Raw genomic sequence first — 55,406 nt, 5'->3', positions numbered from 1 at the left:
TGTGCTTGACAACGTTTGCTTTGTTGGCGCGCTGCTCCCCATAAGTAGGCATGCACCTTTTGAAATGAAACGACATAATTTATTGCAGAGTATTTTACGGATCCCGGGCACCCCAGTTTGAGACCACCGCCGTACAGTATATGTGAGCCGGGGGGCCTGTTTCCCCTTCGCGCTGGTCGTGTTGTGCCAAAAGGCAGCAGTGAGGATGTGTGTGGCAAACAAGCAGGAGAAGCTCCCCCAGTCTCCCACCCACCTTCTCTCAGAGCAATCAGAGCATGGAGGGCCAAGTTGTGGCTTTTGTCTCTCGCTGCTCCTGCAATCGGCCCGCCAAGTGGCAAGCTAATGACCACAGCACCCTTGGATGGACTCCAGAAGCTCGCTCACTCGCTCTATGAATGACAGAAGTTTAGACGGTAAATTTAAGTCACATGGAAACATGGAGAGCCCCTGAGAACTACAGTGGGCTAACTCCATTTTTTGGCATTCTTAAATTAAACAAGCATAATTTTTAATTTGACATGTAATTCCATTATTGCACTCAGCACTTGTCCCTGATTCATCTATGTAACACTGGCCAACACAAATGAAACCAGACTTTACCTCCTGCAAAAACATCCCAGAAAGTGAAGTCAAGAAATTTACCCCGCAAAAAGTTTTGTTTAAAGTATCGTTGGGGCCTCGATGCCAGTTTGACTGTTAAGAAAACACCTGGAGGTGCGGCATTATCACATTCTTCCCTTTGATATGTACATAGCTGGAATAGCAGCAGCACCTACATCACAGCCCACATAAATCTAATCTGGGCCGGGGCCAAATCTGTCTACACAGCATCAGCACGCCCTTCTGACAAAGCAATATGTCATCAAAATTGCTCTGTCTTCAACATGCAGATTTTACCTATAAAAAGAAGTGTGAAATTTGGTTTAAGGTATCTGTCTGCTGCTCACTGCATGACTTACTTGATGTTCAGCACTGTACGGAACAACAGCAGGGCTGAAAAGCTATTATGTGGTCACAGCGCCCTCTATTGTCCGAACAGTTCAAAGCAGGCAATCCAAAGTGAAAGTGCGTTTGAAACAAGGTCAATGTGTGATTTACGTGGTTACTTCATTCTCCCAAATACTTGGCTTGACTTAGCTCTCAATATAGCCTTTTATGCAAAACATAGCCTACCTGTGAGAAAAATACATTTGACATTTTCATTGTTTTGTATTTATGAAAAAGTAAGTTCATAAATAAATCCATGCATCAATTATGTAATTTATAATAAAGGATAATGGGTGGGTTTCCTCCGGGTACTCCGGTTTCCTCCCACATTCCAAAAACATGCATGGCAGGCCGATTGAACACTCTAAATTGCCCCTAGGTATGAGTGTGAGCGCGAATGGTTGTTCGTCTCTGTGTGCCCTGCAATTGGCTGGCAACCAGTTCAGGGTGTCCCCCGCCTACTGCCTGAAGATAGCTGGGATAGGCTCCAGCACCCCCCGCGACCCTAGTGAGGAGAAGCGGTACAGAAGATGGATGGATGGAAGGATGGATGGGGAAAAACAGGTTTTCAAACTTTGAATGTTGGGATTTCAAAGGGCTTTGAGTGTTAAATAATTGAAAATGAGCGGCAACTGCTTCATCTCGAGACAGCATTTATCAAGATTCACTTTCCTTTTTCACCCAATATTTTTAAATAGTTTTTTTCTTCATTTTACAGAATTATTGCTATTAATAATAAATGCCAACATTTTACACAGTTCATAGTCCTATATGGCAGTATTTTATTTATTGTTGTGACCATTATTAATTATTAATAACAATAAAAGTAAAATGACTAAGAGTATACATTCATTTCCAAATTGACAAACGTACCGTGTCCATTATGTATTTTAATAATATTAAAAATACTTTTAAAATACATATTAATTTTACATTGAACAATCTTAACTTGTAAAAAAGAGAGCATTCTCTCCTTTGTGCTACTTAATAATATTTCATACAAAACTGATCATAGGTAATAATACATAACAATACATTTTTTAAAAGCATAACTAATGGAGCGGATTCCTAACTAAATGACTGATTTAACCTATTCTTGTCCATTCCCAGTCAACTAACTTTTGGTGAAATAACTACCTCATTTATGATTTTTTTTTTTTTACCAAATATATTTTAACTGTGTGTGTGTGTGTGTGTGTGTGTGTGTGTGTGTGTGTGTGGGTGAGTGTGTTTTAAATCCCAATACCTAACTTGAGTTGCTTTTGACCCTTCTTCACCTTCTACAATTGGGGGTCCGCAAAAGGGACACTTCCGGTTTACCCGGAAGTCAGAGTAATTCCCAAAGATGGCGGAGCAAGGTCCGATGGCCATAGCGATGCGGCTACGAAACCAGCTGCAGACTGTCTACAAGCTGGACCCGCTAAGGAACGAGGTGAGCGAGACATGCTTCGCAGGGACGACCGCTCTGGAGGAGCAGCAGGCGGCCGCTTCAAGCGTTTGCGAAGCGGACCCCTCGCTCGCTCGCTCGCTCGCTGGCTGGTTGTCGCGGAGCTGGTGGGGAGAGCGCAGAAGGTGGCGAGGGGGGAAAGGAACGAGATGCTGGGGGAGAGTGAACGTGTCTTACGGTGTCCGTGAGTCAACCCCCCACGAAGCACAGCTCCGGGATATGACGGGGAAGGCTGCGTCGGGCAGTTCCACTCCCGCCGATGCTTCGCTTTTATCGGCTTTGGAGAATGTAAACACTTGCGAGGAGCGCCTGCTGCTAGCCGCGCACACGCGCTCGTGTGGTCTGTCACAGGCTAACCGCTCGCTCGCGAAGCTGTAAAAGTGCAAAATGTTGTACTCCAACTTCGTTCATTGTCAGGTTTATGTTTTGGTTCGTTAGTTACGTGAGGTAGTAAAAGTGATTCGCCCCCCGCCTCCTCTATCTTCTTCGTCCGTCGTTTCTTCCGAGAGGAGGTCGAAGTTCATGCTCAGTCCCACAGCAGTGCAGATCTGTCACTGGGGAGGTCCATGATGACAAAAAGGGACCGCCACAAAAACAACATAACATTTTGAAACGAGTAACCAATAGCGTCTTAATCGAGTAAGGCGGAAAGACATAATCTAATTGAGAGTTCTTTTCCTCCTTAATATTGCGATTTAATATGCAGTTTTTCCCAAGGTCCTCTTCCTGTGTGTGCGTGTGCGTGTGTGTGTACGTGCGTGTCTCTATATACGTTTGTGTGTTTTAACAAACCTGGTACAATCGGTCAATGTTAGAAATTCATTGGGCAAAAAAAATAGATGAATAAAAAAATAGGTACATTTTTGCTCAACATAAAACAAAGATTATGACATTCACATCCTTGGGGAAAAAAGTGGCCAATTTTGCAGATTTTTCTCTCGGTTGTAAAAGTTTTAAAAAAAAATACAAAAGGATAAACTGTTGTAAAACAATCAAATATTCTGCCTGTAATTCATATCTTTAATGTTGTAAGCATTTCGGGCCCTAGTATCTGTATGATGCATTTGGGTTCAGGTTTTGATGACTGTATACAAGGTGTGTGTTCTGCAAATGAAACAGTTCCTCTATTAATTCGATGTCCATTTTGCCAGGAGGAGGTGAAGTTAAAGATCAAGGACCTGAACGAACACATCGTATGCTACCTTTGTGCCGGCTACTTCATTGACGCCACCACCATCACCGAGTGTCTGCACACATGTGAGTCCACCAACATTTTGTTTTTACAAATAACCTTTTCACTGACTTTGCCTCTGAACTACTGTAAAAACTTTTGGGGGAACTGTCTGTCCATGGATTTCCTATCGTGCTTTACTTCACCCTCACATGAGGATCATTAGTAGCATTAGCTAGCATAATGGCCAAACTGATGTGGCATTAGTTATGGGCAAACAAATAGACAAACACAAATTCTATTAAGTGTTTACAACACCATCTTCCACTAGATGGCGCCAAATTCATACAGAGACCAAAAAATGGAGTGTAGCACAAATCTGCACATTTAAATTTCATCAAAAACATTTAAAAAAAATTATATTTAAATATTTAGGTGGAAATTAATCAGATAAATAAACTCTCCTCTTTGTTTCTTTGTATGTACTTTCCAGTTTGCAAGAGTTGTATCGTCAAGTACCTTCAGACCAGCAAGTACTGTCCAATGTGTAACATTAAAATCCACGAGACGCAACCCTTGCTCAACCTCAAGCTGGACCGCGTCATGCAGGACATCGTCTACAAGCTGGTGCCCGGCCTACAAGAAAGTATGTGGACTCGTTCTCATTGGGCCGGTGCAAACGCCAAAATAAAATACAACATACTAATCCTGCTTGTGTTTGAACAGGCGAAGACAAAAGAATAAAGGAGTTCTATCAGTCGCGGGGGTTGGAAAGGGTAATTCAGCCAGCAGGAGACGGTGAGGATGAGAATATGCACAGTTAATAATAATAATAATAATGCCTTTATTAGTCCCACAATGGGGAAATTCGAGATTCGAACCCAGGCCTCCTGGGGAGACTGGGTCCTGAACGCGGCGCCTTAGACCACTCGGCCATCCTGGCAGCCATGGCCTGATTGTTAGCTTTGGGACAGATTTGTGCATTATGTCATCAACCCACGGGGATAAATAGCATTTTCTGAATGTGACTTTCAGTGCTAAAGGAACCGTAAGAATTTTTGTTTACCTCACTCACAGCTCTTAATTTAAGAAATGAAGTTGGATGTATGTGGAGGGAAAAAAAGAGAAAAAGTTGTAAATCAAGAGACTAAATAGCGACATTATTGAGGAAAATGTCATCAATTTTAGAAAAAGTTGGATACTTTGTAGGAAAAAAAGTTCTAGTAATGCGAATAAGTTGTACATTTTATAGAATAGTAAAACAAAAATCATATTTTGGGGGGAACATTTTTTTATTTTACTAAATCAAATACAATTTCAGGTAAAAAAATATACAAAAATAACATATGTAAATAAACTATATATTTTTGAGGAAAAAATATAATTAAAAAATGAACATATATTTTCTGGATTGTTAAAATGTATTTGAGAAATAGAAATCTTGTAAAATTGCCATAATTCTCTGAGAAAAAAATTAAATATTTGAGTGAAATGTGTATTTTTAAAGAAAAAATATGAATCGCTCAAAAGTTGTTGTTTTTTTAAGGAGAAGAAGATCTATATTCCCCGAAAAGTTTTCTATTTTGGAGATTCGTTCGAAAACATTTTTGAGGAAAAAACATATTTTGAGAGAAAAACTGAGTGAATTTTTAAAAAAGGAATAGTTTAGTAATATAGTTGTAAATATTGAAAAAAAAAAACATGTATTTGACGAAAATATTCTACTTTTGAGGGGAAAAAAACATAAAAATGATTATTCTATGAAAATAGTATATTTTGCCGGAGGAAAAAACCCCATAACTCATTAGCCCAATAGTGTACTTACCTAAATCACTTTTAACTTCGTGTTACCGTATTAATTAAAAAAATACGACCTTGCTTGCAAAAATTGGTTTCTTCTTTTTCTAAAAATGTTAAAATATGACAGTTCGATATTTTCAAAATAGTTTTCACATATTTGGGAAAAGGCATTCAGGGAAAGAAAAAAAATCCCATATGTTCATGAGAAGAAGTAGCATATTTACAAGAAATAAATTGCACAAGTTAAATAATTTATCATTTATTTTAGCTGTCAAAGAAGTGAAAAAAGAAGTTCACCACTATATACGGAAATAATGTAAAACTACTCATGCAGTGAATAATCTGTGATCATTTCACTGATAGTGATTAGCCATTATGCGTTCAACTACATGCTATGTAGTATGTCTTTGCTAACATGGATGCAATTGATATTTAATGAATTTCATTATGATTGTTTATAATGCAGTGTGTGTGTGTTGTTTGTTCCAGATTGTGTATCAGACCCGTCAGGTTTACCGTACACCAGCTTTGACCACTCCAAGGCTCACTTTTACAGATATGACGAGCAAGTGTCGTTGTGTTTAGAACGACTAAGGTGAGATATGTTCATTTAGTTTGTATTATGACTAATTATTATAAGTTATCAATTAGTATTATTATTGTTTTTTTGTTTTTTAATTGTGCAGTTCATCACTTGCGGGGAAAGATAAGACGAAACTTGCGTTGCAGGTCAGTCTCACGCACATACGCAAAACACAAACTCTATTTAAAAAAAAAAAAACAATGCAGGTAAAAAGTCTATACGACACCATTCAAACGTCAGTTTTTTTGCCATAGAAAATAATGAGACCTAGATTTTCATTTCATTAGCCTACTAGAACATCTGATCTTTATTGGGAGTCAATCAGAGGAAGCAACATTTTCCACTATTAATGTGACAAGAATTGTACAGTTTAAGCGTTGTTTTTTTGAGAGAGGAAGTAAAAATGAACGTCTGAGATGAGGTGAGTGCACAAGTGTGTCACCAAACAATCATTCACATTCAAAATTACGTTGAGAAGTCAGTCACCATTTAAAGTCGCTCTGGTTAATAAAGTTCAGCTGTTCCTATTGGCTTTCGAAACGAGGATGCAGAAACCTGGCATTTGAACAAGGCTGTGTAGACTTACTTGTACCAAGTGTATTTTTGGAAAAATATTTTACGTTCTTTGCCAAGTTCTGTAATTGTTTGATTTAAACAACTTTGTGTGTGTGTGTGTGTGTGTGTGTGTGTGTATACGTGCGCGCAGCAGAAGTTTGTGCGTTGTTCTGTGCGAGCGGAGGTGAGGCATCTACGCAAAGTGCTTTGTCATCGACTCAACGTGGAAAAACATCAAGTAGGTGGCAAACACCCGCTCACTTCCTCTTTATTTATGAATTGTGATGATGACAGTTATTATTTTTGTGTTTTTGTTGCAGGTCCAGATGTTGTTCAACAATGAGTTTTTGCCCGATCACATGACCATGAAGCGCTTATGGTTATTGCACTGGTTTGGAAAGGTGACATGACTCATCATTTTATATATACAGTACATCAACAGGAAATTCAATGTGTGAAAAATTAAAATAAATAAAATGATATTCCATTTAAATGTCAGACTTAAAATTGATAAATTGAAGAACATCCAATAAAGTAAATAAAAACAAATGTAAAATATGACAAATTATACATTAAATAATGATAAAATACAATGTGAATATTATTTTATATTCATGGGACAAATTCATATAAAAATAATATTCATAACTAAGTAAACAAATGTAATTAAAATACAAATAACTATCAGAGGATATCTAGCGGAATAGATATTGTGAAGGTGTAATTACGATGTAGTTTATAGTTATAGTTTTCAGAAAGATGCATCTAGAGTACATTTTAGTGATTTGCAAAGATTATATTAATAAGATGTTTGATTTGTCCATTATGTGCATGTGAAATGTATTCATTGAAATGTTTTTGTGTGTCAGGCGCAGCCACTAGTGCTTCACTACACCATCAAGGACAAACATAGCAGATAGGACTCCATTGGACTTTGGCCTTCCTTCCTTCACCAACACGGCTGTACATATTTTGTACAATACATAATTCTATTTTAATAATAGTGTTTGTGTACATGAACTTATTTTCCCTCCTTTTTGTATTTTTGAAAATAAATTAAAAATGTCAAATTAGCAATGGCTGATCTCACTCTTATTTCATTGAAAAACGTAAATATCAGATATTTACTTATTTATATATGTATTCAATCAAAATATGTTGAAGTTTCAAACAGAAGAAACAGCAACGTCAATGCAGTGCCAGCAAGATTCCACCAGGTGGCGTTCTTGCTCTTTTTGTATCCTGATTCGCGCTTTCTCCCACTTTGCCTACGTCACGTGATCATATCCAGCTCATATTACCGGATTTTAATAGTCCAAATGCTCTTGGTGGATCGTTAGGATCGCCATGGCACAATATGCAACTTACATTTAATTTATATTCGCATAAAAGTGTCACATGGTCGTAAATAAACACGCTGTTAATGTGCTAATGGGTCTTCCGTTACCCGGTGGAGCAAAATTAAATATTGGCCTTTCTAAACACTGGACGCTGACAGGCTGCTCACTCTCATGTCATGTCAAATGATCTACACTAACAACTCACAACAACCACAAGAAAGAAACATAATGAAATGCTCAATTAATAAGCTACCCCAATGACGAAGCAGTATAATACGGACCACACTGGATTGTGTAAGTGTACCTAATCAAGTGGCCAGTAAGAATATATACTCCCCCCCCCCCCCTTTAAAATAATTTACTAATCGCCATGATTCATTCATTACACCTTGAAATTATTATTATTAAAGTTGTATTATATTGTATTATTATTATTATTATTATTAGTAGTAGTATAGTACAAGAACATATACTCAATAAGCACTCATGATAACCTCAATTATACGCACATAATACATATCCACACAATTATACAAACACACAGTCCACACAAAAAATAAATAATACACGCCATATATGCAATATATCTAATGTAATACACATTCAATCATAATGCACACCTACAGTACACACGAATACATATACGCACACAATAACACACACGTGCACACTCAGTACACACAATAAACATATGTACCCAATCATACACTCTCTCTGTTACGTACACACACGCACACACACACGCGCACACACCTACGCACATGCATATTCACACACAAAGGTCTTTCTTGTATGCGTAATAATAATAAAAATAATCTGAGTGATCATAGTAATATATTACACTGGTGGTACGTCTATATCTTATATTGTATTAGGATTTTGATGATAATGAAAGTAGACATGTGGCACTTGCTTGCATCCACTTGACTTGTGTCGCCTCCCCACCTCCCTCCAGGTCGAGTCTTTGGTGTCTTGCTTGTTGTGAGTAAGGCCTAATAAAATGGGGGTGGCCACTTGACCTTTGACCCTGTGTACGCACAGCCCATTACCTCCTTTATAAGACGGGCAGTGCATGCATGGCGCTATACATTGGCCCCCACATCACTCACACATGTTTTTGCAAGCTTTTTGTCTATGTTCTTTTAATTGATTAAACATCACACAACATTTTTTTATGTGTCTGTTTTTATGTTTTTCCGATCCCTTTTTGGGGTCCCAAAATCTGGACACAGGCCTAATGCACATGCTCTTTGTTTGTCCTTCTTTTTGAGATATATTTAAAATCTTAAAGATTTTGATGTATTGCATATGCCTGTTGTTTTGTTGTTTTCCCTGATTAAAAAAAACTCACGTTTGGAGATGCATACTTTTTAAGAATTGTTCTTTTTTGTCGCTTTTTTGCTGCTTTTTGTCTTAAAGATCTATAGATGTATTGCACACCCTTTATTGTTGTAGGAAAGTTTTTTCTTTTTCACTTTTTTTTTCTTGCTTGTTTAATATATTTCAACACATTTTCAGACATTTTTGTTTTTAAGATAAAACATTTGTTAAAATCACAAGATTTTGTTGTAGGCAACTGTTTTTTTTTGTATTAAAATACAGTAGGTAAATGTTGTTTTTATGGCTTTAAAAAAACACATGACAGTGTTTTGTTTTTGTTATTGTGTTTTTGAAATCCCATTTGGAGATTTTTGCACACATTTTGCTTTTGTTTAGTCCATTGTAATGGTCCAGCAGGAAATTAGTTTCCCCTTCAAAAGAAGTCAACTTGTGAGCCAAATGGCGTGTCGTGGCGTGTCTCTGCGTGCGTGTTGTTCATGAGGCGTGTTTGCAATTCATGGGCGCCCCCCTCCCGGCTTGGAAGGAGGCCAGATGCGTGGCACTGTTCGTGTGTTGCATGGAGCGATCAATCAAGTGTCTCGTCCGCGGAAGGATGCGTGGAAGCGTGGAAGCATATGGCGCAGGGGCGGGAGAAAGCTGCTTGTGAGCTTGTGTCAAGATGCGCAAAGAAAAGGAAAGAAAGGGAAGAAAGCTCATTGTGACGTCATGATACATTCACACTTTTTTGGGGGCGGGGGGTTAACAAGGCGACTGTTTAACAATGTTTGTCTTACACAGAATGGACACATTATGACATTTTGTTTAAGCATATGATTTTGTTAAATTGTTCATCTTTTTTTTTGCCCTAAATTTTGCGTTGCGCTCATGGTTTAATACGCTCACCTAAAATATATATATTATAGTGGTATAATTATACATTATTATAAATGTTTTATTTTACATTACAAAAAACGAATACTAATAAAAAATAAAAACGATAAAACATTTTTTTAGGTACACGCTTTTTGGATATTTTAATCATAACATGACTCAATATTTTGAAAATCCGACTAAACATTTCATCATATTTAATGGCATACATTTGGGATTGTAATTTTAATTCTTCACACAAAGCCACACGTTACATTTCATTATGCTAACTGTTTAAGATCACCTGAAAATAGGTTTTAAATTTATTATTTAAAAATAAAATCAAAAATACGTAATTGCTGCTGTTGGTTTTATAATTTAAATTATTAAAACGGATTTGCAGCGGATAATCATTCTGAAAACATAGCACTGAAGTCAAAGTTAATATTTTGAAGTGGTGAAAATCATTCACTTTTTAAAAAACATTACTATGTGTGTCTTAAAAAATATATTCGATTTTTACTCAGCACGAAAAGGGTCCAATCATTCTTGAAAAAAGTCAATGATCTCTTTTTTTTTTAAATATCATAGGGCCTTTATTTACATGGATGCTGATTAAATACATTAAAATCTCATGTTGACCTTTTTATATATATTTATATATTTACTGTATATGTACACAGAAGGGGAAAAGAGCGTTAAAGGCTGCAGTGGCTCATCATCATCATCTTAATAATGGCCTTTTAATATCTCCTGTCAAATCATCCAAACTGGTGTCAAAATAAAAAAAGATGAAAGGCGATGAGCTACTGAAATGTTTATTAAAAGAGTAAGTCCTCTTCAGAGTCTTTACAAGTCCCATAATAAATTAAATTGAAGGAAAGAAGAAGAAGAAAAACACTCCTTTTTTGTCAATATCCGTGCAAAAGTTTGGGAATTTAAAAAAAAGCCCCTTTCGAAATGTCCTGTGTTTTTTTAAAAAGGGAGGATGTCAATCGTCCACTTCGATTTCCTCGTCGTCCTCCGAGAACTCGTCCGTGGTCTGTCCGCGTGACGAGGAAGGCGACTGGGGGAAGATTCGGTGCGAGGAGGGGGTCCCCCTGGCGGGAGATGCGCCCGGAGAGCTCCCGTCGCCGGCTTCCCCTCCCGCACCTCGGCCTCCCCCCGGAGCCTCGTCGGCGTTGTCCATAGCGACGAGCTTGTGGAGCGTCTGCGGCGTGATCTTCTTCAGCGACTCCACGTCGGCCTTCATCTCCTCCAAGTCGCGCTTGAGCTTGGCGCGCCGGTTCTGGAACCAGGTGATGACTTGCGCGTTGGACAGGCCCAGCTGACCCGCGATCTGGTCCCGGTCTGCCGGAGACAAGTACTTCTGGTACAGGAAGCGCTTCTCCAGCTCGTAGATTTGGTGGTTGGTGAAGGCCGTGCGCGACTTTCGCCGCTTTTTGGACGTCTGCCTCTGGCCGAACGTGTTCAGGTGCTCCCGACCTGCGAGGAAAGCCACGGACGAGTTAATATCAAATGTGAAAATAATAATATATCATAATAAGCGTGCATCGAAAGACGAAGCTGCTCACATTTGCATGAATAAAACATTTTCTGGAGCCTTATGTCCGGCGAATTCAAGCATTCGTGCTTGTATTTAATATTTGAGCAATTTTTATTTATTTCATGAATGGACATAAAAAATAATATAAATATCGATAACTGTCCACTCAAGTGGACCCAGAAAGGCAATGATAGTCAAATAACGTCTCAACGAGTAATTAAATGACATTATTGTCACGTCTCCAATGCGCAATTACGCACAGAAATTGCCACAAAAGTAAATTAATATGGTCTATGTTTACCAATGAAGCACTTCAAAATTATCTTAACTTTATATTTTGACAAGTGGCATATTTATCCACGCAATATTCATGTCATACAGTCACGCCCCTATAGCACAATCACGCACACAATGACTCTTTAATCACGTGATTCTGTATTTCAAAGCGTATCTATTTATTTTTAATATCTATATAGACAGCTATCTGTAATTTAACTTTTTCTTCAGCATATTGTGTCCACCCTTCAAGGTGTAATTACGCATAAATTTTCTACTCGTGTATTTAAAGCTATCCAACTATTTGAAACGTTCACGTTTATAAATTTACTCCGTATTTACCATGGTTCCAAAACACAATTAAGCACAAAGTCGCCACCATAACAAGCATGTATAGATTCCTACACATGTACATTAGTCTCCCAAACACACAACTGTATATCGATCAGCGAAAGGCCATATTGTCACATTTCTAATCCATGATAACACACGAAAACACATTTATATTTTACCCAATTTAGAACATATTACATACATATGCGTGTGCAAAATTATTCTCTATGCATCACAGGCCATCCACGAAGAATGCCACATTTTGAACATTGTATATGCGATATGCTATACTATATATCCACAGATCCAATGCGCAATTACGCACGATAAGCCAACGTGTATATATAGAAGACAAATTATTTTCCATGTATACATATTAATTTTCCATATCTACACACGTCTATAGTGTCACGATACGGTTGATGAAGGCCATATGGAACATCCCTCGTGCGTAATTACGCACGAAATTGACAGCATATACACCTTGGGGTACATTTCAACATATAGTATCTATCTATGACCAGGTTGTGACACATTACGCACGAAATCAGATTCTCACACAATTAACCCGCGTGTTGACGATTTGACAGGACATCTAGTGTAGTTGTGGTACCTTCCGCTGCCTGTATGACGTTGACCTCCAGCCCCTTGAACGTCTTGCTGGCCAACTCCTCCAGCGCGCAGAGCGGCGACGACGGCGTGCTAATGCCGTTCCTGGCGGCGTTGGCGGGGGCCACCTTCTCCAGGACCCTCGGCCTACTCGGACACACGCTCGACGTAACGGAGGAAGCGGCGGATTTTTTGACCGACGGCTTGCTGAGGATGTCCTCGATACTGAACGGCGTCAGCGGCTTGTTGGAGTTGGCCGGCGGCGGCAGCTGGTCCAGGGGGGGCCGCCTCCTGTCCTCGCCAGCGGACTGCAACACGGAGCCCACCTTCATGTCTTTACTGGAAGAGGTCATCGCCCGGAGGAAGAGCAAAATAAAAAAGAACCGGGGGTGGGTGTAACGCTGGCTATTTCATTCGCGAAGCACCTTGGAGCGTCCACAAGTGGTTCCGGGGGAGTTGTGCTAAAAGGGTGTCCGCGTTTGAGCTCACATGCTCCGGCAGCGCTCGCTCGCCCCCCGCCCCCGTCAAAAGTGCACCTCCAGTCCGCCGAGTTCCATGCAAATGTTCGCCAAGTGGCGACGGACTTGCAGTTTGGGGAGAAAAAAACAAGAGGAGTAGGCGGAGGAGAAAGGGGGTGAAAGTGTCCCGAAGCAGGAGGAGGAAGCAGAAGGTGACTGCTAACGAGTTGTTGTTGATTGGCCGAAGCTCAATTAGAGCGAGGCGACATCACTTCGCTGACCCTCCACCACCACCACCACCACAGCTCCCGCGCGTCTTAAAGGGCCGCGCCCCAAAACACGCTCTCAGAGTCCGGGTCGTGAGGGGAGGAGTCTACTCCTGCTCACGATGATGATGATGATGATGATGATGATGATCATAATGTGCTTCCAAATATTTACTCTTACGCATTCTTCCACAGAAAGAGAGAGTCCACACACATAATAAATACACACCCAAAACATATTAGTTGCCAAAGAGACAACTGGTGCTTAATTACGCACAAAAAGTGGACCAATTTGACACAACTGGGATTTCTGTTGAAAAAAAAACTGAATCCAAATAAAGGAGGAAACAAGATATAAAAAAGGAAAATGTTTTGTACTGACAAAATACAATTAATGCGAAAATAATAATTAAAATAGTTGTCAGAAAAAAATTCTCACACACGCACGCTCACACGCACACCCTATATGATTTATTTTAATTGGTACTATAAAGTGAATTAAGATGGGTAGTTCATGTTCTTATTTTTTTAATCAATATAAATATAAAACACATGGGGGTGAGTATGAATTTTAAAAATAGACAACAGAAGACACGTTTTTAGTTAGAGACACGCAAATGTTATATTTAGGTTATGCTTAGAAGGCGCAGACATATTTTTAGCACTTTCTTGGTTTTTATTTCTTTTATTATTTATACGGGATTTTCATGTTTTTGTTTAGGCAAGCGTACATATTCTACTGACACATTTTTAAAGTCAATCACAAGGCCAATGTAAAATACGTTATATTATTTAATTGCTAGTTTTGTTTTGTTCCATGTAGATGTTCCGTGCACATTTAATATAATTAATGATGCTTGATCAGTTTGTAGCCTATTCATAACCATTGAACATTTAGGCAAAGGTGGGACAGCACACATTGTATATATATATATATATATATATATATATATATATATATATATATATATATATGTATATATATATTGTTACTTCACACCAACAAAAAATGCTTTTGTGTGTACGTGTGTGTTCCTTCAACGAGGCTCCTCCCACGTTAATCACGCATCAAAGTGGGTCTGCAGCTAAATATGTGTCGTCTTTTCAATTGATGTCAACCATTACAATAAGTGAAGGAATGTGTGGGTGCGATATGTCCACGTGGAGGAAAATTCGACTCTTTCAGCACAAATTTCATTCGAAAACGAGCATTTCGGCCCGAGTCTGAACTACAGAGAAACATAAGAAGCTTTTTATTGTTCGTCAGCAAGTGCCCCACGCTTTTGACGCATCAGCATTATTCCCCCTTAGTGTGTGCGTGTTGTTTTTCAAGAGCACTCACTGGTGGGCCATTTGTAGGAGGAAGATGTGTGTTTTGTTGCGTGCCAACATGACCATATGGTGACACAAGAAGCCATAAAACAGCAGGACTTTCTATTAAGGCTGCCTTGGGGGTCTTTTTTTTATTATCATTATTATTATTTTAGGGGAGAGACGTAGTCTGCTTTGTTAAAACACAATAATTTTTTAATTAAAGAAAGCTGGCAATGGTCAAATCGTATTTTTAAACTCTCAACATTTTAATTGAGCTCTAAAAACAGGTAGCCAAATTGTTTCTTGTTTTATTTTATTTTTGTGCGAGTCAGACGTCGACGAATAATAAATTTCGTTTTTCTTTTTTTATTTTCCCCGTTGAAGCTTAATTTGAAAGACTTATCACTTGACCCCATCAATCATCAACTCGTTTAATTGGATGACTCCCGTTTGGCGTTTTCGCTTCATGCAGCACCTGCCAGCAACGAGGGGTGAAATTTGCAAAAAGAGAAGCGTGTGAGTAAAAAATGTGTCACAGTCGTTTGGTCATATTTGCGAGAGAAAAAAACAAAACGATAAAATGACATAGCATGATTAAATACGCAGAGGGACAAGCTGCAGCAGCTAAAGGTAATTAGTCTCAACTAATTAAACGAGATGCTTTAAATAGGTGATGAAGAATTTAAACGAGTGCCTAAAATGGAAGGCTTACCACGCATGTGCCACAATGCAGGTGTTGTTTTTTAAACAGAGACGCAGCAAATTTGACTAACATCATGAAATACGGAGCACAAATGACACTTATTAATGCATATGCGTCTTAAGTCAGAATTATAATATTTTGTTATTTGGAGGAATCCATACGCTATATTTTAACGTACAATTCAATTACAAATACAATTCAATACAAATTTATACAAGAGTATCATTTTAATATTTTATTTTCACCAGGGTGTCACAGTCAAACAAATGTGTCGCAATATTTTACTTTATTTTTTTTCTTAAACCAGATTACATTTTCGGCCCTGGAAAGTAAAATATTTGTCTTACATTGTTATATATTGCATTTCATACTGAATGCAATTCAAACACATTTTATTAGGTGCACAAAACTCAAACAAGATCCAAAGAAGCTGTATCAAAAATGTAGGTTGGAAAGATAATCGAAAGTCGGCTGATGTACATTAATACATGTTTGTTTCGTTCAATGAAGGTAAACTTGCAATTTAAATGAGGGTTAATATCTAACTATAGTGTGATTTGGGGAGCTCGTGTGAGTGCCAAAATGTATGTAAACAGCTGAAAACGCCGCCCCACTCGAATATCATGCACCGAATCTGCTGGGAGCGACATTTTCGTCCACTCGGACACGGCTTGTTTGACGCTGATTTTAGTACTCGTAGACTCCCGGTTTCGGTCAAACTATCACTTAATGAGAACCAGGAGTCAGTTGCGTCTCAATTGATTGGAAAAGACCCAATATAAAGAGGGTATAAAATCTAAAACCAGAGAAAACATGACTTTCATTGAGAACCTTTCACACCTGTTTTGTCGAGCGTGGGACACTTTTCTTTCCATGCTGTCCGCGAATGCATCCTTCTAGTTGCGACAACAGCAGGTGTTCGTTTGGACAGTACGATTCGCGACGCTACGACGGGCGGTGACACGTCCTTCATTGGTCTTTTGGACGCCTTCGGGACATTCCGTGACAACCACCATCGCCTCCCCCAATTCCATTACCGGTTCTTTTCATTGCCTGCTGGACATAAAAATAAATATATAAATATGTTAATTTGATGTGTTATTTCATAGTTATTTCTTCATGGCTGTTAATAAAATAAAAGACGTTTTTAAAACATTTGTTTTGAATTCCATATACGAACTAGCAGAATATATTAATTTCATATAATTTATAGAATACTGTAAATGCTCCACAGACATCACATGACACAGAAATGTTATAAAAACACCTCAAAATTGTGTTAATTGTTATTTGCTTATTCATAGCTAAGGTGGTTCACTGAGAAATTTTTGTACTGAAATATATGATCAGTAAAATGTTTTTGTATTGAAAACAATTAAAAAAAAAAAACAAGAAATTGTTAAATGTTTTTGTCCTGGCGAAATACAATGGAATAAAAAAGCTTAGTTTAAAAAGCAATACAATTTGTACTGGAAAAGCAAAGAAAAATATCTAAACAAAAAGTACATTTTTGGGGGGAGGCTGAACCAAAAAATTAAAGGAAAGAGATTAAAAGAAATCCAATATAAATACAGGAATGGGCACAAAATGTAATGAATAAATACATTTAAATGTAATTTTCTCATAAATGATATAAAACTCACACAGTGGTGAAACATTAACATAAGAATTAAAATCCTCAGGGCGTTTCAAAATGGCAACCCATTTTTTTTTAATTATTAAACGACTTTTTTTGTTACTACTGAGAAAAAGCGCACATGAAACTTAAATTCAACTCATGCACTGCTGTGTAATAACATCCTGGATTATTGCAATGTAATGAAGTCAAAAATCCCTGAAACACACTACATGTAATAGACCCTCCCCCCACCACCCTCATTTTGCTATCTTCCACATTTATAGAAGCATCGGTTAGTTTTTTAGCGCAGTCTTAACATTACATACAGTCATGTGCAGCTCAGAAAAAAAAAATGGTTTTCTGTTTTTGTTTCTCGGAAAGAAAAGCTGGCCTCCATTCAGGACTATTAAGGCCTATCTTCTCATGTCACTGGCCATATCTTGGCAAATGAAGACAAATGTTGGTGTGAGAAGGCCGCGTTCCAGGGGATCCTAGGACAAATTAATCACTGCAATTCTATCCTTGACCGCTGGGGCAGTGCCCCCAACCCTCATGCAGGTCCCCGATGCGACGTTGCTCGAGGTAATGAGACCGAAGCGATGAGCGAGCCGAGTCTTCAGAGAGATGCCGTGATGCCTCCACCTTGGAGATTCGTCTCCTTCCACGCCTGCACTAGGCCCTCTTCACCCCTTTTGACATCAGGATTTCATTATGACACCCCCACCCCAATTCAGTCCACTCCATCACCACCACCAATGCATGTCCCCCTCGGACCCCCCCCCCCCCCCCTCTCTCTTTGCTCCACTTTGCTCCCAAACCAAATGAGGAAATAGCTTGTCTGCTCGTTGACAGTCTCTGAGTTTGGGCTGTAAAGATAAATGATCCCAAGTATTAAAGTTTAACACGTTGACAAAACCCACCTGATCTGTGGAAGTCGTGAACCAAAAAAAAAAGTGTGTGTGGGGGAAGGGAGAAGGATGACGAAATACACAAGAAGGCCAAACAATACAGTGCAACCGCAATTCTCCAATGGAGTTTGACTCAGGGGTTAAACGATCCAATATTTTTTTGGTAGTCACGATAGTGTGATAAAAGTCAAATCACTGATGACGCCAGTGATATTTTTTTCGGCACAGTTCCCAAGCTTTTTTTGCATCGGACTGCTACCCATAAATATATATTTGAAGGGACCACTAAAAACAACAAACAATCCTGCGCTACTGCATGATAGAATGAATCTCTTAAGACTACCAGGGATGAGACTAGCTCAAGCTCGCGTGGCTAACAGCTATTCTCATCTACAACCATCTTATTCTCATCCTTTGTTGGTAGCATTTTGCTGCGTCACTGAGCTCTGTAGTCCAGCAACTGCAGCAGACGGGTGAGCTGAAAGTCCGATTTAAACGGGCAGTGCAAGTCAAGAATCCAAAAGCAAGGCGACTTCACGCTTCAAGCGACCATATCAAGTAGAAATGTCAGAAATGTTGTCAGAGCACCGGAATAGATCTCATTTCAAGCAGCATCAGCAAATTAACTTGTGCTTTCCAGAAAGAGCAATGCTAGAGGAGAAGAACATAGACTATTAAGTGGGTGTAGACAGACTGTTTTGCTTGTCAATATCCTTCAGTTCTGAAAAGGAAGACAAACTACTGGTTTTGTAATTTCTTCAAAAGAAAAACAGCCACCAGAAGTGAACTCATTTAAAGCAGGAAAGTATTTTTGGGCAGCATTAATGGATAAATAAAATATAACCATTGACTAATGATTATTTCATTCCTGTTGTCACAGAATGGCTGAGGCGCATTGATGAAATGATGACTCGTGTGCATTGTCCTTTTTTTTCGAAAGAGAAGACAAACTATTGATGTCACACTTCCGACGCAGTTTGAGAATCATTCCTGGATTGTAGAATTTACTGCTAGCAATTTCTATTTTTTAATTAAATGTGATTAAAACTGTTTGCACCAAAGAAAAAAAAAACGTGTTTCGCCTTTTGTTCACTTTGTGTTGACGTGAATCAAACGTTGAGCACAAAACTAAGGTAGTTATCGAAATAGTTTATAAACATTGACTAACACACCAAAATGAATAAAAAAAAAAAATCCATGAACTGAATAAAAGTGTTAATATCCATTCCTTTGGTGTACTTGTAGTTTTTACCATTTCTAATACTTTTAATGGAACATGGAAATAGTATTAAAAACACATGTGAGAAACATAAATATCAGGAGTGTGAAAACGGCATGAAAAGGTCTTTTGGCCAGATCCCGGCCATAACTTACACTGTCACCGGCGTTCGTAAATATTAAGAGTGTGCTCTCAATCCAAGGAGAAAAACCCCTATGGAGTGCATGGAGTTTTATTTTTCTTTCCTGGGTTAAACATCATCATCAGGACAGTACGTGATGGAAAGTTGTTTCGTATTTCGAGCTGTAGGGGATTTTGCAGTCTTAGCTGTTTTGCTAATTAATGACAATGGATGTTGTAGTAATCAGTCAGCTGCGAGGCCAATTATCAGATACAAATGGGGACTCTAATTAGCCTTCCCGAAACAATACATCACATAAACACGAGGTAGAAATATTATCCGCGCTCACTTCTGCCAGATACAGATGAGTAATTTAAAATAAAACAGTAGAAATGAGCAATCTTAATAATATCTAATGGCAAATAAGAAAACAGAAGCTGCAAGTCGAATTGGATCAATACTTAAGGCTGAAGTCGATATGAAGAGTTAAGGTGGACAATGATTATCCAACAAAACATTTGGACTTTTAACCTGCATTTGATAGATGCTTCACTTAGGAACTACCAAAGTCCCAGTTGCAAGTTGAGACCACGTGAGACGCTTTTAGTGTTGCTGTAGTTCCAGAGTTCTTCTCATGAGGGTTTGAAGCAGACTAGAAATTCTTCAGCTGAGTGGATCCTACAAGCTGCTCTGGCGCTACAGGTCAGTGTAGAAGCCATGACGAAATGAGACGGGCCCAGTTCACAAGACCTGGGTCGATAAACTTCAGGTTGATAAAGGGACCCATTTCTCTGCGGTTTAGGTTTGTGACTTCCACAGGACTTTAACAATGGATTAGGGTTAACTCCGGAGGCTTTAGCCAGTAGATTTGGGTTGACTCCAGGAGTCAAGGTTTGTCCGGGTGAATCGATTTGGCTTGGTCACAGATGCTTTCACAAATGGCGATCGGCTTAGTTCTTAGTTCGGCTAGTTTCAGAAGTTTGATCTTCTCAACTTAGCGATCGTCACTTCAAGAGGCCTCCAATAATGTTATTATGGTTGGTGCCTTAGCCAATACGGTCAGATGCCTTCTTATGTAATTACCACTGTTCCAAAGAGGTGAGTAATTTGAGTTCGATCTGGAGGTCTCTTCCCATGGAGTTCGGCACTCTGAGCCCGATTTATACTGGAGGGTTTCTCTTGTTGATTTAGTATGTCTTTCCGAGGGCATCAGAAATAGATTCAGGGTTGGTTCCAGGGGTCTTGTCCATTAGGGCTGAACAAGTTCCAGGGGCTTTGCCCAATTGCCCAAGTGGTATCTCCTCAGGCTCTCGGTTGGTAGAGTTGGGATGAGTTCGAGCGTTCCTCTTAGATCTTTGTTCAAAAGCATTGGAAATTGAATTGGTTTGATTTTAGAGGCTTGGTTCCAGACGCCTTCATTAGTCCATTTAGGGCAAGTTTAAAAGACTCGGATAAGTTGAATTGGGCAAGTTTAATTGACTGCGCCTCTGACCGCGTCAAAAGCAATTGGTATTTCCAGAGGCTTTCACCAATGGAATAGGTGTGAGATCCACACGCCTGCTGTTGATGAGTTTGGTTATCTTTGCTTCTAGAGTGTGAGTTAGTCCCAGAGACATGAGCAATATGAGTTAGGGAGGGCTTTTTTCTACGGAGACAGCAGTAGTGAAGAACAGAAACCGATGGCGAGCTCCACCAGATGTTAGTTTCAAATGGCTCATTGAACTCGCTGTCTGAGAAATTGGGATTCTGCCTCTGTCCTTCTAAAAGTGCTGACTTAATGGATCCCGGTAGATCCATGTCACCTGTTGGGAAAAGTCAAAGACTGTCCTCACAAAGTCTTAAGTGACACGTCGGAGTAGGAGCGTCGCGTAATCCTTTATATATACTCTGTTTGTGTTGCTGGAAAGTCCATTTCCAAAGACATTTATTGACTCTGAAAAAAAACCAAAAAAAAACAAGGAAAGGCGTGGAAAAAGCACTTGAACACACAATTCAATCCAGTGTCTCCCAGCGGCGGGACTGGCACAGCCCTCCGGTGACCACATGGGCAGTAAGCAGCCGGAGATGAAACAATATGGAGATTATCGGGACAAAAAGCCTCCCAGCTTGTCACGGGGATGCAGAGCGTATTGTACATCCACATGTATTGAACACGAACCTGTCACCGTGTGTGACAGCCCCATTCATCACGCACAAAGCCAAACCTGTCAGGGGCATAAAGCACTCTATCCGGGCTGCCTCCCCTTCCCCCGTTTTCTAAGTGACAGCAGCGAAATGAACACCCGCGTATGTATTCAAATGATTTGTTTTCCTGCCTCCCACTGAAGCCAATTTCCAGAGGCTAATAAACCCGGCAAATATTTCACGTCAGGAAAGGGACAAGCTTTTTCGTGCTAAAGCTTCATGAAGTCCTGTGGGTGGTTGCCATAGGAGACGGCGAATCTGTAATTTAATTTCAACCGCGGCGGGATTCTCCACTAAATGATTTCTCCAAGGCAGAGCTGTGAAGGAGCAGGATGTCTTGGAAATCCGTGCGATACGGTGGGAAGTTCATCCATCGAAACAATGGCCAGTTGGGTGTACGGACACCTGTGTTCTTATCATCTTCCAAAAGCACACCATATTCAAAGTCACTAAAAACACATTTGAACCATGTCACAATTTTGCTCCCTTTTATAAAAATTGTAAACAATTTCAGTTAACTGCAGTCTACTAACTAGGGATGTAACAGTATGCCAAAATCACAGTTGGGAACATACCATGCCTTGGTGTTGGTTACTCAAAATCAAGGCACCACCATAGAATAGCATAAATATTTTCTTTTTAGAAATGCGCCACATCCATAATTTGCCTGCTTTTTAGGAAATGAAGGCAGCAGACAAACGCAACAGAAACAATTTGAACTGTCTGAATTATTACACTATAAAAAGTCCAACGGCATTTGTTATTGCGTTGGCTCCATCTGACGAGCCCAGGAGGGGTTGTGAAAATGCAGCTGGAAGCCGCGTTTGCACCCTGCTAGCTTCCTTGTTTTTTTTCTTGCTGCTCTGATATCCACGTTCACGTGATGCCATTTCAAACAAGTTTGAAATACTGCCGAAGAGCTACCCAATGATAGCATACATGCAAGCATGTGTGTTAGAATTTTAAGCTTAGCAAGTAAAAACAAAATGCCCCCCCCCCTCCCCCCCAAATTTTAATTTCGGATCTGAGAACATTAATGGACACTATTCATTTAAGGATTAGAGTAAATTGTCAAATCGGTGAGTGTGCGGCATGCGTTGGCTCGGCTGCGCGCTTGTTTGTGTGTCCTGAGTCAGCAGAGGCTCAGTAATTACCAGCACATCCAGAGGCGGACGCGCTCAGCCGCTCTGACAGGCCCGAGCATCATTTCCCGAGTGTTCCCGGCCAGCGCACTGCCGCAATAAAGGCGCTCAACAGGCCCATCAGCTTGATCCACATCACATTCTCGCGCAATTGCAAACGCCTAACCTATTTAAGCCGTAAACAACCGCAGCCGGCTAATAAAACGCCGCGTTTCTACGCGAGGCTGTAATCCAATCAAGGAGCGTCTTACATGAAGGCAATATTGGGTGAAGAAATGTTGCTCTTTTGATGAACATAATAAGGCTCTTCTATTAGGAATTCATAAAGAATGTATAAACTCAACACAGCTTTTTTTCTGTAAATGTTCAGCTCGACTTTGTGTCACTGTTGCCGTCACTGTGTGGCAAATAACAACACCTCTGACACTGCCATTTAAACATCAGTTATTGTTTGTCTAGGAGCTGTCATGCTCCTCGGCAAACTTGTATGAATGTTATTGCTTAGATTTTCCAGCGAAGGCACGGTACAAAAACAAGCAGATTGTAATCACCACTTGAATCTCATTCACAAGACTGTTTGGATCTGAAGGCGACCGTGTAAAATCCTGTGATATATTACGAGTAAAATTCAATTTTACAAAAGATTGAAACATCCTTATACCTTGGCTTGCCTGCTCATGGAAGGAATTTGAAACTGTAAAAAACAAACGGGTAAAAGATGCAGCTGAAATCTAATTAGATTATTTATTTGAATTAACTCGGAGGTAACACGCCTCCCTCTGTGTGGGGCCGTCATTCCACACATAAATGTATGGAAACATTTGAGTTTTTAACAATACATTTTTGCCCATTTTTCACATTTTACATGACTAAAAAAAAACCAAACATGGCAACTTTCAAATCCACCCCACTATTAGTAGTGAGCTCATTTGGAAGTCAGTTCACTATTCCCCGGTGTAAAACCTCACCCCTCTCTCGCTTTTATTTTTAATTAACCTCTGAAAGATAGTGTTGTTGTAGCTTCCTGTGTCTGTGGCGGCAAGGTTAATGATTTGCGCAGTCCGGCGAGACGTGGCGGAGGGACAGATCAATGCACCTCAATTCCCAGCGCCGCATGTTCCGTCTCACTTGCCGGACCACGGTGAAAGGGAGCGCAGGGGCGACACTGATTGTGTAGGAGTGAGACCTGGACGCCGTCCACCCACCACCATCACATTCACCACCAATGGGCCAAGACTCATGGAACACTGAGCTTACATGCAAACACCTTGGAATTAAAAATATGCACATATATTCTGAATAATTTAGCGAGAAATTTGACAAAAAAGTTCAAATGAGTACAAGGAAAAGTACACGGTTGACCTGCAAAAAAACCCAACAAAATAACCAGCATGGACACTGAAAATGCAAAATTTAATATAAGGTATTTAGCCAATTGACATGAAGATTATTTGGCTGGGGTATATACTATTTATATAAAATTAAACATTTAAAAACACAAAAAAGTCAATTCCCTCATGGTTTGCATAAATAGCAAAAAAAAAAAAAATGCAAATACTGTCGTAAACACTCTTTTTCCACCAAAATAATTGCCTATATAAATAAATGGTTAAATAGAAAGTCTACACACCCCTGTTCATATCCCAGGTTTTTGTAATATAAAAAAAAAAAAGCCCTAAATAAATCATTACAAGCATCCCTCACGACGGCTTTGCTCCACATTGTTGTGTGTGTGTCCATGTTTATTTGCTCTTTCCAGTCGGTGCCATTTTATTGTATTGTAAACTTCACTTTCACTTGATAAAACTTACAAAGGTCTACCTGTAACATTTTTTAATATTATTGTAAAAATGCTTTCAGAAGTGAAGGCCAATCGACATTTCTTTACTTTTTGTAGGTGTCCTACTACACAGACTTAGAGGCCAAAACTTCAGCAACAAACGGACCATTCACTACGATGATGTTTCAAATTCTGGATAATCCCTAAAGGAAGTGACCAGCAGCCCTTTTCACTATTGAATAGGTCATTAGTTGAACAAAAGAGGTTTAAGGTTTTGTTTACTCATTTACATGCTCAGTAAGGCATCATTGACTTCACGTCAACATTGATGTTTATTTTTAAACCATATTGATCCCCGAGGTCATAATGACCTCCGTTGGGATGAGTGGATATTAAAAAGTCACATTGATGAAGGAGTCGCAAAGCTGCTGCTGCCTGGAAATTAGCTTTGTATCGTACACTAATTAGTCCAGCGATTTTTCAAGTAAGGCGAGTTTAGTTGCATGAACATGATCAGAAAAAAAATCTTGTTAAAGTGCTTTTGCGTCTGCAGACTCATGATGCGAATGAGAAGATTGCGTGATATCACATAAGCAAACTGACGCAAAAAAAAAAAAAAAGTTGACCCGAGTAAGAACCTCATGTGTCGGTATAAATCGTCAGTCACATCACAAACCGATGCACGACACTAGTTTCAGGGGAGGGCAAACGTTTTGATTGGCGGGCCACAATGGGTTCTAAAAGAGGGGCCGGACCAGGAGCAGATGGATGGAGTGTTTTGGTAATCTCACCTCATAGGAGAAAAAAAAAACATTTAATTTGAAATGAAAGTGAAGAAAAGCATTACAACAAAATATCTGTCTTTGAAAAACCACAGTATTTAGAAAATAAAACATGAACAAGGTTGATTTATTTCATTTTTTTTTAAGTTCGGCGGGCCGGATTAAAACGCTTAATGGGCCGCATGTGGCCCACGGGCCGTAGTTTGCCAAGACCTGCTCTAAGTTCTTTGTTCCCCAAAAGTCATTTCATACCGGAGTTCCGGTTCTACTTTTGAGCTAGTTGAAACCTGCCAATATAAAGACTCCCGCCGATAATTTCCAACTAGCGAGTCATCTGTTCCGTTTCCGAATTGTATGCAAGTCGGAACACAAGTAGTCTTTCAAAAAAATGGAGGAGCTAATGCCAATATTCACTAAATGTGCTTGATAAATGAATCGACCAACACATTTCGTGGTTTAATTAGAATTTAAAAAATTCTCGTCATCATGCTGTTCATATTTTGAGATTACGAGACGCCTAACAATTAAATCTTGCGACCAGCAGCCCAAAATTTTCGTGAACGATGTATGAGTTTGAAACTTTCTTGCGTTAACGGCACCTCTGAGAAATAGCATGGTGAAGCTCTTAACGCAGTAGAACCGACGAGGCCTTCTGACCAGAGTGTGAGAGCTCCCCGCTGGATTGGTCTCAGCACGCGACTACTTTGCTTCTCTTGAAAAAAAAAAAAAAGAGAAAAAGACTTCCACACGGATGCTAAACCTGTCCGTAGCTTGAGGATAGATGAAGAACAGAACTCAGAGGGAACATCAAGCCGATGCACATAATCGGAGCCGGGCCGTGTCCGCCCGTTGTGCCGCTATTCTGTGGAACATCAAAACTCTGGCGACCGCGGGGAGTAATCGGGTCTGCGCTCACGAATGTGGATCTGCCACGGTTCCGAGACGACCCCTCGCTGAGATCCGGTCACATGTGGACGTCTCTATCAGCAGAGAATTTAGCCGTTCCCAACCTCTTACCGCTTCCCCCAACCCCGTGAGTACAGCGTTGGCAGGAATGATGTATAAATCAGTGCACGCCAAGAGGATGACATCACAGGACATTGGTAGGGCTATCTAAGCAGGGACCAGGATTTTTTTTCACAAGGTTAACGGAGATAAACGGAGCTCCTCTCAGTTATGTCCCAAACCGTGAGAACCTCTCCTGACTCATGTCCTTGGCTTTTAAGCCCCGCTTTATTCAATGTTTCTCAGCCTGACATTTGTTACCGTCAAACTTTGGCTTGCACATGGCGCAGAAATGTCAGATTGCAGATGATACCTGAAAACAATCCCGAGTAGACCCATTTCACATGATCAATAAATCCCCGCAATTGTCAGCCACTGTCAGCAGACGCCGCTCGTATGATGCTAAACGAAGTTTGGTGATTTATTAGCAAGCGTGCAAGGAGAAAGGTCGCTCGCTGTTTGTTGCAGAGTGAAGACAAATCGGCTTTTGCCAAAGAGCAGCTGGAATCGTGTTGCTGGAAAAAAGTGAAGAAGAGCCAGAACAAAAGTGACTGAGAAGGAGCCCAGGGTGAAAACGATGCGTTGTCACAACACAAGAGGAAAGCGTAAGGAAGACGACTGGAGCGCTGGTCCAAAAATTCATCTGGATTTTTTTAGCCAACCACTGAGTTTACCGCCATTGTGCTTCTCAATCCAGTGTGTTAAAAACAAAATAAACATGAGTCATTTTAAGATGCTGTCAATGACTGTGATCATGAATTGCATTGCTGGCTAACAACATGTTTCTTTCCCGTGCTCCGGACCATCCGTAAGCTTTCATGAATTTCACACTGGGGTTGACCAGTGTTCTTTGTTAGAAGCACTTTGAAGAAAATAAATCCTTTTTATGCCTACTAGTACTAGTGATGGAAAATGAAGCTTCAAATTTGCTTCATGAACCAGTTTTTGTATTTTTGTGACTCCTCTAGATGGCAAGCGAGTGTACTTTCAACCCAATGGAACACAGAGTGCCATCGAGAGGAGGAAAAAAATTAGCAACGGATTCATAAAGCAAATCCGAAGCTTCATTTTCCCATCACTAAACTAGAACTATCAAAATATGACAAAAAAACAAACAATACAATGGTAATTTGACAATGCAGGAGATCACCCCAGTATAACATGTGCTCTCCGTGCTAGCAGAATAAATGAAGCAAGTATATTTTACAGCACGGCGCAGCATCGGATTTCAAACAATAACGCGAGGCTAACACAGCCTATCTATTTTACAGATCTTCCAGTCTCGATGGGTCTCGTCTCCTCAGTCCATAGTTGGTTGTTCGGGGAATCTGGCTCGTAGGTTAGATATGATAAAACAACCTCCTATTCTTCATAGTGTAATGATTATTTCGTCAGATATTTGAGACCTCGTCAGCCCCCGCATCTAATGTGACGTGAAAAAATGGAAATACTACAGGGTCGAGGAAGTGAGTGTCGGGGGGTCAAACTTCACACTAATGTTCCAGTGACCGCTGTTCCCTTTCACATCTTCCTCCAAAGCCAGGAAATTGCCAGTTCGTCGTTGCCCCCCTATCCATGTCAGTTCCTTTCGCCCAGAATATAACGATTCGGATAGCGGTTACGGCATGAATCCCAACAACAGGTGCATGCAGGAAGCTTTGGTGCTGATCCAATTTAAAAATTGATGGTCTGCGTTTTATTGACTGCAACTGCAGTTTCTTGTTCCTCAGAGCCTTGCAGCTTTGATTGTGAACGATCTCTGATTCAAGAGGCAAGGGTCAGAGTCGAGCACTTCCCCCAGTTTCACGTAACCCTAATAATGCCGACATTTAGACTGTCACCACGTGAAGGAACACATACTTTAATCTGAAAGAACAATTTAGCACAGCTCGTCTCCAAAGTGCTCTTATGAGGGGATGACTGACAAGGAGAAACTGATACGAGAGAGAAAATCTGGTTTTGCTTTTGCCGCTCGTCTCTTCTGGCCCGTGAAAAGCCAATAAATCCAACATCTAGAGCTATTAGATTGACAGAGCTGCGCGCTGTTTGATGTTCAGGAGCATGAGATCAGCCTCTGGGCATTCCAGGGGCCAAATGCAGTTGAGCTGTCATCGACACGCCTACGTTTTTGGGCCATCAGTGGCGTGCATGTCAATTATCCACGCTTCGGACAATCATACGTCCGAGATAATTATTATCTTTTCAACCTTTTCACCTGAGCGGCTGTAGTATCTACACAGTGACGAAATCGTCCAGGATGCCTCGCTCAGCCTCTCGTGTCGTCACGGGCCTCGTTGAAAGACAAATCCAGAGGAAACCCAGACGATTTCTTCCTCAACTTTAAGTTAATTATAGGCTTGACTTTCGGCAAAAGCGTTAAGTGATGGAACGATACAGTTGTGTGTACAAGATGGAAAAAAACAAGATGTCTTGTCCTTCAATGCCAGGTCTAAATTGGACGGCGCCCTGGATCGTAAATTTTCCCGTAAAGCACACGATAAAAGTTTCAGGCGTCAAGAGGGCGGGTGGGAGTTGAGGGGGTTGACTCGTCGACCTACGCAATCTTAACCCAAGGCAACCAGGTATTCGTCCGCAAGAAAACAAAACTCTGAAGTGGAGGCTTTCCAAAATTGCATTGGGAGTGGAGAGGGAAAACTGACTTATTGGTGGTCATTGAACAATAAAAGATGTTTCATAAGGTTGCATGTGATTATGCGATATGAGGAAATATCAATGGTGTTCCAAATATGTTGACATCAATTGAAATATGAATGTCTGACTGAATGCGTGTACGGGGGAAAGGAATTTGAATAGGCTTCCTGTAGAAAAAGCAATAAATATTTATAAAAAAAAAAAAAGTTCCGTTACACCTACGTATTGACCTTAAAAGCGTATAAATGCTGTCATCCACCAGCCACAACTTATACCAATAATAGGAAGAAGCTTGAGGATGGTGATTAAAATGAAACAAACACCCCCAGGAATTGCTTGCGGATTCTCATTATTTCCACATTAACGTTTTTTTTTTTTTTTTTCCTTCCCGCCCACCTCTGCACAAGGAGGATGAGGCGAGGTAGTCGGTGAGCGAAAGCCATGTTGACAAGAGGGTGCTAAGTGGATATGAGTTATGGGCAGTTGGGCGATGTGTTTGTTTAACCATCTGGTAGCGACTCCCACTTTTTTTTTTGTGATGAAGTGCCTGTGGAAGGAAAGAGTCCAGTTCCAGCATGGAAGCCCGTAGAGATGCACAATGTCCATCTGACAAGGTCAAAGCTATAAATGATAACTGCTAACCCGAAGGGATGCCACTGTGACTGTCTTATCTCCCAAGTCAAATATTTTGTCGGAATTAACTGAATTGTTTCCTTGCTTGAATTGCTTCCTGGTTTGGTTGACAAGCATGATTAGGGATTGGACAGTTGATGATATTTCCTTGATGGATTTTATGATGGCAACGGTTTGACACCGATATGTTCCACTGTCCAGGCGGATACCTGGTTTACGATAGAGTTCTGTTCAAAGTTGGAACACAACACGCTGTAAGTCTCTCCACGAATGTACAGCACACTTACACACCTGAAAAGTCAAAATTCCAGAAAAAAATTTGAATTAAAAAAAAAAAAAAAACACTTCTAATTGAATGTGCCACCTTGTGCCGCATCATGACATTCATAAGGCATTAACAAACTATTAATTGTACACTACGCATGACCGAGAAATGTTACAAATAAAGTAAATATTTGTATAAAAAAATACCTATGGGTCATAGAAAAAAGCAAATTCAATTAAACAATGGGTTGGTACAACAGTTACTCATTATGCCTTCTTTTACCACCTGACAATGAATTCTTACGCTGCTGTGTGAGAAAATATGTTTATCGCAAACTATTTGTAACCGAGCAATGGTCGAATTCCAGTTAGTATTTGTATGAACGACACTTGTAAACTAAAAATCTGGAAAAAAAAAAAAATTTGAATCAAAACCAAAAAGGCTAGAGCTTAGTGAGCATGACTTAACACTTAGACTAAAAACCGGTTCCTAAAGTGATGTCATTTAAGGTTCCTCAGTAGCTGTGAAAGCTTCTAAAAGCTGTAACACGCAGAGAGAAAGGGGAAGTAAAGCGGCGTGTTATCGTTGGCAAATTGACTCCGGCTGAGTCCGAATGTGTGGATCAATAAAAATCATCAAGGCGGCGGTTGAAAAATTTCGATTGGTGCCCGTCTTTCACCTCCTCCGTCTGGGAGAAATGTCAGGAGAACACTAAATGTATAAAAAGGTCAGCAGCGTACTAACAGACCCTTGCGAGATTTCATTACGTGTGCTGCTGGCTGTGGCGGCAGCGCTCGGGCAGCCGCGTTGACATTTGGTTTGTTTTTACACCGTGTCGAGTCTCGCACACTTGTAGCTCCTATTAATGTCACAGGCAAAGATCTCGGGGGCAGCGTGGTTGGGTTTACGACTACCGTGCGGAGGAAACGGCTAATACCGCGCTTGGACTCACATCTCACGTCTGCCATCGACAATGTAATCAATAAGTGAAGAAAAGTAGTTAAAGTGGGACGAAAACACTTGAGCTTTTGTCCAAGAATGTACGTTCGCGTTTGTTTATGTGATCTAGTATTGTGCAACCACTAAAGGCATCTAAAATAAACCAAACAAAGCATTTGACTGGATTTCCTTGATTGACGCCGGCCAAAATAAAATGTCCATTAATGTATGATTTTTTAATATATTTTAATGGGCGAGGCTCTCTGAAAGTTCGGAATTCCTGTGTCAAACGTCCGGTTCATCTTCAGATCACAATCGAGTTGAGATTGAACGAACAGCGCCTCTGCTGTTTGGAGCCAGGAACTACGCTTCATTTACACGCACGCCACATTCGCACAAACATTTGATAACCTCGCTAGGATCCATGTTTAACCAGATCTCAAAATTTTGAAGACTGGTGTGCAAGGTCAAAGCAAGATCTGTGCTGATTTTCATTCATGTACAAGAAAAACAACACAGCGGCCTGCATAATATGTAACTCAACTATTTGTTTGGTGTCTCTGTTGTCTAATCGGATACGATCACGCAAGTGAAATTTGTGATTTTGGTTCGTCACTGTCAACTGACAATGACATCACAGTTGCTCAGGGCGACGACCAATCACGGCTCATTCATGTCAATTTCAGTCGACACCAAGTGGCACAATGGCCGCCAACACCGAGATAAAAGCGGTTCTAATTTATAGTTCACAAACGCAACGTTAATCAGGATATCGTGTATAGATGAGTGAGGCTCAAGAACATTTTATTGTGAAGAATTATTTTTTGTTGACAATTTTCTACTTTTTTTTTTTAACCACATTCCTGTCTTCATACTGTAAATCAACAATTTTCGGAATGATGTTTAGTTTCATTGGCATCATTTCGTAATCTAATTAGATGTCATAATAATATTAATTTAAAGTGCGTAACGAGAGGGCGAGTCTCAACAAAGCTGGGACGCCGTTAACTACAGTTAAAGCCATCCGACACACATTTATTTCAAGACGACTTTGGATGAATAGTTCCATGTGCGTGAAGGGAGAAAAATAATTCATCACCTCCGCCATATGAAGACATCAAACTCAAAAACGGGGTCTGAAAACGTCTCGCTGGGTCGGCAGCTTTTGGGATACATCAAAAAAAGAAAGCGCGCCGAGATGATGTACTCGCGCAATCGCTTTGAGCTCGTCACCCCTCGTAAATTATGATCGAGTTATGTTTTCACATGAAATACGACAGTTTACTGTCTGAGATTGTGCTCGGTGATACGGCCGCAGGTTAATAAAGTTTGGGCTGCAGCGTGTAAATTGTCAATTTGCCTCGGCGGGACGCTCGAGGGGGGAAGAAAAAAAAAACACCGTCCGGGTGACTCAATTGACACCCCTTGCAGGGTCAGAGGTTAATGAATGATTATTTCGCTCTCCCAGCAGGCGTTGTCCGCTCTCCCGTGGTTGGCCTGCTGAAAGAAAGTCAATTTAGGCCCAGATAAATCCCAAGGAGATAATTTGCTGTGATTTAATCAGCGCTGAAGTGATTGCGGCGGACAAGGCAAACATAACCAAGAGGAATTGGTTTATTGATCTCCTTGATCGCCTCGCTTACTCGCTGAGAGTTTAGTGGGTGTTAATGTATCGAAAGCACATTGTGACGCTTTAGGAGTCAAACTCATGTGAGTGCGAAACATTAAGAAAAAAACGACAGAGTGGAGCGCCGACCACCACCAAGGGGCAAAAATTGTCTGAATATCAACACAAAAGATTTGCTACAGTTGAAAAATTATTCAGTTTGCAACAAAGTTTTAATATGTAATAATACAAAACTGCACGGCTGTAACTTTCGATGCGCAATGAACTAGTGAAGGGACCGAGCAACAGCTGGCCTTAAACTGTTTTTTATTTCTTGATATTTACAGTATGACAAGTGTTTTAGAAGATGAAGTCATTTTATTTCAGTCATCATACATAAGGAGATTTAAAAAAAAAATAAATAAAAATGAGCAAAGCTTAGAAAATGAAGCCTTTCCACAATGTCTGTGCTATTTATGTGAAATAGCTCATTTTATTTATCCACGCCTAAACCATAACTAGACATTTTACTGGCATTGAGATAAATTTAACCAATTCAGTTTTTTTGCATATATGAGACTTCGATATTTTCACAGAAACCAAGTAGTATGAAAAATGGACATCAGAGTGGATATTTTTCCCGTAGGGCTTTCGTAATTTTAGATTTTTAGAAATGTGAGTGTGATTTAATATCCTGAAGTTTCAATGTGAATTCATTCTACAATTTGTGCGCTCTGAAGATAAAGTTGAGCTGAATTAAAAATTGCACAGCGAGGTACATTTTGCCTTTTCATGCAGATTGTGTGGATTTAATTCTATCGGGGTCAATGTTTAGCCACGTATGCAAATCGGATGGACTGCATCATAAAGGGCATCCGGTGTAAAACAACGTCCATAAAAATCATGTGAGCGACTTGCTGTGGTGACCAACGATGGAAAAAGACACAATTTGTAACAACCTAAATATATTGGGTCTATGCATCAGAACTAACTGACTAAGTAACAAATGCAATTTGGTAGAAGAAAAAGGGTACATTTAAATAAGTGGACTGGATAAGTAGTGTTTCGTATTGCCATTGTCGCGGCATTGATACCTTTGAAACATTTTATTGGCGTGAAAGTGCCTGTTCGTGTGACCTAACCTCGACGACGCCCACTGACTCCTGACCTGCAAACCCCGTCTCGCCGGGCCAAATGTGAGGAGAAGCAGAGTTCAGCGGGGATTTGATTTCACTCGTGGACCAGGTGCAGGCTTTGTACTTGCTACGAACCGTGCCGGTGCTCCGGCCACGCCGTCCACGGCCCCATTATTTACGCTCCGCGTTAAGCAGGCGGTGTGACAATGGAATTGCTGAATCCTAAATTACTCAACACCGTTCAACTTTATGTGAATGTTTTTTTTTGCCACAAATGACAGGGAGTTTATAATGGCCTAGACATAAACAATAACTGTTTTAAACAAAATAACATTGTCCGTACACGAAACAGAGGAAAAATAACCTATAAGTGCAAGTACATTAGTCTCACAAACAGCAAGTAAACGATGACTTCAATTGACTATCAATTAATAGTTGAAACTGTATATATGGTATACCACAAAATCCCTTCAATTTGAAGTTATTACCATGAAAAATAAATAATTTACAGATTATTATTAAAAAAACAACAACACACACACACACACACATATGGTGAAGACGTTACGTAACTTCCACTAACAACCCAGGCTAAACTCAGCTCAACAACATACAAAGATGGGTTACTTGCTCATGAAAATAGAAGACTTTATTTGTACACAACACATTTGGATAGTATTGATAATTTTTATATTTATATTTATTATTTTTTTTAACATTTTTATAAATTTTAATTATTATAATTATCTCCTAAACTTAAAAATGGACACCGACAACATTGTGGAGAGGCCACAAGTGACGATCGACAGGAACACTAATATGCCACCACCACATAGTTACATAAGAATAAGATAATGAGCCTCCGTGCCCAACAGTGTGCCGGCAAGTGCTGCTGTTTTTGTTAGCAAGGGAGTTCAAATAGGTGTGCTTAATTGCTCAACAATACCTACATTAACTGAGGAAGTTACAGGGATCACCTGATTTTGATTGATAATGATCGGTACAACTGCTGTGAAATGATATATGGCACATACGGTATGTGAATTTGAATTTTTACCGTCTAAATTTGTGAGCATTGTGAAGTCATTTGCAAGGGACTAATCTGTACTTAAACGTAAGGTTGCAAAATTCCAGGAGTTTACAAAGTTGGAAGCTTTCCATTGGAATTAACAGGAATTAATGGGTATTGATATAGGAAATTATGGAACTACACAGGAATGGAAATGATTTTTTTAAATTAAAGATTGGCACTTAATAGGGAATTCAAATATAGTCTGGGAAAATATATTTAAAATTATACATGGTCCTAATTAAAACAACCAGATTTCATGGTATAGTACCCCAATTTATGCTGCTGCTAGCTGGTTGATTCATTTACTTGTAATGTAATGAGAGCAAATATTTGAGAAACGGCATCTTGAGTGAAGTGAATAAAAAAAAAAAAATTGATTGGGCATGTGGGCAAGGAGAGCTACTGTAGCTATTTTGACAGGTTGTCTGCATCTGACTACATTTATAATTCATGAAAAATTTCCACAAACGTTCCGGAAAACTTCTTTCCCTTTGCAACCTACTTAAATGTCATTATTTCTTTGAGCGTTGAGACATAAGCGTGGTCGAGTTGTGGTTGACTTATTTGTGTGGTTGAGTGTACCTTACTTCGTTTTATGTCGCCGACCTGATGAGATGCAAGGCCCGCATCTGCTTACTAAATCACCGATGAGATCAGTGGATCACGGCGCGAGTCCAAATGCCGGCTCGGGGCTTCATTTCTCATGCCGGAGCTGGACAGTTGTCCTGTGAGTGAATGGGTCATTGAAGACCCGAATCAGAGCCAGATGAAAGCCACCAAAAAGGGCCCTCATTTTTCCCCATTAATCATCCTTGTTTTCTTTACGCTGATCTTTTCACCCTGTTTTTAAGTACCTGTCCCTTTTCCAGAAGGGGGCTCGTCCGGGGTCCAAAGGGCCAACTGGAGGCCTGTCCAGTACACCCCCGCCGCACCTCATCCCCTCCTCCCGAATAGTCCCAGGAGCGCAGAATCAGGCCCCCGGGTTTAATGGCTTTTGTAAAGGCAAATTATACCACGTTACAAGGTAAGATTAATTGAAGAGCGCTCTCGAGCCGTTGCACGAACAAGAGTGTAACATGAGAGCTTAGTGACGTACTAAAAAATGGAGGCGGCTGTCTGATCCGGCAAAGTTATCCAAGACTCCTGACCTCTCATGACGTTTAACCAATGCCTGTGTTTTGGTTACCCCGAGGGGGCCATCTGACTCTGAAAAAAAAATCATCATCATTTGTAAAATTAACCAATTGTTTTGTCACATTTTTCAACACCGCCATCATTCCTGCGCTAATAGATTGTTGAGAGGCTGTGAACTTCGCTCCCAGAATGTGTGCACACGCTAGACTGAATTTCTGAAAACACAAAAATTCAACGTCAATGTTGTTACTTTAAGACACGCCAGTGGAAGATGCTTCAATGGGAGGGGAGGAATTACAGTTGAAGGTAGGAGGCAACGTAAGGGACCAAGAGTGGACTGAACAACACAACAATACAAGCCACTATTAAACTTCATGTGGCGGCACCCATAAAAAAAAAAATATGTTCAATAAGAGCGGTAGGGAAGTTTATTTACTCAACTTCAAATGGCACAGTGAGGGTCTGTTAGAGGGAATGCTTAGTTGGGCGCAAGTCTGGTGCATGGCGTAGCGTAAATCTTGACATAGGCGGGCTAGACTATCCATCCATCCAACCATTTTCTGTACCGCTTCTCCTCACTAGGGTCACCCTGAACTGGTTGCCAGCCAATCGCAGGGCACACAGAGACGAACAACCACCCGCGCTCACACTCATACCAAGGGGCAATTGAAAGTGTCCACTTGATCTGCCATGCATGATTTTGGAATGTGGGAGGAAACCGGAGTACCCGCAGGAAACCCACGCAAGCACAGGAAGAACATGCAAACTCCACACAGGATGGCCGGAGCCGGGATCGAACCCACGCCCGATGCTGTCCCTCACTGTGAGGCCATCGTGCTAACCAGTCGGGCCACCGTGCCGCCCTCAGGCTAGACTAGTTAGACTAAACTAGTATTGTCACAGACACAACTTGGCGCAGTTGTGCCGTTGTGGGTGTGAACATAGTCGACTTGATTCACAGCCAATGGAAGCAGTTCCTCATATGCCCTTTAAAATCTGTGTTTGAGAGCTCAATTAAGGCGAAGTTGATTTGCTGGAATCTACGCAGGAGATGCAAGTGTTCAAATTATGTTTAGAAGGAAAAGCAAACAGACCAGGGTGATTAGCGATGACCGCTGTAAAGTGGATGCTTGGAGATAACCTTCCAACCCCGTTCGTATGCGTTTGTGGCCAGATTGATGATTTCAAAGATATAGTAAATATAAGAATAAATAATGCATTCATCAAATTCATTTCTACAATGGTTCATAGGGTTCCTTCCACGCTGCTGGTATATTGATGAAGGAAATACGAGGACATCCACCACACACAAACGTGGAGCACGTCAGTCTGCAACCCGATTAAATTCACCAAAATCCCGTAACGCGACTTGTCCCCATACTTACACCTAATTGCAGAAAGTGTAAAGTTTATTCTACATGCAGTGACCAAATTATCAGGTGCGCCGGGGGCAGGTCAAAGGACATGCCCTCAGTCTGCTGCAACGGCCAGCATGGGGCACAGCCAAATTTCCAAACACTAAAATCAAGATGCGCAAGGTTATATACTGGTGGAAATGTGGCTAAGAACGTCAATGCTTGGAGTATCCTCACGCTAGTAAGACGGTGCACTGCATAAGCCCGATGCACTGAAATACTTTGGTCCGATGAGAACACCATCAATCTCCTGCCAAACTAATGAGGTGTCCCCAGCTAAAAGATAAAAGTAAAATCTCAACCTTTTCACATGAGCCTCGGCTCAATCAGGCTGTTGGAACGTGGCGATATTTATCTGCTCAAATCTACGGTCCACGTGGATCAAATATGTAAGAAAAGAGTAGCATCTTGGTGACTTTTTACCTCCAAACAACATTTGACCTCTTTTAAGAATGCGGTGGAACAGGAGGAAGAAGGGCGGGGGGGAAACGAGAAAAAATGCAAACGAAATGGGAGGCCGAGCACCCCGCTCATATCTCATCTCTATTAACGGGTTTACGGGTGACCCCGGGGATCGTCGTAAAAGTTTACATGGAGGTTTCAGCTAGAGATCTCTTTTAAAGAATGAAAGAAATTGGTTGCTTTATGGTTAGCCTTCAGAATTTTATGGCATGTTTTACTTAAGTTCTCCTTTTTTTTTTTTTAACAGATCCTGGTTCCAATTAGTGAAGGAGCAGAGCCGGCGGCTCAGTGCTCTCTGGTTAAGATGACAGCGGAAAAGAATGAAGGGGACGCTTAAATAATGGTTGATCTTTGAGGACACCTTGAGGTCAAGTGCACAGGCAAGGATGTCCCGAGGTCGGCCGTCGCTTAGCTTGCAGTGACAATGTGGGAAAGTCAATGCGGAGAAAACTGATCTGCTCTTGCTCTATTAAGTGGATATTTGGCAGCGTTCAATGTGGACGTAGCTCAAGCTTAATTTACAATTAACCTCCGATTTTTTCCAAGCACTTTGTCTACGGGCCAGCGAAGTTTGGAATATGTGGTTCTTGACTAGCCCTCACAGCGATTAGCGTGAGGTATGGCTTTTGAGAAGATACAGAACGTTCTAACATTAAGCGGATACTTTACCTCGACGATGGAATTAGATGGTGCCATCGCAATGGCTACTGAAATGCGGTAATATCGTAGCTGTTATGGGTTGAATGACTTCAGATGTTCTGCAGTCAACGCTAAGGTGACGTCAATTAATCAATGTCATTAATCTTTTTTCAGTTGCCAACTTGTTGTGAGCGCATTTGCCTCCAAAAACAAGCTTGTGAGCTCACTTTCCCCACTTTCGATTTCATCATTGGCATTCTTGACAAATGACCTGATGACTCTTAGATATTATCATGAGGTCTGATTAGAATTTGAATTGGTTTGATGGAGAACGGTTCGCATCTGTGCGTGAGAAAAGATTTCGGTACTAGTCGATAAGGTGATCAAAGTCAATTAATCGATGACGTCACCGATAAAGTAGTTTTCCAGCAGAGCACAATTGAGCCCTGGACAGGGTTCACGCGAAGACATATTTGGATGGAATAGCATGAAAACTTGTGTTGTAACACGGAACATCATGACCAGGCTCAAGAAAATTAAGAATTTCACTTGTCACTTTGTCGTCTTTGACGATGCAGAATTACAATCACAATAATCCCACAGAAGCATTTTATGAAAATATAAAATCAATGGTTGGTCCAGGCAAGGATTTACTTCAGTCAGTGTTAAGCAGGAATCTGAAAAATACTATAGATATTGCAACATCACATCAAGGTTAGTCTGTCATCACCCTTACACGGCTCATAATTTATGGCAAAGACTTTTGTTTAGAAATTCCCCAAATGACAGATTGACAGCTGAAACACATTGACGTCGGTTGTAAATCGTTTTTGTTTTGCCAACACGCCGGCCACTGACTAACGTTCCGGTCGATGGGGCGCTTTGGATCGAGCGGCGGCTAGCGTGGGACTCGCTGCCAAGTCCTCCTGCGCCTCACCATCAGACAGGAATTGCATTTCTCTCTGTGGTCTAGTTTGGATTTGGTGATAAACTGTAAAGGCCAGGCAGAAGTTTGGACTGCGAGGGCTGCAAATGAGCCAGAACTGACAAGGAGGGGGGCGGGGGTGAGCAGGAAAGAGATCAGGCTGTGTACGATTAGTTTTAAAATTAGAACAACTTGGAAAGCAACCAGCGTCACTGAACGGATTTTGAATCCAGAATTTGTAAATAATTGAGCATAATTATCCCAAGTGGACTCTTTCAGTCCAAGAAACGCAATGGTGCAGAGCTCCGAAAGTCCCACATTTTCCAGGCCGAATTCAAAGACAAAATTTAGTACTGTTCTTCAAAGAGCCTAAGTGACTATTGTAAGTGACATGTTGTGTGCGGCCGATCTGCAGCCTGGTGAGTCAGTTGCTCTGCTGCCTATTATAGCCACGGCGGACAGGAAACAACCACCGTGTTATGGATGTCGTTCCTTCCCAAAGCCTGGCACAGAGGCACACAGGACATACGCTGGGGTGTGTGTACCACTGCCTTAAAGTTACTTCTACATACACTTTCACTGATGTTTCATTGGTACTTGATTAAAATGTTTACAACAAATTCTGATTCCAATCTAACTGTAGAGATAGCATTTTTATGTTGACATGGTGTAGTTCGCTACGTTTTGGATTTAAACCTCAAGTGGGAATGGTAAGAAACAGCAAATCAGCTGAAAACTCACTCGCTGGATCATTCTTAAGCTGAGGTACTACTGTTTATCTCTTCCCATTGCTGCCATCAGCCAAGTGACTGGCTTCATTTTACATTATGGTCAACAGTCCGGCAGCCGTGGAATTTCACAGATTCTTTAAACATGTTTGGGTTTTTTTAGGTTGTTTTTACCCCCCCAGTTACTCAATTTTAAGAATAATGGAATGTTTATCAGCATTTAAAAAAAATTATTTTTAGAGTTTATTTTTTTTTTTTAGTTTTTAAATACATTATCTGTAATTTTGTCCATCCTACACACAAGGACACAAAAAAATGGCAGGAATAGAAACGCGACGATATAAGAGAGAACAAGTGTGTGTCTGTGGGGGGGGGGGAGTTAAAAAAAGCAAGTGTGAAAAGAGAATCCAGGGAGTGCAGGAAGCAGCAAGGGGCCAAGCGAGGTTTTTTTGGCTTTATTACATCCTAATACCTCTTCCATCTTGCGCCAGCGAGCAGAAGAGCGCAGAGACATAATTATATCCCCTCCGCGGGCCGTCTCCCTGTATTAGCGTCTCCTCTAGTTCACTGGCTGCGACAGAGACAAATGAGAGAGTTTTTCCAGCGGATCATTCTCATCCGTTACTGCCAGTTCCGTGTGATGGATCGCCAGCGCCAACGCGGGCCAATAGATCACGGCGTAAAAGAGACTCGCTAGCCTGGCCCAGCTTCACAGATCATCACCCGTCTAATGCACACTTGGGTTAAGAGTCAAATCCCTTTGGTGGCTGTGCCCAGCTTGCACACCCCCACCGACGCCTCTCCATGCGCCGTATCCTCCCCTCCCATCCTCGTCTTTTGCTCACTTTCCTCTCACCGCAGTGTGCCGATTAAGATGAAATAAATGGCTTGCAATTGTTCCGCTGACCCGCGCAGAGAGTACTGCTGTGTGACAATGTGGCTCGGAGTAATTGGCTCAACTTGAATTAAGTCAGTTCAATGAAGACATCATGTGTTTACTCTGAAATGACACCTCCAGGTTCTGAATTTGCATATTGGAGCCGCTTCAGAAAGATTTTGCGCGTTTTTGCAGATTGGATATTTGATGCTTGTGTTGTAATGTTAAATCATCTGGATACAAATCAACTTTATTATGGTTTAGTAATTTTAATCATAGTGTGTTTTTATTTTGTTTTGAGCTTTGGAAGTCTTTAGCAGTTTTAGTTTTTTTTTTTTCAAAAACACAGTTTTAGTTTTAGTATTAGTTTTGGGTTTAAAAAGTGTATCTTGTGCAACATAAACATAATTGTGCCATAACAATTCAACAAAAATATTTAATACGATGCTTTCTAAATTAAATATTAAATAAGATGCTCAGTAAATATTTTTGCGGAAATGCTGGAACTATTTTTCTGAAACATCCCAGCTGTGCAGGAAGTCTTGCATCTTAGTCTTTTTACTACTACAAGTTTTTTTTTGGTTGTTGCACATTTTATCTGCGTTCACAAATTATGTTTGATCAAATGCGATTTCTTTTCAATACTCAGAACTTCTCAGAAAAAAACAACTGAAGTCATATTGTACTTTAGACAGCAAACGTTAAAGTATTTCGATCCATTTTGCCTTCCAATTGCTTCAAAATGAGATTAATCTACAATTAATCTTGCAAAAATAGTCAAAACCCTTAATCAACTGTTTTATTATAACATTAATAAATTAGAATAAAATACCTCTCTGACAGTGCCAATGAAAGACGGAGCATTTGGAGAGAATTGAACAAACATCCCTAAATAGCCTTGATAAGCCTGCCGCAACATGAGAATTATTAGCACTGCTGCACATTACAGATTTCAATTAATCGTGATGGGCACAGATGTTGGTTGCGTCACTCCGCGGCAGGCTTGTTTTAATGTAAATTGAAGCTGTTAGACGAGTAGAGAGATGCTTATGAACTAAAATAGACACGCTGACGTAAATAGAAGCTTGCAGAGCCAAGACAATTAGCTGGATTAACACGACATGAAGCAAGTGACACAATTGACATTGACATTTTTTCTTATTTTGCTCTCGAGAGGCACAATTGTGACATGCATTGGTAACGTAAAGAGGAAGAAGACATGGAATCAGATATCCTCACATCAGACTTAATCGGGGTGTAGTGCACATTGAATATCCGACAATGTGACTGCGGTGTAAAGTGACAGATTGGAATTACACCGTCAAGGCCAGCCTTGACATTACGCCCAACCACGACGTACACAAATTACACAGCAAAAAAAAAAAAAAAACATACACTGTGAATGAAAACTACAACAAAAGACGATTAAATGTGATACATCAGAGATGGCTCGACCATTAAATAAGGATAACAATTGTCGACAGCGGGAAGTGAAGTAATATAACCTAAGAAGTCTACTGAAACAATTCACCCGTGGTGTGGAAAAACACACCGCGGGCACATTAAAGCCATTAAATACACCCAAATATGTCACACTGCAGGACCATCAGGCTAGATTTACTCTACATGGTTCAAGTGACTGAACTGTGTCAATTCCACTTTTTGGGGGGGCTCAACTGGGATCTGCGTCATGCTAGCATAAATGGGTGGAAGGAATGGGATATCCTCCGATTGGAATCAGGCCTCTTGCAACCGTGGATAAGAATCAGATTCTTATTGGATATCTGCCAATGAGAGGGCGGCATTCTCTTGAAGTTAGTATTCACGACAAATAATGCGCCTATCTATGCCAGTGGTGTATAGGGACAGGCAGAACGATTCCTGCTCTTCCATTGGAAGGCAAAAGGTACACTTAAGCTTTTGACATTCATTTGTAGAGTAAACTGAAATGAGACTTCAGCATGCTGTATACTGCATAGTTTTTGGGGCAGTCTTGTTCAGTGGTGAAATTTTTGTAATGTAAAATATGCACCCTGGCTCGATAAAGATTTGGAAACACTTCAGGAGACAGTAAAAAAAAAGGTAATAAAAAAAATATACATAGGCATTAAATCAGCAGCATAAATCCAGCTTGAAATAGACAATATGCTGAGGCACTAAATGGGAATCGAGCAACGTTGTCCTGTAGTGTAAATCCAGTCTTTGGCTGATGAAAATTTTCACGACTGCTACCCAAAGGAAAACAATTCTGTGTTGATTAATTACAGCCCAGATGCTTGCACTGTGCACCAGCAAATGGGATGTTGTAATGCCAGGCCAGGGGATGAGACAGAAACGTCAATTGTTGCTGTCGTCGGGTTCATGAGGAGAGCCCAAGAGATCCGGCCGGGGTCAGAGTCCGCGTGTCCCCCTTCGTCCAAACAGGATGCGCTCTAAGAAGGATGAGGACTTCTGTAAACGCACGCAGAACGTGTCAAAGGACTCATTTTTCTTCAGGGGGGACGGGGGTTCTACTCTCCGTAGATGCGTGGGAACCAAGGCTGCCGTGATGACAGCTAACGTGGCGACGGCCGCCGCGATGAAGTCACACTATTGTTTGCGCCGATCCGTGGCCTAAACGGTGGCGACCCCGTCGGGACTCGCTTCCTTCGATGACTTTGATGCACGAAAGTGTGAAGAACAAACAGCTTCCTTCTCGGATGTGGAGGAAAAAAAACAGCATCTGTAGAATGGCTTTAATCCGACAGTCGCCATTTTGGCAGTTGCCAGGATTCGGCATTATAATACTAACCCACAGGGTATTTTTGTTTGACGATGTGGCTGCTGCATGCGCCACATACACTAATCTGCTTCATGACAAGTGGCTGACTTTTATCAGTTTAAGTCAAATGGAATGGCAGTTTAAAACAAAAATAAAAACTATTATGCATAAAGTTGCCGACTGGGATAAACAAATGAGTCTCGCACCTGTGTGCAACATGAACATGGATTAGAGATGGGCAAGCACAATGTAAGGTATCGGGTACTTGTGGAGTCTGCAAATACCAGTCACCGATACGAAAAGGGATACTTTAATAATTTTGCCATTTTGATCAGAAAAGTTAATATTTTGCCGATCATGAATTACATAAGGTCATTATTTCTTATGTACTAATTAACACCTTTAAAAATGCATTTATCCACTTGTTTTGTCCTCAGGGGTCAGATACCACCCAAACATGGCTCATGTGATGTTCACAAGCTGAGTCGTGATTGGTCATTGTCTAAACCCCTGAGTACATGTGATGTCATTTTCAGTAGTCCCTCACCCTGCCTCACCGCCTGACATCTGGATTTTGGTCTGTTTTATTGCCGCTTCTCCTCACTCACTCCTAGACTGGGGGATGTCGTTGATTTTTTTGTGAACTGAGAAGCCCTTGAGATTCTTCTGTGGGCGATAGAAATAATCTTGACTTGACATTAGCGTCTTTTCCTAATGTGAAAAGGGAGCCCGTCTATTTGAGGGAGGTGTTTGTCTTAGAGGATGACGCTCGCAGCAGACACGAATCAGGGCACGGCGTCTACAAAGCGGGGCATCCACTGTACCATTATGATGTCTTGTTCATGCCCCGTCTCCTTGTAACACCTCGACGAGTGGCAGGATTCACAATAACAGGTGCGAGGCATAGTAACCAGGTCACAGGCCTTCCGCATTTGGCTCACTAAAGACCGGGCAACACGAGACCCGTGACGGGCCCTGCGACCCGGGATACTAAAAGGCTGTGATTTATCACCTCTGCCACGGCTCAGCCGCGGCTGCGTGGAGACTAGCCCGTTAGGGTTAGCGTGTTGACAATAACTCCATCCGAGTGTGTCCACAAAGTGACGTCTTGCGGTGCTTGTCTTAAGACTTTATTGCAGTCAAACCAAAAAGTGTCAGCCAGAGCTGTACATTTTGTTTCTGTGACCATTTCTCTGCTAAATTAGCGATGCCGTGACAATAACACATTACTATAGGGGATTGTCTTCAGTTATTGTCGAAAATAAAAAAGAACAAATTAAACACACCCACTATGAGTGAATTAAATTTCTCAAAACAAAAAAAAAAGTTTGGTTGATAAACTGGTTTTAAGGTGAGGAAAAGTTCTTACGTATCTTTAGTGTAAACAAGAACAGATTTCATGATATTTCAAATTAAAAACAAACCTCTTGCAGTAAATCTTCTAATAAACGTTCTGCGTATAAATAATATCCCTGTTCACTGCAGGAGATGAGAATCAGCAACATACAGAGACGTTTTAATCCTTAAGACTTAAAGTACTCCACCTGTGCTGTAACACCTTTAAACGCATCAAAACACCTTTTAAACGCAGCTTAAACAAAATAATTACAATAATAATGGGGTGAAAAACATGTCTTCAATTTTAAGCCTAAAAAAAAACCCTCCCACATACTCTAATTGTATTGAAACATATTGAAACATTTTTCTTTCATACTCATATTTCAGAATCAGAATCAGAAATCCCTTTATTGTCATTGTACTCAAGTGTGCAACGAGATTAACGGTGTGACGTTTTATACTTGTTTTAAACAAGTTAAGCTGAGGTAGCCGGAGGCTGAACTGCACTTTGTGTGTTTACAGGAATAGCTGTGCAGCAGTAAAACCTCCTGTGCCTTACCAACCGTGTTGTGTGGAAAAATATCTGGACCAAAAATATTAAAATAAAAGAAAAATATTACAGTTAATAAATGGATCTGCTCAAATTAAACAAGGGACCGGTTTTTGAATGATAGCGAAACAAAAAAGGACGCTTTTGAGGTTTATGTGGAGCTTTCAATGCACTGTTGTACTGTTACAAACACACAAAGTTCAAAGCAATAAATTCCCTGGTTATCCCACTACTAAAACTGCAGAATATGATGCATTTGATTTTTAGAAAATGGCTAAATACGTGTGTGTTATGGAGAATCTGTTTGTGAGCTGCTGCTGACGGCAGCTTCTGAACCCATAAAAAACAAACTTTGCGATAGGGAGGGAAGACTTTAATGTGTCCCTAAACGTATGGTGCACTTGGTACACACCGCAAGTTGGCAGAGTGATGATGCTACACCCACAAAAGCACACTGAAACAGACACTGCGCACGCTCACGCGCACACCTGGTCACCCCCTGTAGCCCGCTCACGTCAGCTAACCTCCCATCAGGGCTAGCTGGAAGCGTGTGTGTTGGGGTGTGTTACTCGCCAACCAAATCACTTCTAAAGCTGTCACCATAGCAGAGAGAGAGAAAAAAAAACGCTGTTACCCTTGCCCGAACCCCTTCCGCCACACCCCCACAACGGCTGTCATCGCCCAGAACAAGATGTCGTGTCAAGGCGGCAAAATTACGCAATAACGAGGCCCGCTTGAGATTAGGCTAATGAGAAAATCAAAACACAATTTAATTCTTGTCAGCGGTGAAGGCGTCTTTAAATTACCTAGTCGCATGCTGATTAAGAGAAGTGTGCCAGTCAGTCAGAACGCCGCCATTTATAAACAGCCCCCGGGGCTTTTTGGACCACGAGCACGTTCTATAAAAGTATATAGACATCTGTACACAGTGTGCTCAGCGTCTGCGTTAATGCTATTAACAGCAAGCTAACGATTCAGCTTCTGCTTGAAAGTTGACCCTTTTACACTGTAAAAACCTGCTTTTTGAAGCCCTTATTTCAGTGCAGCTGCATACACGTATACTAAATGAGGGTAGTATAAGAGCTGTAACACTGGTAAGATTCTGTCTGGTAGCCTATTTTGCATAAAGATCTAAAAAAAAAAAAAAAAAAAAATTGGCACATTTTATAATGCCGTCCTGTGTGGCCAAACTACTACTGAAGTATTTTCCGTGCATAAGGAATGTTATGAATGCACAATACAAAATGTAATCCAAATTCAGGAGCAGTGATAAAATTACAATTCTTGTTTTTGCATGTCTGGTCCTGATGCCAAAAATACAAGGACAGTTAAAAAAGAATTGACCAGAGTACATCATCCACCACCTACTTCCACGAGAGTATTTCTCAAACATGGCGTCTGCGCTTTGCTCCTCAACTTGATGCCATGGTGATTAACTGGCAAATGTACACTACAGCGCGTCACGATACGGCCGCCTCTCTATTCCCAAACAAGCTGCCAACATATGGCACCGAATGTTACATTTCCCTAATCGCCTCGGAGAGGAAAAGGAAGAGGCTGGAAAACAGGCACATGGGTTGCCTGGCGACGGCTTGCTGCTGCTGATTCTGCCAACATTGTGGATTACTGGGTTCCACGGTGCTCTCAGATGCTCACAAATGAGGACAAGAGTGGAATCTTAATCAATTACACCACTTTTTGTCGTCTACTCAAGGACATGTCAGCGGAGTTAGGCAGCAGCCCGGCTGCTCCGTACATGTTTTGCACACTCGTGTTGTACGATTACATGAACTGTATGGACAAGCATATTAATCGATAAAATTGGTTAATAGTGTGGAACTAATTGCATTAGGGAACTACTTGACTTCAACCACTAGTGATGCTAGTGTCATTCGCAAGAAGCCAACAAGATGCCAGCTCTGGCAGATTCTCCTATTCTCAGTTAAATGTAGAGCAGAAATGAGTTGAATTGGCTGTTGATATTCACAAACTCATCGACACATGAACTTTTTGTCGAACATTACACGTTAAGATATTTGACAAAAATCTGTCAATTTGGTCAGCCCCTGTAGTTCAACAAAGCGATTATATAATAATGTATACAAATGCATTCAACTCACCTAATTTGTAGATGAGTAGGAAAGAAAAGCCATTCTTGATCTTCTTCCCTTGGAATATTCAAAATCGCAAGTAGTCATTTTTCTAATTGCAAGTTCCAGCAAAAGTCCTTTTCCGACGGCATGAACACGATTGTTAGACGATCTGGTTGGTCTTGATGTAATTATGTCTTCTACAACCACCTTTTTTACAGTAATTGTGGGTTAAAAAGCAGCAACAAAAAAATAGCTTGCCCTGCTAGCGACAGGTGTTGTCAAGGCAGACTTCTTCTCTCCTGGCAACAAGGAGCTAAAACTTGATTGGCTGAAAATTCCTCACTGAAAGAAACTTTATAGGAAGTGGTGTTGACACTAACCTGCACATTCGTACATTGGCAAGCATTTTATGTTTTTGGTATTCAGTGTAGTGAGGTATGATAAAAAAAATACTGGTCAGTTAAAAATATTGTGTATTATAGACCAGAGGTATTCAATTAAAAGTCACAGAGGTCCACGACGCAAATTTCTTCCAATTAAAAGGTCCGAACCAAAGTCCAACTTCCCTTAATGCCTAGCCTATGTTCACATTTTTATATAGTTTCAATATTTAGTCATTTTCAACAAAGCGCACTTATATACGAAATATTTAGCAATGTTCCCATTAAACACCTTTGCCAGTCAAACAAATCTAAGGCGTTTATTTCAGATTCAAGAAAATGTGGCTCCAGGAATTTAAGGGTGCCACTTCCAGGAAAAAAACTGTAAAATATCTCCTGCAGAAATATATCAAGTGCTAAGCATTGAGTTCACATCTTTTACCTTTTTTTCTCAAATCAAAGTTATCAGCCTAAAAAAAACGGAAAGCCTAATTATTCAAGTAAAACAGGTCGACATGTTCAGTACAAAATCAATAAAAATGGCTGTCCTCATGAAAAACTAATTCAAAATGAGCTTTGACACCACTTTTTCTTTTGAATATTTTTGTAACTTCTGAGTTTGTGACTGCCCTGCCAGTGATTTAAATCTGGTTTGGAACGGATTCAGGGCCATTGGGATTTGGTAGATTATTTCACACATCTGGGCTTTGTGTTTTCCTTTAAATAATGTTTGTGCAACCACATTTAAGCACTCCTTTGCAACTTCCCCATCACTTGAACGTTTTTTCATGTTTCCCCAAAATCCATGATACTTTTACTAAATATTCGTTTGCATGCCGCTGGGCTGTCAACGAAAATGTAAACATCTCTTATACTGCACTCGAAGTTCGATGTTTTTGCGTGTGCTCACCTCAAACGTCAGCGGACAACTGTGCAAAAAAGGGCGGAGCTTTGTTTCGTAATGTTGCGACGGTTTCGGAGCATATTGCACATTGGTTTTGAATTGGCTGCAGCCAGAACCAAACTAAATTTCTCCATCCATTCATTTAAAACAAGACGCATCGACCATGCTAACTTTTTAGCAAGGCATACTGTCAGCAGCACTCTCTTCCGGTCTGCTGCGCAATTGGCAGTGGATCGTAAACAAAAGATTTGATTGGCGCAAATCAGTGACGCCTTTTCCGTATTTACTAGAATTGCAGCACCAACGTTTGCGAATGCGCCCTGAAAAAAATTCATCATAGATTGGCCATGGGTCCGGTCCGAATCATCCCGCGGTCCGAATCAGTTGGTGATGCCCGTTATAGACTATATATTGTCTCAGTCTCACAAGGTTTGCATTTTGAATGTACAGTATAATAGTGTGGGTTTCCTTTTTAACTCTTGAGGTCTCGTTTTTAGAATAGAAATCACACACGATTTGAAATGCAGGATTCCGGCTGTTTCTGCACGTGTGTAGCCCATTTGTTTTCTTATTTCGAAATAGTCCTCAAACAGGGTTCATTATGATTTTTTTTTCAGCCAGCAGCATCTAAAGTCTGACAACATGTGTGTTTTTAATGTATCCTACACGCTTGGGTTCCCTTTTTAACTGCAAGGACGATGGCTCAGGTGCCAATTTAGGTTAGAAATAAATAAATTTTATAAGCATGTACTGTTTAATATTTTTCAGGTTTTTCTGCACTTGTGTTGCCTATTTAGGATGTTCTTTGCTTTCAAATTGTACTTCAAACTAAGTCAATTTCCTCTGCAGATCAAAGCGTGCGTCCATGTGAAGAGAAACTACCAACATCCTCTCACTGGTTCAGATACTTTGATTGCCCGCATGGAGCAGCTAACGCCATTTTCACCTCCTTTTTTTCGTGCTCCGCCGCCCGCTCATTCGCCGTTCTCGCCAAGCCATATGGCAGCCCCCGGAGAGCCATGCCCATTTTTCAGATAACTTCCCAAGCGAGAGGACACAAATGTGTGGGAAAGACTGATCCTGACCTCCCTTTACTGCTGCACCTTTCGGAATGTGTAGCAGTAATTACTGATCTTTTTTTTTTTTTAAATGAGATCATATAGAATTAGGAATGTGACAAGATTTTGGGGGAAAAATAAAGTTGTATAAAATCTCAAAGTTGGGAATAAAAAAAAGTCAGCATTCACATACGCGTGACCACTGGCTAACTTGATTAGTCAGATTTAAAAAATCTTTATTCTTAAAGGTCACTGTTAAAAATGCAGTTCCAATTAAATATTGGCAAAACTGGTTGTCGAGTTTATGTTGAGCGGGAATGGTCAGCATTTGTTGAATGTAACTAATAAAGTAACTTGTAATCTAACTTGTTACTTTTAAAATCCAGTTATTAGTAACTTAAAGTTACTTCTAAAGTCAAGTAATAAGTCAAGTACCAAAGTAACTTTCTCGAATTAACAGTGGCAGCACTGGCTCATATAAATGAAGATTGAGCTAGTTTTTTTTTTTTACGTTTTAATATGAATATAAAATATAAAAAGTGTTTCATTTTTTCGGGCACTTGTCGTAAGTTATCAAGTGAAAAACAAGACGTAAAATATTGGCACAACTACGGTAATTGATTTTACTGTTATAAAGTTTTGATATTAACAGTCCATAATTTTCATACTTTCCTAGAAAGTGGACCTTGGGAGATTGAAGGAGAGGAGGTACAGGTCAAGAACAGTAAACTGAGTATTTGCACTTTGTTACTTCTGTCCTAATAAAGCAAAAACATACATATTGTTTCCTTCAAAAAATAAAAATAAAATTCTACCTTCCTGCGACCTTCCGGTGAATCACATGAGCCCGGAAGACGTCCTCTCCTGATGGCCCGGTGGCGGCGATGCATGACAGCACCACTTGACAGGGCCCCGCCTATGGATGACAGATGAGAGTGCATGTGCTGCGTATGTGGGGGCATGATTATGAAGATTCACGGGAGAGCAGCCACACACACACACACAAAATCAGCTTGTGCCAACCGCTTAAAGACATAGCAGGGTAGGCACACCAAATGCATCGTCTCATCTATTTGACACAGTAATTACAGCACACGCTGATTCCAATGATGGATGAACTCCCAGTCGGGGGGGGATGAGCAGTCCCCTCTCCTCCCTCTCTTCGTCGTCGGATAAGCCGTTTGTATCCATAAGCGTGCCTCAACAAAGATAATAATGCTCCGTTTTTATTGACATTATGACAATAACAGATACGCAGCAGCTCGAGTGAAGTGTAAAACGAATAGAGTACTTTGATGCCCTCACATGTGGGCAAGGAGAGCCTCAGTCGCCGATGTACTTGTAGCCGTTTATTAGACGTGACAGTCAATCACACAAATAGGAGCTGCTGTAGGCCAGCGCCTGATGTCATTCATTTCTCTTAAAGGCACACATCCAACACACAAATATAAGCCTCGTGTTATTTTTCTTTTTTACAAAAATTCAAGATTTTTTTCTTATAAAGAACACATCTAAAAGTCAAAGTCAAAAGGTAAGCAGAGCTGACGGTAAAGCTAGGGTGCGAATTTGTGTTGGGTGACGTGTCCATGGGCCACATACCTACAGTGCAGTTTATGAACTGCTGTTACTGCAAGAAATGTATAAAATATTTTTACGGCGCTATCATATTCGTTTCCATTACTTGTTTTTACAGGCATTTATTAATTTGAGCAGAAAACACTTGCGACAACACTACTTTAAAAGTTTGTAGGTGTTGAGTTTTTAAAAAAAAAAGATCTATATTAGTTGTTTATGCAAACTTATGTCAAATTTAAAACAAATACATCAAATAAAGGGCATTCTAAACGTTATGTGACATTGCCAACTAGTGGCCTGGCATGCAAATTGCAGCCTTGTCCATACTTTTTGCAGGTCCATGCAAGTCCTTGTAGAACCTCCTCCATATTAAAATTAATTTCTTTGGATGATGACATTATCCTCCATCGCGCGCACACTACAGGCCGATCCAAGGGGGGTAGTGGGGTGGTGGGCACTCAGCTGGATCAGACCCTCATTCTTCTCCCCCCTCACGGGATAATGAAAAAGACATCAGCAGGCGACGAGAAGGTCATCCGCAACATTTTCCGTGACCTTGCCGTCTCCCTCTTCTTCATCTGACAAGTTTTGATGCGTCAGGGGTGGCTGCCTCCCGAGCGATGAAGAAGGTACCCCCAGCCCCTCCCCTGGGTGGATCTTTCTTGCAGCATCGCTTCGTTGGTCGCCCAGGGCGACAAGGCCCCTTTCACGCACCCTCCTTTCCCCCTTCCCTTTATTGCGCTAGCTGCTTTGGCCTCACTAATGAAGTTATTACCATATTTTATTGTATTTAGCGTCATTACATCTTTTGCCTCTTCTTTCCATTCATCCATTTGCTAAAGCACTTATCCTTTTCCAAAATTGTTCCGCAGACTTCCAAGTTATGGCTCACGGAGCCCGTGTGGTCCAACATCCCTACTTGAGACCCTAAAATCACCCTTTCCTCAAGATTATGTAGTATTGAAATAATAAAAATTACACATTATAATATTCTTTATAAACGTATAGTAGAATATGAAGAATTTTGTCCTTCAATTAAATTGGCATTATGTTGCTCCTTCTGAGGTGGAAAGACACATACGGAAAGTTTTAAAAGTGACTCTGTAAGCTGCATAAGTATTCAGACTTTCCCATAAAGGACGAAGACTACATGCCTGCGAGTATTGTTATATTGTCTGACTACTACAAGTGTTGCACCATCATTTGTGTTCAAATATGAATTGCTTCAAGGGTTACAACACTCTGTCACTGCTGCTATTGGTTAGCCAGTGTGGAATTTTTCATTATTAGCATTCAGCTAAACAAACTTTCAAGTCAAAATTATGTGGTTGTTTTCAATACGTCATTTTTCTCATTTTGTGTTTAGTTTGACAGAACTGGGAGTGGCAATAAACATATGATCATGCTTGAGAGTCAAAACTCGTACATTGGGTCTCATATCAGCAACATAATGGCGCTAACAAATGTCAGTGGCCACTATAGTGCTTAACGTTATGTACAGTATGCAAGAGTATAACGCTGCACAGGAAACTCACTTCGAACATGTGGTAAGAGTCCGTAGTTGCTGCTTGTTTGGTTAGCAAGTGAGTTAGAATGGGCGCAGCAGGCTTGGTTGAATACTTTGCATGATGGACTTCAAATGTCGGTTTAAAAGGGGCCTTTGGAACTCATTGAGCACACAATGGTGCCGGTGCCGCCCTCATATAACTGCGGCCTGTTTCCTCTCGGACGTATCAGGGCATTGCTTCCACAGAGGATGTGAACCGTGGGCGCGTTGTTGGCCTTGAGTCTCACCGCCGCACGCTCTCCTGCAGGAGGGAAGGTGGCACTTGATCGTCTGCCCCCGCGTTTTCCTGTTCGCATGGCTTTTCGGAGCCCGCAAGACACATGGGGGCGGCCCGACGGAGGTGCGTAAATCCCGTCTTGACGTCAGCCCGACAAATGGGTGAGGACAAATTGGCAGCTTTTTACGGCAGACAACGTGACTCAGCGCGGAGGGACGACCGCATGTTTCCTTCAGAGAGTCTCTGAGGCTGAACAAATAATACGTGTGACAATACGCTCCACCCTGTCACGCAACAGCAGAGAATCAAAGAAGCAAAAAAATACAATGAAACACTGCGTGTTTATGATGAAAACTCCAGTTCTGGCCAGCCTGCGTATGCTGGGAAATGTTTTTGTATTTAGGAAGTCTCAAACACAACCTCCCAAAAATAACCAAGCAGTACACATTAGAAAGTTAAAAAGAAAAAAATAATCATCCCCTTATACCAGATTCACTGATGGACATGAAATTTGGTGGACAGGTCTATTATAACCGAATGCAATAAAAATGCATGCACGATATTAAGCAGAAAATTTGAAATTTTAATTTGGAAATGGAATATTAGCTTGTACTTTGACATGCTTATAAAAGACAATTTGTCGAAATGACCCGAGCTCGATAGCAGATATCCCAGATGAATTTTGACATTGATTTTGGGGAATTTTAGAAAGGAAAAAAAAACAACAAAAAAACGGCACTAGTTTCACCACTCCACTTCAAATTGGGTGGCGATTTTAAAACAGGGCACCCAAACGAGTCTCAAGGAAATTCTATAGGAAATCAGCCATTCTGATTTGAAGCATGCAAATTCCTGTGCTTGTATTATGACAAAGACAAACTTGCGAATTTGCCCAAATGAGCCCCAATCAGAAGCAGGCAGGCAGGGGAGTCAATCATAACAACAAACAAAATCACTTATTCCAGCCTTTATGGATGTATATCAGAGCTTTTACGTTGACAAACTATGAGAGAATTTGCGCAAAAGGGTCAGATGGAATCACCGATGAGCTACTCTGGTCCTGGAGAGCCGCAGTCCTGCTTGTTTTAGAAGTTTCCCTCCTCCAAAACACCTGATTCAAATGATCAGGTTCATTATCAGTCTTCTCCAGCGCTAGTTGATGAGCTCATCATTTGAATCAGGTGTGTTGGAAGTGGGCAACCTCTAAAACAGGGATTGGCGAACTTTTTGATTGGCGGGCCACAATGGGTTCTAAAATTTGACAGAGGGGCCGGACCAGGAACAGATGGAGGGAATGTTTTGGTAACCTCACCTTATGGGAGAAAAAAAATACATTTAATTTTAAATGAAAAAAGCATTACAACAAAAATACATGTGTTTGACACACCAGAATATTTAGAAAATAAAGCATTAACAAGGTTTATTCATTTAATTTTTTTCAAGTTCGGCAGGCCGGATTAAAACGTTTAATGGGCCGCATGTGGCCCCCGGGCCATAGTTTGCCCACACCTGCTCTAAAACACGCACAAATGCCGCTCTCTAGGACCGCAGTTGTCCACCCCCGTCCTTGCAAGACAATTGATTTACCCAAATTAGCCAGCATTAGGGATCAGGGAACACATTCTTGCCTACAATATATACTGTGGATGGACGATAGGGTCAGAGTTTGATGATTATTTGGGAGATTCTAAAAAATGTAGCCCCTGGCACCAGTTCCACCTAGCGACACAAAATTGAGCCGACATGTATATCACAACAGGATGCACGAAAGTCTCAAAGAATCATGCCCATAATTTCATAGAAAGTTGCCCAAATTGTTTTAAAGTGGCCATTTTGGCAAATTCCAGGCTGCGTGTATGGAATTTGACCAAATGAATCAATCAGAAGTAGATATTATGCCGTCTAACGTAGGCGGCTTCAAGGTGTTTTAAGACCTTTCTGGGACATTAATCAAAATTCTGCTTCGACATAAAGACAACAGTTTCGCGTGACAGTCAAATTCAAAACAACTGGCCCATTAATCGCTTAGAATTTGCCACCAAAACGTTCTTTTTTTTTTCCCCGGCCGCTATTCCGAGTTTTGTCATAAATCTTTTACCACGACTTTCATCACCTCAAGAGAGGAAGACCGTATGCGGGTCTG

General features: G+C 40.7%; 2 protein-coding genes across 4 annotated transcripts; one reads left to right on the top strand and one right to left on the bottom strand.

The window, feature by feature from the left end:
- The first annotated feature begins 2,253 nt into the window (after positions 1-2,253).
- Positions 2,254-7,610, top strand: pcgf1 (polycomb group ring finger 1). 3 transcript variants are annotated; one of them, XM_088294155.1, is made up of 9 exons: positions 2,254-2,419; positions 3,589-3,691; positions 4,099-4,251; positions 4,332-4,403; positions 5,895-6,000; positions 6,092-6,134; positions 6,695-6,781; positions 6,864-6,944; positions 7,413-7,610. In XM_088294155.1, exons 1-9 carry the CDS (start codon positions 2,333-2,335, stop codon positions 7,461-7,463), a joined length of 783 nt encoding a protein of 260 aa, XP_088150281.1. In that variant the 5' UTR covers positions 2,254-2,332; the 3' UTR covers positions 7,464-7,610. The 3 variants fall into 3 exon arrangements, with proteins under 3 accessions (XP_088150281.1, XP_088150280.1, XP_088150279.1); XM_088294154.1 differs by having other exon boundaries at positions 3,586-3,691; positions 6,698-6,781; XM_088294153.1 differs by having other exon boundaries at positions 3,586-3,691.
- A 3,444-nt stretch (positions 7,611-11,054) lies between these two features.
- lbx2 (ladybird homeobox 2) lies at positions 11,055-13,519 on the bottom strand. Its single transcript, XM_088294553.1, has 2 exons — positions 12,842-13,519; positions 11,055-11,558 (listed from the first exon to the last, which is right to left on the bottom strand). Exons 1-2 carry the CDS (start codon positions 13,188-13,190, stop codon positions 11,065-11,067), a joined length of 843 nt encoding a protein of 280 aa, XP_088150679.1. The 5' UTR covers positions 13,191-13,519; the 3' UTR covers positions 11,055-11,064.
- Between the last annotated feature and the right edge of the window lie 41,887 nt (positions 13,520-55,406).

This window comes from Idiotropiscis lumnitzeri, chromosome 4 (genome assembly GCF_059441095.1).
Source record: "Idiotropiscis lumnitzeri isolate Australia: NSW breed Sydney's pygmy pipehorse chromosome 4, RoL_Ilum_1.0, whole genome shotgun sequence".
NCBI classification, from domain to species: domain Eukaryota; kingdom Metazoa; phylum Chordata; class Actinopteri; order Syngnathiformes; family Syngnathidae; genus Idiotropiscis; species Idiotropiscis lumnitzeri.
This window is presented reverse-complemented; position numbering and strand designations above follow the sequence as displayed.

Excerpts from the sequence above, each read along its gene's own strand:
- pcgf1 (XM_088294153.1), top strand. The coding sequence starts at position 2,333 with ATGGCGGAGCAAGGTCCGATGGCCATAGCGATGCGGCTACGAAACCAG. Across the intron at positions 6,001-6,091 it reads TTGTGTTTAGAACGACTAAG|TTCATCACTTGCGGGGAAAG; the intron begins GTGAGATATGTT and ends TTAATTGTGCAG. Across the intron at positions 6,945-7,412 it reads TATTGCACTGGTTTGGAAAG|GCGCAGCCACTAGTGCTTCA; the intron begins GTGACATGACTC and ends TTTGTGTGTCAG.
- lbx2 (XM_088294553.1), bottom strand. The coding sequence starts at position 13,190 with ATGACCTCTTCCAGTAAAGACATGAAGGTGGGCTCCGTGTTGCAGTCC. Across the intron at positions 11,559-12,841 it reads CGTCATACAGGCAGCGGAAG|GTCGGGAGCACCTGAACACG; the intron begins GTACCACAACTA and ends CTTTCCTCGCAG.